The sequence below is a fragment of the Trichosurus vulpecula genome, chromosome 5 (genome assembly GCF_011100635.1).
Source record: "Trichosurus vulpecula isolate mTriVul1 chromosome 5, mTriVul1.pri, whole genome shotgun sequence".
NCBI classification, from domain to species: Eukaryota; Metazoa; Chordata; class Mammalia; order Diprotodontia; family Phalangeridae; genus Trichosurus; species Trichosurus vulpecula.
Window position 1 is genome coordinate 103,385,223 of NC_050577.1, and position 71,158 is coordinate 103,456,380.

At 44.0% G+C, this 71,158-nt stretch overlaps 4 protein-coding genes across 5 annotated transcripts in view; 1 reads left to right on the forward strand and 3 right to left on the reverse strand.

Moving 5' to 3' along the window:
* Positions 1-4,134: 4,134 nt before the first annotated feature.
* On the reverse strand, positions 4,135-5,076 carry TAS2R60 (taste 2 receptor member 60). The gene has a single exon (XM_036760589.1). The coding sequence runs from the start codon at positions 5,074-5,076 to the stop codon at positions 4,135-4,137; it is 942 nt and encodes a 313-aa protein (XP_036616484.1).
* Positions 5,077-15,138: 10,062 nt separating this feature from the next.
* On the forward strand, positions 15,139-21,880 carry FAM131B (family with sequence similarity 131 member B). The gene is made up of 6 exons (XM_036762119.1): positions 15,139-15,225; positions 15,638-15,673; positions 16,450-16,543; positions 16,864-17,061; positions 18,271-18,414; positions 18,658-21,880. Exons 1-6 carry the CDS (start codon positions 15,172-15,174, stop codon positions 19,122-19,124), a joined length of 993 nt encoding a protein of 330 aa, XP_036618014.1. The 5' UTR covers positions 15,139-15,171; the 3' UTR covers positions 19,125-21,880.
* Positions 21,881-23,864: 1,984 nt separating this feature from the next.
* Positions 23,865-57,343, reverse strand: CLCN1 (chloride voltage-gated channel 1). The gene is made up of 23 exons (XM_036760866.1): positions 57,164-57,343; positions 50,891-51,005; positions 50,244-50,375; positions 49,733-49,861; positions 49,316-49,449; positions 49,016-49,093; positions 47,741-47,819; positions 42,242-42,367; positions 41,838-41,922; positions 41,527-41,628; positions 41,011-41,095; positions 40,604-40,753; positions 39,666-39,735; positions 39,359-39,469; positions 37,928-38,141; positions 36,572-36,705; positions 35,171-35,418; positions 34,540-34,642; positions 34,182-34,261; positions 33,937-33,975; positions 25,219-25,323; positions 24,926-25,012; positions 23,865-24,261 (listed from the first exon to the last, which is right to left on the reverse strand). Exons 1-23 carry the CDS (start codon positions 57,341-57,343, stop codon positions 23,890-23,892), a joined length of 2,958 nt encoding a protein of 985 aa, XP_036616761.1. The 3' UTR covers positions 23,865-23,889.
* A 4,763-nt stretch (positions 57,344-62,106) lies between these two features.
* Positions 62,107-71,158, reverse strand: part of CASP2 (caspase 2) — an 18,729-nt gene continuing 9,677 nt past the window's right edge. For both annotated transcript variants that reach the window (XM_036761008.1, XM_036761009.1), the window contains 5 exons: positions 67,433-67,561; positions 67,186-67,276; positions 64,986-65,135; positions 64,524-64,633; positions 62,107-64,347 (listed from right to left, as the gene is read on the reverse strand). In XM_036761008.1, coding sequence (XP_036616903.1) covers positions 64,213-64,347; positions 64,524-64,633; positions 64,986-65,135; positions 67,186-67,276; positions 67,433-67,561 — 615 coding nt within the window. In that variant the 3' untranslated portion in view covers positions 62,107-64,212. The remainder of the gene's footprint in view (positions 64,348-64,523; positions 64,634-64,985; positions 65,136-67,185; positions 67,277-67,432; positions 67,562-71,158) is intronic.

Consider the following 71,158-nt stretch of genomic DNA (forward strand, 5'->3'; position numbering starts at 1 on the left):
GGATACATCCAAAGTTAGGGGATATACCTTTGAATGATCTTCAAGCAAAGAATGAAAAGATGCCATCTGACACATAGGAGAACCAAGAAAGAGCAGAGTTACGAAAGCCCAAAGAAGAGAGAATGGCCAGAAGCAGAGTGTGGCCAACAGTGCCAAACACTATAGAGAGACTGAGGGGAAGGAGGATTGAGTTAAAGCCTTTGGACCTGGCAGTTAAAAGATCACTGCTAACTTTGGAGAGGGGGTTTTAGCAGTGAGGTGAGGTTAGAAGCCGCATTACAGAGGTTTCAGAAGAGAGTTAGAGAAAAAATGGAGGCAGAGTGTAGACAGTTTTTTTTTTTTGACAAGATTGGTTGGAAAAGGAAGGAGAGACATAGGACAAAAGCTAGTAGGGATTGTAGGGTCTAGTGAGGATGGAAGAGATTTGGATGTATTTACAAACAACAGGTAAGAACTAATGGAAGATTAGAGAGGCAGGGAGGGAATGGTAGTGGATGGCACTCTGCGGGAGAAGATGGGAGGTTGTTCAATTAAAGGTACATTTGGAGGGATTGGTCTTAATGAGGAGGTCACCTATTCATCAGCGTCTGGTCTAAAGAACTAATACAAAACAAACCAGGTGGAAACAAGAGAACAATATTTACGATAGAAACAATAACATAGAGGAAAAGACATAAGAATTCAGTTATGTAATGACCAATCTTGATTCCAGAGGACTCTTCATGAAACTGCTTCTTTCCTCTTCTTGATAGAAATGGGGTGAACCATGGATACAGAATCCTGCATGAGCTGTCAGACATGGTTGATGTTTTTTTGTTAATAACCTATTTCTTTTTGTTACAAGAGAAAGTTCTATGGGGGGGGGAGTGGGGAGAGGGTCAGGGAGCTCAGTGATGTAAAAGAAAATTGATTGCAAAAAATAAAGTGCCCAGGTATAAAATTCATCTTGCCTGAAGACTGAGCTCAGAAATCTGGGCAAAATCTCTGGGTGTCAGATTCCAAAAGGCTAGTATCAGCTTCTAATTTATGAGTACAAGTACTCTAGACACACCAAAGAAAGCAAAAACATTGAACACTATCCTGCCATCAGTAACTTAAAGTAACCCAAGATCCAAACATACAACGAGTGTTTCCCATTACCACTTGAAATCCAGGAGTGAATGGTCTTCTCCTACCAGGGAAGCTTTCCTCAATACTTCAGTTCCCAATACCTTCTGCACCACTCCTCTGCAGGATCTTCCCTTAGACAGTGGCTTCTCTTGGCCACTCAGGGCACCCTTATGTTTGTTGCGGATAATAATCACTAATATTTATACAGCACTTATTATGTGCCTGGTATTGGGCTAAGCACTTTGCATTTATCCTCATGACAACCTTGGGAAAGCAGATGCTGTAATTATCCCCGTTTTACAGATAAGGAAACTGAGGCAAACAACGGTTAAGCGACTTGCCCAGAGTCACACAGCTAGGAAGTGTCTGAGGCCACATTTGAATTGAGGTCTTCCTGACTCCTTGCTCAACACTTTATGCACCATGCCACTTGGCTGCATAGATACGGTACCAGGAGAGTTTCTCTGACAGTCATAGAAATGACTACTGATCTTTCCCCCAGAAAGCAATGAGGATTTTTTTTTCCACATTAGGGCTCATCTTCTTTGCTTCCAATTACTTTTCAAACATACTCAGAGATGCAGTCAGGGTCTTTGTGTAAGCTTGGCATAGAGACATCTTCTCTTCTCTGGTGTTTACATTCCTCCAGAGCCTCACCCAGGAGTGGCATCTTTGTTGTTATTCAGTTGATTCAACAGTGTCTGACTCTTTATGAACCCATGGACCATACTTTCTATGGGGTTTTCTTGGTAAAGATGCTACCGTGGTTTGTTGTTTCCTTCTCCAGTGAATCAAGGTAAACAGAGCTTAAACGACTTGCCCAGGGTCACACAGCTAGTAAGTGTCTGAGGCCAGATTTGAACTCTGGTCTTCCTGACTCCACTTTTTCCACTGAGCCACCTAGCAGCTTCGACCTTTGTAATACTCCCACAGAAAAACACATCATCGTTCTTCGTAGCTTGCCTTCAATGACATTTATTTCTGCCATGCTATGGACAATGCGACTGTCATAGACTCTATCCTTTTAACTCAGAGCAATCTGTGTTTGAGCCCAACTCAGTTGTCTTTCCAAGCCTTCTAGGAAGGAAGTAATGTATCATTCCCAAAGAGCTACATCCTACCTTGCTGAACTACCTCAGTGTACTACAGATCAATCACAACATAAGAAGCAAAGAACCCTCAACCACCACCATGGATAACCTAAGAAATATGTTTGCACATGTTTCCAAAATCCCCTAGACCTAGTCTTTAAAAATCCAACAAACTTTGATTCTTTTCTGCTCTACATAGACTGCAGATATTTCGGATGCTGTTAGTCAAGTCCCAAGGGAGTAAGTGGCAAGGCTGAGATGATGGCTTACAAGTAGCAAAACTGGAAGGCAGGTTGAATCAATAACATAGAGGAGTCTGCTGGTTACATGACCACACAAAGAGTTCTTGGAAGTGACATGTACTAAGGCTGGAAGAGTCCAGAGGCTAGAACCTCCTGGTGCCTAGCAACCTTTCTCACACACGTACAAAAGGAATATAGTGCTGGACTTGGAGTCAGGAAGTCCCGAGTGTAAATCCTGATTCAGGTACTTACTAACAGTAAGTTACTTAACCTCTCTCAGCCTCAGTTTCCTTACCTGTAAAATGGGCAAGTAGGTGGCACAGTGGATAGCCTGCAGTTAGGAAGACTCAGCTTCCTGAGTTAGAAATCTGGCCCTAGATACTTACTGGCTGTGTGACCCTAGGCAAGTCAGTTAACCCCGTTTGCCTCAGTTTCCTCATCTGTAAAATGAGCTGGAGAAGGAAATGGCAAACCACTCCAGTATCTTTGCCAACAAAACCCCAAATGGGGTCATAAAGAGTCAAACATGCCTGGAAAACGACTGAAAAAATGGGGATAGTAACAGCATCTATCTCACAGGGTTGTTGTGAGGATCAAATGAACTAACATATAAAGTGCTTTGCAAACCTTAAAGCTCTATATAAATGTTACCCATTTATAATTATTAAAGGAATACCCCCTTCATTCACCTGCTTATTAATTATTGACTCATTAATTGTTAATTAAGTCATATTTCATACATGAACCAAACAGAGGAAGAAAGTTCGAATGCTAGAAATGGGTTTAGTGTTGAAAAGAGTGTAGGAAGAAGAAGGCAGTTAGCTAAAATGTAGAGGAGTGTGTTTAGGTTAGATAATCACACCCTCACATGTTTAAATAGGGGCTAGGTACAAGTTACAAGGACAATACAGATGCTGTTGCATCAGTATCCATTAGCCAATGAGAAACAGTGCTTTTTCTTATTGGCTTATAGGTTCAGAGTTGGAAGAACCTTAGAAATCATATAATCCAACCCCCTCATTTTCCAAATGAAGAAACTGAGGCTTAGAAAAGTTCCTTGACTTGCTCAAGGCCACATAGCTAATAAGTGGTAGTGCCAGGATTCAAAACCCAGGTCCCCAGCTCCACATTCTGCACCCTTTCCTTTTATACCTTATTGCTTCTGAGGAAGGCTTCCCAGAAGAACAAGCTACATGCTGCATTAACAGATAAGAGGCAGGGAAACGCTTCAATGTAGGAAGGAAAGCATATTCCCAATTCGAGGCTGACCTAGGGAAACTGGATGCCATTTCACTAAATGTCTTCTCCAGGCTGATTCAACAGATGAAATGAGTGGGTGGGTGAGCATCCACACGACCAGTTCCCAGAATGATGATTATTACTCAGAAAGACAGGGCAATGGGAAATGTAATTCAAAGATTCTTTGATTGGAAAAGTCAAGTATCACATAATAGATATTGCCAGAGCATAGCCACGTGGTCCCTTTTCCTTCTGTGTACATATCAATGGGGACTGTTCATCTCTTGGTACTCTGGGGACATCCTTATTCCCATCTTCTTTCCATCAGGATTAGAACGACGTCTCACTGGAACAATGGTAAAGTAAGGATTATTAGAGAAATGGTCAAGGGGAACTTGTCTTCTGTATCTGTAGGCCCAGGGATCTCCCTGTGGTCTTTTATCCAATGGGACTTAGAAAATCCCATCTCTCAAGCAGCTCTTTCTCTCCAGCACACCTCTTAGCCGGGGGTTATTCATGATCAGAATTGTGGAGTGGATTGCTGTGCACAGGTGAATCAAAACCTGCCACCCCCAGTACCATGACCTCAAAGAGGGCAAGACGTTTGAAGCATTGACCATTAATGCCAAAAAATAGGAGGTAAATAGGATGAAGAAGGAGATGAGTGTCTTGAGAGCCCTGGTGTGAGCCTGCGTCCTGGAGTCCCTGAGGCCAGAATCGCTATGTAGCATCCTCTTTCTGTGTCTTTCCAGGGAAGTGATAAGCAAAAACATACAGACGAAGAAGATGGTGGCTGGAATTGAATAAGCAACTATTTTCAGAGGGAAAAAGTAGTATCTTTCCATTTTTCTTCTAAAAATTCCCCTAGTACGATTCTCAGATACAATACTTCTCATTGAGTAGACATAATAGATATAATAGTTGCCTATGAAAAATAGGCAGGCAATAGCAAAGCTGATACCAAGGGAGCCAAGTAATAGCCAGGTCATGCACCTGGAGATCCTCCATTTCAGCCAGAGGAAGACAGGGTGCGTGAAGGTTGCAATTTTCACACAATAGAAGACACTGAGCAAAGCAGAGCACCATACACAAACAGAGTTAAAAAAATCCCACTGGAAGTAAATGCACTGATATATAGGGTTGTAATAGAAGGCCATTGGATAGAGCAAGATGTACAAGTTCTTTCCACATATCACCCACTGCAGGAAGAAGCGAGATGCACTTAAGAAGGCCAAGATCTTTTCACTTGGGGGAAGTGTCCCACACCGTGCCCATTCACTGGCCAGCACTACAAGGATATAGCCATTCTCCACAATCAGTATCAGACACAAGAAGTAAAGAAAGGCAATTATTCCAACCACATCCTTTTCAGGAATTGTGTCTCCTGGGAGCATTTCTATAGCTGACAACCTGGTTGCTTTAGAGCAGGAGGCAAGTCTTCAAGGTTTGTTCCTGTTGGGCTCTTCTGAAGAAACTCTTGATAATTTGTAATGTACGTTCAGCTATCTTTCTTCTCAAATGCTCAGGTTAGGCCAGAGAAGAGGATGCAGACAATTTGATGAGAGACAGGAAGAGGGCCCTTCACCTCAGAATGGATGCAAATCTCCCCAAGATTCAGTTACCAAAGTCCCCAGTAAATGAATGCCTATGATTTGCTTACCCTTCCTCTGTCATCCCAGTCAGTTAACATCATCAGAGATATGGCACAAGGCCACTGGGTGCAATGTACATTGGAAAACTATACTACTCCTTTATTATAACACTATTCCCATCTCCCATGGGCCTCATACCTGGCCAACTCCTATCAATATCTTCCAAGATCTTGCATTCATCTCCATCTCCTATAATTCCCCTACCTCTTTAACCTGTTTCCTTGGATTGCTCACATTCCTGGACCATAATGTCCCTACGTCCTCCTTCTAGCATAAGAAATAGGAAAGCCAAGGATGAACCAGAATCTAACTCTTTTTGATAGTCTAATGAGGAGGGAAGATAAAATTTTCTAGAAGCATAGCCTCTCATTATCTTCTCCCAGAAATGATCTCTGCATCGCTTTCCACTGGAAGGGCGCAAAGTAATTGAGCAAGGGATATTATTCATGATGCAATGCATTCTCTTCTTCAAAGTTCTCTTGGTGCCATCTGTAGAACTAATGGTAAAAAGTTCTGGAATGCTGTTGGTCTAAGACTAGTTGAGCTACCAGATCTGAACTCATCCACTCATTCAATCAACACATATTTAATATGTGTGAAGAACAGAAGGATGGCATGGAAAGTGGCAAGAGTATCTCTGGAACATTGTGGATTTTCCAGAAAGTATTCATTCTTTTGGAAATCCATTGAATCCAAAGATTTTGTATTTATAACACAAGGGATCTAAATGGAGATGGCCAGCTGTCATTTGAAAGTGGATGACCCAATTTAGGTAAAACTTCTACAATATTCCAGTATCTACTGGCAATTTGTAGCTTCATTCATGCCCTTATAGAACTTGTGAAATATTTGTGATGGGAAAACTCATATTTGTGCAGTTTTTGAAGCAGCAGGAGGTATTTGGAATTATGGAGAGCTTTTTCTATAGCAATTCTTCTCCAAAACGTGTTAGCCAGAGTTCCACTTTCTATCCCTAAAAGAAATTGCACTCAGTACAAGAGCTATGAGCAGATCCTCCAGACATCAAGATGTTGTAAAAAGCAAACAAACAGGCAGGAAGAGCATCACCATAGGAATTAAAGAGTGGGTTTCTAGGCCAGGGAAAGGAACAAAGAAAAGAGGATGTCATTGCTAAAATGAGATAAGAACTAAGAAAGGTAAGAGAAGCACTCTAATTCTGGTCCAGAGTAGGACCAGAAGTGAGACTCCCAATAGAGAGGACAGTGCCTGGATATCTCCAACACTTGGTTGGTAACTTTTCCACCACTTGACCATGGCTTTCAGCTTAATTGTTCACTTCATATAGTTAACTAAAATATTTTTCCATGAATTTTCCATGAATTTCCAAGAAATTTTCATGAATTTTTATAAACTAGAAGCAGAACCAAGAAAACAATATACACAATGACCACGACCATGTCTAATATGACTCTTCCCTTCTCCAGTAAGATGAGGAGCCTCTCAGCCCTGGACCCATACACAGTCAGACCGGGTTCAGTACTGCAGGAGTCTAGCATCTAATGAAAGGAGGACTAAACTCCCTTGCCTCACACCCTTTGGGTCCTAGAGACAATTTATTTAAAGGGTAAGTTTTCACTCAGGTCTAAGGACTCCTTTACTCATAAAAGGAGAGTAGAAAGGTAGTTAACATAAAATACAAATCAGGCATCGGACAGGTATTTTTTCCTGCACACAAAAGAAATGCTAAAACACAAAAGACTCAAAAGCACATGTTAACAGAATCACTTAAAATAGAATTCAGTAACTTTTGTTATGATCTCTCCAGGATGCTGATGATTAAGCCTCGTAAGAACACAAAGGAGTATTCGAGACTACTGAATAGACATAGCTACATTTCACCTCTGCTCTACTCGTTATCCAAATCACTCTCAGTAATTCTGCTGATGGTCTAATGAAGAAACACCTTCACATCAGTCAAGTAGAACTGAACAAACTTCTCTGGAACCCATAGCCCACCTTCCTATCCATCTCAAGGTTGATGCTCAGGCACCAATTAAAGAAAGGAAACACAAAGCATAAAAAGCAGCTTCAAGTTCCCCAAGTGGAGCCCCCCTCCGCTAGCTGACAAGTAAGGGCAGTTGCCTGGGAAAGGGCTAGCCTGTTCCTCATCCCTCACTAGAAGTCATGGAGTTACATTACAGAACCTGGAACACTGAAGGAAGAGAGAACCAGCCAGAAGTTCTATCTGCTTTTAAATGACACAGAATCCCACCTCCCAGCCACCATCAGGACTGGGAGAGGACAAAGGGGCTGCTGCAGATTTTCTTTTGTCCTTTCAGTACTGGGCTACCATATGGCCATAAGCAGTCCAGAAATGTCATCCCAAAAGGCTACAGAATTGAGTCACCACATCTTTGGAGTCCCTGGAAACTTCCAGGGGAATTCCAACTGCTACATGTTCCCTAGAATGGCCTTTATAGACCAATTCAACTTCCAATATAAATGCCATTGGAATGATTAAAAACAGCAACAACAACTAAACTCTATGCAATTATAATGGCCAAAAAGAGATGAGAAAAGTGCACCCCTCAATTTTCCTTGTGTAGGGCAATGAATGTGGAACTTCATATATGCTGTCAGATTCCACTGATGTTTTGGTTAGTTTTGCTGAACTGCTTTTCCCTCCCTTTTTTAAAAAAAAAATTCTTTGTTAACCAGGTATGGCTTAATGGGTAAGAGTGATAAAGGGACACACATATATATATATATATATATATATATATATATATATATATATATATATGTATATATATATGTATATGTATATATACATACATATATATCACTGATTTTTCAAAACAAAATACGTCAATAACATATTTTGGGGAAGCTAGGAGGCATAGTAGATAGTGTTGGGCCTGGAGTCAAGAAGACTTATCTTAACTGAGTTAAAATCCAGTCTTAGACACTTACTAGCTATGTGACCCTGGACAAGTCACTTGTAAAAGTTTCCGTTTCCTTTAGTTTCTTCATCTATAAAATGAGCTGGAGAAGGAAATGGCAAACCACTCCAGTATCTTCGCTAACAAAACCCCGAATAAGGTAAGGAAGATGCGACATGATTGAAAAATTACTGAACAAATGTCAATAAAAATTTTTTAACAAATTAAAAATAAAATAACCTCCTGCAGTCTCCAGGGAAAGTGACCGGTACATGTCTGTCCACTGCTAGTGTCGTGAATGAAAAAGTACAACAGCTGTTTCCCAGGACTTTTCCAAGATTCCATGGACCTCCCATCAGGTACATGAACTACATTGACACCATTATTCTGGTTGTCCTGGTATTAATAGTAATGGAGGGATAGTCTAGTGTTGGGTTAGGGAAGATGAAAGAAATAGCAGGTTTGGCTTGACTGTGGCAATATGGAAGTTCAGCTGAACACGTAGGTAGGTAGTAAATCTGTACAACACTATGGACCTCCTACCAGATGTCTGAATAAACATTTTCTAAGGTCACTAAGCTAAGACATGGATAGTGTCTTAAAGATGATCAAAGAAAAAGGAGTTCCCCAATGAGATACGCCAGAGCTTTCTTTTAAGAGAACTGCCACAGTGAGGCAGACATCTTCTAGGTAATTGTTAGGCAACCAGGTATGCCTATTTGCCCCACCTGGCACCATGGTGTCAGGAGTTGTAAAATATGAACTGATGAAATGCTATAGTTTCCATGGATGGAAATTCAGTTAAAATATAATGAAAGGGAAACATCTTAGACATCTTGTTCCTGTTTTAATGTAAGAGATACTGATGTTAAAGTTCATTGCCATCAAGTAGTAGTTGGTAGTATCCTTCATTTTACAACTGAGGAAGATTGGGTGAACAAAAGTCATGACCCTCAGAAAGAAAAAATTGGTGAGGTAGGAAAACCAGACGAAATCAGAAGATTTGAGACTACCCAGGAAGTGGTAAATATGCGGCAAGAGGAAAATTCAAGGAAAAGTTTTTCAAAATCATGAACAATAGGATCAGAGGCACACCAGCCATTCAGGACGATAAGAATAATTTTATCACGGAATCATAGAGTTGGAAGGGATCAGACAGATGTCGGTATCTAGACAGATAATCCAATCCAACTCTCTCCTTTTACATTAGGTTTACATGTAAGGCCACATCAGTGAAAGGACTTGCATAAATATAAATCAAGATCCCAGATTTGTGCTCAAACTTACTCCAAATTCAGTGTTCTTTCCACTACGCCATAACTACAAAATTGATCATGCCATTCCCCTGATCAAACCCTTTAGTGTTTCCAGATTTTCTAATATTCAAGACCCTTAGCTTGGCGTGCAGGTCTCCCTAAATCTGGTACAACCTGTCTCTCTGGCCTTATCAATCACTAATCTTCATCATATATCATGTTCTCCAGTCAAATTGGATTATTCTTCGGCCATAGAACACGCAAGCTCCTGCATCCTAAGTCCCTAAGTGTGAGATGCCCTGTCACCCTATCTCTTCCTGTTAAAATCCTAACCATTCGTCAAGACTGGGTAGCTCATGTTCACATGATGTTTTAATGTTTTGGAATTATTTTCCTCACATCAACACTGTGAGGCAAGTAGTTCAACCATCACTGTCGCTGTTCAGTTGTTTCAGTTGTGTCTGACTGTTTGTGACCCCATTTGGGGTTTTGTTGGCAAAGATATTGGAGTGGTTTGTCATTTCCGTTTCTGGTGCATTTTACAGATGAGGAAACTGAGGCAAACAGTGGTAAGTGACTTGCTCAGGGTCACACAACTAGTAGGTAAGTATCTGAGTTCTGATTTGAACTCAGATGAGTGTTCCTGACTCCAGGCTCATTGCTCTATCCACTGCACCACCCAGCTGCCCTTAACCATTATTATCCATATTTTATCGAGAAGGAAACTGAGGCAGAGAAAGATGATTGACTTGTCTGTGATCACACAGCTAGTAAGTCTAGATCTGAACAAGTTCTCCTGATTTCAAGTCCAGAGCTTTTTCCACTATAGCATGTGCATTTCCCATCCTTTATGAAGCTTCCCCAAATCTCCCTCTGCCAATCAAAAAGGATCTCTCCTTCAGAATGCTCATTGCACTTGTATACCTGTATGATCTTCCTTCCTATATTGTAAGCTCCTTGAGATCAGGGACCACGTCACATTTGCCATAAAATCTCTTAGCTCCTAGGCAAAAGTAAGATTTCCAAATGGTGTCACAGTTCTTCACATGTCCTTATTCACAAATGGCACAGTAGTAATGGCATTGAGCCTTGGAACACTACAAAGACTCCTGACTCAGTGAGATCCACTGAGGTTGGTCTAACCGTCTACAGTAGAAAAACATATTTTTATATTAATGTAGCCCAAGAATGAACTAGCTTTTTAAAAGACTGTTATATCACACTGTTGACTCATTGATCTTACAATCCACTAAACCCCCCAGGATCTTTTCCCACACCAACTACAGGCTAGCCACATTTTCCCCTTCCTGTACCCATGTGGCTGATTTTTTTTAAAACCCATATGCATGCCTTTACATTTATCTTTATTACATTTCATCTTATGAAATTCAGCCCACCATTCAAGCCTACCAAGACTCTGAGATCCCCTTTTGGTATATGCCCACAGTGAGTTAATACAAAGACAGAATGAAATTCCTCATGTGTATTCACCTAGCAGCACTCTTTGTGATAGTGAAAAACTGGAAACAAAGTGGGTGCCCATTGGTTGGGGAATGGCTCAAGAAATTGTGTTATATGAATGGAATATTATAGTGCTGGAAGAATTTATATGAGGAATTTGGAGAAATATGGGAAGACTTGCATGATTAGAGAGCAAAATAAGCAGAACCAGGAGAACAATATATATAATGACCAGAGAACAGGACTTGAAGACATATATATATATATATATATATAATGACCAGAGAACAGGACTTGAAGACATATATATGTGTGTATATATATATATATGTATATATATATATATAATGACTAGAGAATCTGGCTTCAAATCCCACCTGTGACAAATGCTAGCTATATAAGTTGCTTCTCTGAATCATAATTTCCCCATCTATAAAATAGGCATAGGCATAATAATTACAGCACCTACTTCACAAGGTTGTTGTGAGACTCAAGTGTAAACAGACATAGAGAATTCTGCAAACCTTAAAGCTCTCTATATCTATTTTTTTTTACTATATTGTTGTTACTATTACAACAATTATTATTGCAAATAAAATCAACATTAAAGGACAACAGAACTCTGACCAATCTCTGTCCTGGAGAACTACTGATGAAATGGGATAGGAGTATAATGTGGAAAGGGGGTAGGGATCTTGAATGCAATATTTACTCTGTCAGAAGATAAGAATATATGTTTTCATTTGTTACAAAAGTCGTTCAAAAAATTTCGAAAATACTTAACTTTCACTCCCCATCTGGTCCTGGGTTTGAATTCATTTTCCTGTACCGTAATACTTGGGTTTGAATCATTCCTTTCCCTCCCACGGTCCCATCCTCCCCCTCTCCCACACATACATAACCAACCCATCGTCCTGAAGTTGGATTATGTCCCTCTTCTAGCCCCTTCCCCTCGGACTTGGGGTTGGATTATGAGTCAATAAATACTTACCGAATGTCAAAAACCAAGCATAACACACTAGCCCTGCACTCGCGGAGCTAACAATCTCGTTAGGAAGACAAAGATTCACGTACGGAGCAATAGAGGAACAATACAAAGCAGCAGATCGTTACCCTGGTGTATGTGTCCCAGATGTGATCTTTGGAAGGAAAGCAAATGTATGGGAACCTAGGGGACAAGGCCCTTAATCGCGACTTCGACCCTGACCCCCGCCCCAATCTCTCCCTCCTCCAACAATGAATCAAACAATACTCAAATGTGTAGCCACCTGGGGCCCTAAGACCCAAACTGGGTATTAGCATCCCCATTCCACGTTTCCCTCGAGGTGATTTCCCACCCCCACACCCCGCCCCGCCCCAAGCTGGGGAGGGGGACTGCAGGAAGGATGGGCATCGCGACCGTGGGAAGCAAATGAAGGGGAATGGGAAAGGCAGAGACACAGTCATCCAAAGAGCCCATGGGCTAGATAAGAGGATGGAGCCCGAAGGGAAAGCAGGAGTGTGAATCTGGGTGCAGGTAGCGGACAAGGGGCAGAGGGCGGGGAGAACCCAGGAGCAGCCAATCCCCAGACCCACCCCCTCCCATCTCGGAGGGAGCTGAGTCGAGCTGGGCTGGGGCGGGGGGAGCGAAGCGGCGGCGGCGGCGGCGGCGGCAGCGGCAGCGGCGACGGAGGCTGCTGGAGGGAGGGATGGAGGAGAAGGGAGGGGGGAGCGGAGCCGGAGCCCAGAGAAGACGGCGGCGGCGCTGCAGAGCGGCTGGGGCGGCGGCACGGCCCCGGGTGCTCCCCCCAGCGCCCGCCCAGCGCCTGTGAGGGCCCCGGCCCCAGCCCTCCGGAGTCATGGGCTGCATCGGCTCCAGGACTGTGGGTGGGTACCGCGGCGGGGGAGTGGGCGGGGGCTGGGCTCAGCCTGATCCCTCAGCCCTCCCCCTCCCCCATCTCACCCCTCTTCAGCCCTCTTCATCCCTCTCTCCATCCTTCCTTCCCTCCGCCCCCTCAGTGCCTCCATTCCTCTCTCCATCACTCACCTCTCCCTCCTGTTTTCTATCCTTCTCTCACTTCATCTTTCTCCACCTCTGTTTCTCTTCTATTTCTATCTCTCCTTCCCTTTCTCATTCTATGCTCCCTCCCTCCATCTCCTCCCCACGCCTCTGTCCCTGTCCCCATCACTCTATCAACCTCCTCCCATTCCCTCCATCCCCCTCTTACAACCCCTATTTCCTCATCTCTCCATCACCTTAGCCACCCTCCCTCCCCCTGCCTCCTTCCAACTCTCCCCTCCTTTTCATTTGCAAAATAGTCTCCTCTCCCAGCTGCCGTCTCCCCTCAGCCTCCTGTCTCAGTTTCTCTGAGTCCCTTTTGGGTTCTCCCATACCCCCTTTTCATTTCCCCTCCCTTCCATCTGTCTCCTTGTGTTTTACCCCCTCCTTGTCTTTCACCCCCTCCTTGTCTTTCCCTCTCTTCTGCCTTTTCTTTTTTCCTCCCCCAGATTTGCTTTGTTCACGTGCATTTTCCTCTGGGGCGGGGGCGGGATCAACCCTAGGGATTCGGTTACGGAGGGAGGTGGGTGGGTTCCTTATCCTACGGGAATGGGGTTGGGAAGAAGTGTAGAGAAGGAAGAGTTTGACTGTGGGTTGGAGGTTGGAGGGGGCGAGGAGTGAGGAATCAAGGGGAAAACTAGAGAAAAGACAGTATTTGTGTTGGTGGGGGCAGGTTGGGTGGGACCCTGACTTTATTTACCTGGTTTACGGGGTGGGTGTTGAAGAGACAGGCTCCTCCTACTCTCCTTCCCCTTTGCTCCTGTCTGGTCAAAAGAGGTCTCAGGAAAACTGCCCCCATAGCCTTCACACTGCTTGGCAATTAAGTCTGACCCTCTTTCTCAATCTCTAAAATTGTTCTCACCCCAATTCCCAACTTCCCCTACTTACACCCCTCAGTAATCTCAGGCTGAGAGAATAATTCCCAATGTTACTCACGTTCTCACTGTCCAGAAGCCTGATTTCTTTGAAAACTTATTCATTTGCATGGACACCCCCTCCTCCTCTACTCTCACCTCTCCCTATCCCTCCCCTTCCTGCCCCCCACATCTCTGACTCAGCTCTCCCTATTGCTACAAATTCAGTGTCCCCTTCTCTTTCTCTCCCACTTTCCCCACCTCTAAGGTCCCTACTCTGATCAAGCATATTTCTAGGCCTCCAACCCACCCCAGATTCTCTCTTATTCTCTGAGGCTGCCCATTCTTTTCACCTGCCCTCTCTTACCAGCCTGGGACTTTGCCTTTTGAATCCACTAGCTTCCTCCAGCCCCCTCTCCCCCCTCCACACACACACTTCTAGCAGTGCTGGGGAGCTTTTCCATATATTAGGGACTCAGCTGTCTTTTTTTTTTTTAGCCTATAGTCCCATTCTATGCAAGTTATACCAACTACTATCTTAAACTGAATATTTTCTCTTCCCCTGAGACCTGTCCCCAACCAGGGGATCCTAGTGGTGATATCAGAGCTTCAGACAACTTCTTCACTAAGACTTGTTTCCAGCCATCCCACTGGTTTCACCTTTTCCCCAAGCTGGAAACCTCAGGAAGGAGGGACTTTGATTCTCCATACATAGTCTCCAAGTCCTCCCTTTCTTTCTCTAGCTTTCCTCTGACTCTGTCAGGGCCCAAAGCTTCCCTTCTCCCCCAACCCTTAATTTTCTTCCCATCATAAAGCCCATTCCTCATTAATAGCTTCATCCTGCCCTCCCTAAACCTAGGCTAAACTCCTCTATCCTATCCTTTGCACTGACCACCTCATTTCTGTGTTCACCTCACTAGTAACCCCCTACTGGGAAAAAAGTAGCCAATGGAAAGTTTTCTCTGCGATTTATAATAGTGTGCTCTGTTTAGCTCATCTGAAGCCAAAATTGGGCTTATTTTTATTACTATTATCACCATCAAATATTGGGAGGAATAAGGATAGTCACTGAATAATGAAATAGAGAGAAGGGACTGAAGGGCAGAGTTTTTCCAGCTGGGGTTGGGGCAGGGTGGAGCTTGTTGGAATGGGGACTCTGAACCTTTCTACAGAAGTGGGGCTGAACTGGTACCCAGATTAGATTCAGTGGTGGTGCCAGATGGAGTTTGGGGGGCTAGAGGCTGAGTTTTGGCCCCTGGCTGCCTCTAGGGAATGAGGTGATTGCAGTGGATTGGAAAGGTCTGAAGGATGTTGACCAAATCAACATGGACAGCACCAGCTCCCTGCATGGGAGTAGCATCCACCCGCCATCCACTGAGGTGAGGCCTTCACCCCACCCCATCCCCACCCCAAATGTTTCCTACCTACCATGAACTTCCTTTATATCTCCGGAACCCCCTGAGATCCATCCTTTGTACCTGTAGTATAGTCTCCTGCCCCTCTTAAACCTTCCTAGGTCCTGACCTAAGAATCTCCATTCCTTTCCCCAAGAATTCACCAGTTGTTACCCTACCACTCCTTTAGGTTGATACCTCTCCAGGAATGCTCCAGAATCTTTCCCCAGGGATCCCCAGACTCTCATCTTAGAATTAAGACTAGCCTCAGTCCCTTTTCACCATACATGGGTGGCCCTGCTATGTAGTGAAGAGGGAGCTCAATGGAAGAAATGATTCTACAGCCATCACTAGCAACTCTTCAAACAATGTACTCTCTTATTGTGTCTTCTCACAGCAAACTCGAACAGATTTCTCCTGGGATGGCATCAATGTGAGTACTTGTCCTGGAGTCTCCCTGGTCTAACCCTCTTCCCTCCTAAATTCCTTCTCATTTTCCTACCCCAATATGAAAACAATGTACCTCTTCCTCTCCCCTCCCCCTCCAATCATCCACAGCCCAAATAGAACCAGGATGCTCTTGAGTTTGTCTTACTGAGTTCCAACGAGGCACATGGGAACGTCGACATTTACTTTATCTCTCCATCTCATAACTATGATCCCTCTCTCCAGTCCTGTCATTCCAATAGTAAGGTTCGCTGCTCCCAGAATCCCCCTTCCTTTCACTACTTAGCTCCTCCCCTTTATGCATTCTCTACCTGGCTCAGTCTTTCACACCATCAGGAATAAATACCCTCATGGAATAAACACACAAACACACACATACTCTACGTTTAAGTTTAGAAGACCACGTCATTTAGATTCTTGGGAAAATATCTTCTCCCTCCCTCCTTTCACCTAAGCCTGTAAATCTCATCTTCCTTCCCCCGGACACCCTGAATTCTCCCCATGCATATAAGGAACCCGCACTCCCACACACAGACACCCTTTGTCAGGCACCAGTGCTTATTGATTATGTGACTTTGGGAATATCATTTAATTTCCTTGAATCTCAGTGTCTTCGCTTGTAGAATGTGGATAATAATATCTGTCCTGCCTACACCGCAGGATTTTAAAAGCACTGTGTAAACTTAACGCACTATATAAATGTGAGTTGTGCTTGTTGTTGTTGTCCTTGTCGTGTTGTCGTTTCTTTGCATCCTCCCCCAGCTTTCCATGGAGGATACAACCTCCATCCTTCCCAAGCTTAAGCGGAACTCCAATGCCTATGGTATTGGGGCCTTGGCCAAGTCGTCTTTCTCAGGTGAGACCCCAGTCCCGAGACTCATATAGCATCTTCATACACAAAGAATCCTCCTCCCAACAACCATATGTCTCCTTATCCTTGGCACCTATTGCTAACTCTGTCCATTTTCTCCCGATGCCATCCCTATCTTTACTTCTAGACTCTCCCTCTCCCTCCTATTGCCCTTTGAGAAACTGTCCCTCCTTGGTAGCACCCTGAGGTAGTCCTATATAACAAGACTCCATTGGTTGGGGGGTCATGGATTATGGGTGGTTTGGATGGTCTGTCTGGGGGCCCGGGTAATAGCCCAGAGGGAATGGGTACCTTTGGCTCCTTAGGGATCTCACGTAGTATGAAGGACCACGTTACAAAGCCTACAGCCATGGGGCAAGGTCGAGTGGCCCACATGATCGAATGGCAAGGCTGGGGGAAGGCTCCAGCTGCTCAGCCACAGCACAGTCATGAGTCTGTCCGAAGGGATACGGATGCCTACTCTGACCTCAGTGATGGCGAGAAGGAGGCTCGATTCCTTGCAGGTATCTTCATCCCCAGTCCTGGACATCCTCAACCAACATCCTGGCCCCAGGCATACATCACTCAAAAGTCTCCCTGGCCTTCTCACCCTGACCTCTCCAACTCAAGTCCTCCCATACTGGGGCTGATCCTATGCAGACACAGAATTATGTGAGATTTGAGTGCCTATTTGCCCTAGAATATTTCTCTTCCTGGTCTCGCATTCCCTCCATGTTACTCCCTTGATGCCTTATATCTGCAAACAAAGACAAAGGTTGTTCCCAGAAGGCCCCTATTCAAACACATTATCCAAGGAGACAGGAGGATGGTAGTGATCCTTCATCTATTAGTGCATTGTCACAAATTAGTTTATCAAATGAACTAGCTGTGACAAGTAATAGGAGTAGCATTGGGAGTAGAGTGCTAAGAGTATGAGATACAGGACAGGCAAGTTTTAGTTAGCAGTTGAATCAGGTTTGAATCACAGCTGTGTACCTTACTAGTTGTGTAATCTCCTTCAGAAAGTCACTTTACCTCTGCACCTCGGTTTCTTCATCTGTAAAACAGAGGTATTAGATGAAATTATTTCTAAAGTCCTTTCTAGTCTTACATTTCTGTGATCCCTGGGTGGGGAATATGGAGCACGTCAGGGCTCTGAGCCCTGGCTACAGGAGGAGCAGCCTTAGAGTGTTGGGTCAAGAAGACTATGGAGACCATGGGAATGATAATATAGGAGGGAAGTTGATTTAATGAGGAACTTGGACATAGCAAAATAAAGTTCCCCCTTTACAGTTTTCCTTAGACTGAGGACCCCTAAACTCACCTAATCTCGGGAAATTCTCTCATGTCTCCCTTCCACCATTAAGACCTTTCAAGGCCCCCCCACCCTGATTTACCCACAGAGTACCTCTTGAAGACCTTGAACTGTGATCTATTGGGAGCTTCTCACAGAAATTCCCTAATCCTTATTCCTAGAAACACTCAAACGTAAACACCTGATTATCTCTGGTCCTAATCTCTAGAGTACACTCCCTGGAAATTCCCCTTGGTTTTATCCCCAGGGACTCCTTACCAGGAACCCTACCCTTTTCACTTGGAATTTCTCAATTGCAACACCTAGGATTTTTTTCCTCATTTCTGTCCCAAATTTGAGAGCTGTATTGAGGTGACCCCGGTTCTCTGTCTATAGTTGGAAGTGTTTCCTGTGATAAATCATCTTCTTTCTTCCCCAGGGGTCATGGAACAGTTTGCTATCTCTGAGGCCACACTCATGGCTTGGTCTTCCATGGATGGTGAAGATATGAGTGTTAATTCCGCCCAGGAGCCATTGGGCTGCAACTACAGTGATAACTACCAGGAGCTGATGGAAAGTCAAGGTGAGAGATGGTTCCAGAACCATATTTCCTAAAGATCAGGAACTCTTCCTGACTTCTAAGACCTCCCAAACCTTGTCACTTCTGCCCAGACTACAATGGGCATTCAGGTTCTTTTAGTCCTGTCTACCACCTATTGCTCTGTGATTCCCCCACATGCCCTCTATACTCTCCATGGCCACCATATATCCTTATTACCTGCCTGTGATTTATGTGACTCCCCTTCTTATATCCTTCTCTTCACAGATGCCCTAGCCCAAGCCCCATTGGATGGATGGCCACATTCTTATGTATCTCAAGGCATGTACTGCTTGGGTTCTTCAGATGCCTGGGAGGCAAGTGATCAGTCTCTCATAGCCTCCCCAGCCACTGGTTCCTACCTTGGTCCAGCCTTTGATGACTCCCAGCCCAGTCTGCATGAAGTAGGGCCTTCCCAGCCTCCACCTGGGCACTCAGCCCAGGGGCCCCAACCCTTACTGGGAGGAGACCCTGACTGGGCTTCAGGAGTGGGTGGAATGGACCCAGCAAGGGATCAACCTGAGAAGAGGCAAATGCCTGCTGAGGAGGAGGAAGATGCAGGATGCCGGGATCTGGAATCTCTGTCCCCACGAGAAGAGCCTGAGGCATCTGCTGTCCTCAGTCGGAAAGTATCAGATGTTACATCCTCAGGGGTACAGTCTTTTGATGAAGAGGAGGGAGAGGCCAACAATTAGTTCCCTCCCATCCGTTTGCTCCTGCCCTCCCCCTCCCCAATTTTACCAGAGGGGCATGGCTGCATCAAACATCCTGAGGGCAAAGGGGAACAGCACAGCCAAGGCAGGGTCATAGGGCAGTGAGGGACCAAGGGGTTCCCAATGACCCCAACAATGAAGGGCATCAGGAAAGAAATTATCCCTGCTTAAGATCCAGAGACTATAGGGCTGATAATTGAGACAGAGACACAGCTGTGTGGATATGGAACCTTGAGCAGATAATGTCAAGGCTGTGACTGTGGTACATGGGGCCTGCAAATACTGATCCATACTGTAGATGAAGCCTGTGGCAATGAAGATGGAGACAGCGTCTGTGGATGTTAGAAACTGGATAAGGAATAGAGAGCCTGTGTATACAGATTGGACCTCAATTCTTCATTCCCTTTAATTTAGTCTTCCAGGCCTGGGCTCTTGGCAGCCTAGAGGCCTCCTTGCCACCCTCCCAGTATGGCTTATTCTTCAAACTGTTCATTGTGGCCATGATCCCAGCTTATTCCTACCCTAAGGAACAGATCACCTGGGCACTTGGCCATAGCTCTAGTGGATGCCACTTCAAGGGGCCCGTTTTTGAAGTGGGTGCAGAAGCTACCTAGAAAGAAGAGTCCCCATCTTGCTGGTGGTTGTGCAGCTCTATCCTTGGAAGAAACTTGCAATTCCAGGATAAAGAAGCTGTCTTCAGGCAGAGGTTGAGGATCAATAATGTGTTTGCCAGGACACTTGGACATGTCCAGTTTTGATTCATCCAGGTAAAAAGGACATCATTGTGGAGGTCAAGAACTTGTCCTGAGATAGCAGTATCACCTGCTGGATTGGGCTTGCCAGCCAGGATGTAGAACATGCTTTGGTCAGAGAGATGATTCTAAGGCTCTAAGGGCTGCCCTAACTTGGTTGGTGGCTGTGGCATTGATTGGCTTTTGGTGTCAGCCGTGTCTTCTTCCATCCCCATCCCCGCTCCCTCCCTGGCTTCTGCCTGGGGAGCCCACCCCTGGGCAGAGAAGTGGGACATGGCCTCAGTATATTGATTCAGGTGCCCTGGAAAGGGGGCTGAGCTTTGGGGCTGTGTCCCCCATCCATTCCCCTCTCTTTTCTGGAGCTGTTTACACTTTTCTCTTTGCCTTTTCTACATTTTTATATCTTCTTGGGGACTCAGGGATGAGTTAGATGGTGGGGTTTGGGGGGAACCTAGTGTCTAGACTGGAATGGGGGTCATTTGCTGGGGATGGAGGCAGTATAGTCACTTGGCCGTTCTGCCCCTTTATCTAGAACCCCACAGAGTGCTATTTATATGGTTCAACCCTTCCCACTCCAGACTGATAGGCAGTGATCAAATGTCTCCCATCATAGGCAGGGGTCTGATGGTGTGGCACACACTCCAGAAATCATCATTCTCTTACATCCCCAGAGTTGTTTAGGTTGCTCTGGGACCCCTTGGGTCTACTGGGGGAGCAGTCTAAGCTCTAGGACCCCAGGGCTTTGATAGGTAGTTCAGAGACCTAAATGGGAGGAGTGGAGAATGAGGCAGCTACCAAGGGACTGGACAGGTGATAAAACTGAACTCTGCCCTCCTATATCTCCCTTCTTCTGTACTGACATACCCCTCTGTACCTCCAGTGGGCCACTCATATAAATCCTTGACAAAAGGAGGTACACTGGAAAGAAGAAATTCTAAGGAGCCAATTAAGGTGCCATGTCTCTTCCATTCTCCCCTCTCCCCCTGCCCCCCAGGTACCAGCCCTTATGGCAGTCCTCCTGGGTGTGTTATGTGGCTTACTACTTTCTGGGAGATGCTCCTTCCAGTTGCCCTCATCTTGGTCTAGGGCAGAGGTGCCAATGAGATCCTGATTATCCTTTGGAATCAGGGGGCTTGGGATGGTTGTCTGCCTGTCCTGTGACCACCCCCTTCCACTAAGCACATGGCCGATCTGATCTAGCTGTATCTTCTGGGGGTTGAAAGACTTGGAGAAGAGACAGTTACTCCAATAACAAATCTTGGGGGGCACGTAGGAGTGGATTTAGCCATCAGACTTGCCTGAATGACAATTCCTGGAAAACCAAGAGGTATTGAGTGTGAGTGACCAGACTCGCTGAGGCATGAACAGGAAGAGTGCATTTCCAGGTGCTTCAGTAAATACCAGGCACCTCCTCTCACACCACAACCTCTCCTGCTCTTACTCTCCTAAAAACTAGTCTTCCATCCTTCCTCTCTAGCCAGGATTCAGGGTTTCTCCTTGCTCAGCCTATCATCAAGAAATATATCATTCCCTTTTTGTTCTGGACCAAGTCCACATCTCTGTCCCTAAGCCCATTATGGATATATGATCCTTTGGGTCCCCTAGGGAGGGAGAGGCCCACCCTATGTGAAGTCCATTTCCTGCAGTTCCTTTCTAGTAGAGACCATTGGGAAGGAAATCAAGAGGCTGAAGGCTCAAGCTTTCCTCCAGGCTAAACCATGCCAGGGAAGAAGTTCTGAATAAGGGCAAATAGGCAGGTTCATTTCTGGAAAAAGGATTACCTGCTCGGAGATGCTAGAAAGGGATCATTGCAGGCCAAAGGACAGGAAAGATACCTGCCATTCTGACAAGCACCCCCCCCCACACACACTGTAATAAAGGAGGAGATATAGGGAGGCAGACTGGGGGAGGATCTGCCCCTTGATTTTGCCCGGGGAGGGGGATGCATGAGGGGGTTAATTATAGATTTTTTGTAGGGGGGAGGGGCATGTGCAGAAGGGAGGATGTTTGGGGTGGGGTGCTGGGGTGCTTTTCTTTGGGGGACCAGATCTCGCAGCACGTTTTGCAGCAGCTGGGGGCTGTTCTTTTATATTGTGAATGAAATTGCTCTTGCTAATAATGGGGTGGGAGTGGGGCATTTTTAATCAATACTCACTTTATTCAACAAGGAAAAACCTACACCTTCATTCACCACTTCACCCCCTCTCCTCCTCCTCATCCTTCCATGAAGGAGGGAGTTTTCCTGGGCATGTTTGGGGTGGGGGGCAGGAAATGAGGACCTTACCCCATATACATACACATCCTACACTTTCTGTCTTCCAGCTCTGGGGAATACGCACTTTTGTGGCCAGTTTTTCTTTGCATGTTTTCTTAATGTGACCACCCCTCCATCCCCAAGAGAGAAACTATGACATATATCAAAGAGAGAATTATATATATATATATATGATATTATAGATTATATAAACTCAGACTTACTTCAGTATTGAAGTATATATGTATATGGGCATGGGGTAGGAGTGGATATCCTACCCTCTGTCTTCAGTATTCTTGCCTCAGCCCTTTCTCCCTTAGGGAGATGGGGTTGCGTTTTGCAGCCCCTTCTCTATACTAGGGAGTAATGTTGGGGACAGGTCAAGGGTCATGTTCACTGGCACTAAACAGGATGTGGTCTCATATTTTGACTCTGGCTGTGTCTTATTTGGCAAGGGTGGGGTGCGACTGGGAGAAGTCACCACAGCTGGGGAAGAGGAACAACTAGACAGTCAAACTGAGAAGGGGAGCTGAAAGCAAGGGTGTCTGGTGTGACTTCTGTAGAGATCCCAGGCATTAAGAAGGGCTGGGTGACTTTAGGCAAATCATCTAACCTCTTGAGCTTCCATTTTTTCATTTGAAAAAATGGGTTTGGTTGGGAGGGAGTTGCACTGGAAGGTCTTTGAATTCCCTTCTGGCTCTAACATTTAGTAACTCCACAGCTGGGCTGGGTGGCTTCCAGTATAAAGGAAAATGAATGGACAACCCTCTAGGATATCTTTGGGATGTGGCAAATTGAGGTGACTGTCCTGCTTTCTGCCCAAGGAAGATGTTAGGGGTGACTAGGCAGCTGATGCTGCAGAGAGGCTGGGTGGGGGGGGAAGAAAGTGGTGGCTGTACCAGCTGGTGCTTAAAAACAACAACAAAAACCATGAAGCTTGGGCACATGACTGGGGGGACTGGTGCTGGCTGCCTGGCAACAACAGCCTCCTCCCCCCTTCTACACACATCCCCCCTTGTATTGCATATAGCCCTTTTGTGGCATATCTTTCTTCTTGAAGGCTGTCCTTGACATTCATTTGAACCAAATTGCATCTGAATAAAAAGTGTTGGCACCCAGTGTGGTCTGCTCTGCACTCCTCTAGGGACAGTCTGGATTAGAGGGCCTCAGTAAATTTTTTAGTGTTATTTCTGCTTTCCCCTTACTCCTCTGAGAGCTAGTTAATTCCCTCCCACTCTGTACCCTCTGCCAAGATACATGCTCTTTCTCTGCCCAACCCGTCACATAAAATGCACCATCTACACCCCCATTCCTACTTGGATCCCTATGGGAAGCAGGTGGGATCAAGTGAAAAGGGAACGGGAAAGAAAAGTGGGTAGGAAGGCAGATGGAATTCTGCAGTTTGCAGGTTTATTGAGAGGATCCCAAAGGTAGCCCCTCTCCCTAATTCTTCAACAAGAAGCCTGAAAGAACTACCATTCCAGGCCCCCTCAGCCTGGCCTTAAGGAAACTGAAGCACAGATAGATGTGGGGAGGGGGAAAGATATGAAGATCTTGGGATCAAGACCACCTGGCTAGGACTCAGGTGGGGTGGATCAAGGCGACTGAGGCACTGATCATGGTTATTGCCTGACCAGGTTATGACTCCTCCTTTAAGACTATTAGACCTTCATTAGAGAACATAGGGCCTTTCCTTAGGGGTATCTCTCCATTACAAATGGGGAGGTAACTGGGGTAGGTATCAAAGGGTAAGTTCATCCTCATCCTCTTCATCAGTGGATCGAAGGCTGGGGCCTTGTAAAATGTCAGCCAGGTCCTCTTCCGGCCCAGAGGTTCCCCCTAGCTCCAGCTCCTCTAGCTCCCCCTCTGCAGGGGGTGGGGCCAGGGAAGCAGGGGGGATAGGGGAGGGTGACTCTGGAGTTTCAGGATAGGCTGGAACCATCATACCCTCTATCTCATCACCCCTAGTGCTGTCTTCTGGAAGGCTCCAACCATCAGAGGGTGGGAGCGGCCCCTCTGGGGTCTTTCGGGTAGTAGTAGTATTCCGGAAACTGGCAAGGGGGGGTCGAAGCTGGACTCCTGACTTGGTGTGCCCTTCAATGGCTTTCTGTAACTAGAGAGTGGTAGGATATGAGGGAGGGAAAAAGACATGGAAAAGCAGATGGATGGAAGAGCAGTGACAGGGAAAATGAAATGGGAAGAAAGACAAAGAAAGAAAGAAAGAAAGAAAGAAAGAAAGAAAGAAAGAAAGAAAGAGAAAGAAAAAGAAAGAAAGAAAAAGATAACAGAGTAAGAGAGACCAATAGAGCAGAAGTCAAGGGAGATAGCATTAAAAGACAAACATGGATGGATTGAGGAATGGAGCGCACCAACCAATACTCTGTACCTATCCTTTTACCCCTTCCCTAGTTAATATCACTCCTCATCATTCCTTCTCTCCCTTCCCCCTTGACTGAAGCTGGGACCTAAGTCATCTCCCCAACCACTGTTCTATGAATGTGTCAGAGCATCTCTAGAATGAGAAATTCTGCCCCCTTCAGGGCCATGGCCATAGAACAGAAACCAGAGACTATGAGGGCTCTGGATCTCAGTACTGGAAGTGGGGGAGGTTAGGCTTCCTGGGGAGGCATGGGAAGAAGAAAGGGGTTAATGTGCCCAAAGGAACTTGATAGAGCATTGGCACCTCACCTGTCCTCAGCACCCTGTTCTCTGTGTCCCCTGACCCAGACTCTGTGCTTCATCCCATTCAGAAGGAGATGGGACACATGTTACCTTACCTCTTCCAAAGCTAGTACACCCCGGAGTTTCCCCATGCTGGTCACATAGGCAAGATGGAGGCCAAGTAGTGAGAACAGCGTATGAGTCTGGGTGGAAGGATCAGAGAATTAGGGTCAAACCAATACCATGGCAGCCCTCCATGCCTCCCACCAAGACTCAAAAGCTATAACTGCTTTCCCAGTTTGCTTGTACCTCCCCCCTCCCCCACCAAATGAATGATTATGCCATTTTCATCCAGGGCTGAGAAGTCACATTGGGAACCAAGGAAAGAAGAGAGGTATTAGAGTTTAACTTTGTGCAGGGAGGTCCGCTCCACCAACTGGAAGGGAGAGGGGTCTATGCAGCAGTAATCAAAGCAGACAGGTTGGTTCAGCTGCTCCTGCTCCCAGGCCTCAATCTGTAGGGCCAGGAAGGAGAATAGGATGTCAGAGAGTCACCATAGCAGCCAACTGTATCCAATTCTGATTGCCACAAAGCTCCCTGATCTACCCCACAAAGAGCCTTCCTGGCCCAAGTATGCAGGTTCCTATCTCACACAACCATCATCATCAAATTTACTCTTATTTAAACTCTTTCAGCCCACGGAGACCCCTCCAAAAAAATATTACCTTCCTTTCTTGCTTAGAGGGAAGTAGGTGGCTCAGTGGATAGAACACTGGGCCCAGAGTCAGGGAGACTGGAGTTCAAATCCAGCTTCAGACACTTACTAGCTGTGTAACCCTGGTCATCTCACTTAACCTCCATTTGCCTCAGCTTCCTCAGCTGTAAAATGGGGATAACAGCACCTACCTCATAGGGTCGATGTATGGCTCAAATGAGATATTTATCTTTATATGTGCCCAGCACATAGCAGACGGTTAACAGAATGCTGATTCAATCTCCCCTGCCCCAACCCCATCCATCACTCAAGAACTACCACAGCTCCTCATACCTGGTTACCTCCTTTCTGCCTTCCAACCCCTAGAACCTGCCTTGTCATTGTGGGGCAGCAAAAAGAGTGATGGTCTTGGCATCGTAGGACCTGAGTTTGAGTTCTACCTCTGCCATTGACTAGCTGTGTGATCTTGGAAAAGTCACTTAACCTCTTTGGGTCTCAATTTCCTCATCTATAAAATGAGGTGCTTGGATGAGATGACTTCTAACATCCATCCCTTCTAACTCTAGACCTGTGATCTGAAAGAAAACAAATAAACAGGAGACTCTCATAGACTTCTCCCTGAAACCGAAGGACCAAGCCCTCTCCTGAAAAGCATAAGGACTGACACATTGGGGTACCCTTCCTTCTAGCCCTGTGTTCTTAGGTCTCTGACAGTAGCATATGTATGTGTATGTGGAACAGAGAGCTGTTGGATTGTGCGTCTGCCTTATGTTAGATAATTCATTATGGATCTGCCTATCAATTTCTTTGAAACACAGCAGTGTGAAGGAGTGGATAGTTCTGACTTTTGAGTCAGAATCACCAGGGCTTAAGACTCCAGATATATATTGGCTCTACAACCCAGGAAAAGTCACTAACTTCTCAGTGAAACTCTCTAAGTCTCTAAGACTAGATGTTATAGAGCAGATGCTGACCTACATTGGTAGAGGGAGTTTTCTAAAACAATGAAATTATAGGCTGGATATATGTGTGTGCTTGTATACACATATGTGCAGGAGAAAATGAGAATGTGTATATAACTATAGAATGGATGTATGTGACAATATGTACAAGAGAAATTAGAATGTATATATAGGAGTATATAGAATGTATATATGTATGTAAACACATGTATGAGAAAATTAGAAGGTATATAAATGAATATAAATATAGAATGTATATGTGTATGTATACACATATGTATAAGAGAAAGTCAGAACATGTATATATGAATATGAATATAAAACATGTATATATATGCATATACACACACACGTGTATATTATATGCATATACCATGCACACAGCCAGTATTATCTATTAGGGGTAAGAACCTCCTGAGGTTTGCTATCCACTGAGTGAAATCAGATGTCATATTGTTTGCCCTAAACAACCTCTTTCAAGCTTCTGGGGATACCCCCAATATCTAGTATATACAAGGATTTATTAAGCAAGGTCTTGTTCGCCCAAATCACAGAATTTGAGAGTTGGAAGGGATCTCAGTGGCAATCTATTCCAACTCATGTACTAAAGGAAATTCCCTACTAAAACATGCCCCAGTATAATGTCACCCTGTTTGCTTTATTATTTAACAAGATTCATACTGTATCACTCTCTAAATCTTTTTTTTTCCAATTGAAGAATTCTAGACTGGTAGTGGGTCCCCCTTGACAACCCCTGCCCCTTCTATCATGTCTGTTTTGCAGTGTGACAACCAAAAGTACACATGAAATTCCAGGCACTAATTCAGCATCCATCGAAGGGCTCACCAATCATTTATAACATGAATTCTATGGCAAGGCATTGTATCCTTAGGCACCAGGGGTATGAAGGTTGCAAATGACCCATTGCCTAGTGTCCTATGTTGTGCACCATGTGTTTTGCGTCACAGTGGGATCCCCCAAGGAAATATCCATGATTCCTTAAAAAGGTGCCCTAAGCAGCACCTTAAAAATGTAAGGACAACAAGGCAGCATAGGATAGTACAAAGAGCATGAGAATTTAAATCAGATGACTTGATGTTTAGTCACTGCTCTGCTATTAGGTAACTACGTGACTTTGGGAAGTTGTTCAGTCGTGTTCAATTCTTTGTTAATCCCATTTGGGGTTTTCTTGGCAAAGATACTAGAGGGGTTTGCCATTTCCTTCTCCAGCTCATTTTACAGATGAGGAAATTGAGGCAAATAGGGTTATGTGACTTGCCTAGGGTCACACAGCTAATAAGTTTTTGAGGCTGGATTTGAACTCAGGAAGATGATTCTTCCTGACTCCAGGCCTGCCACTTTAACCATTGTACCACCCAGCTGTCCAAGAAGATGGAACTAAATGATCTCAAAGATCCCTTCTGGGTTTAATTTGAATTTATAATTTTTTCTACTACTTTAAGAAGCTTAATGTCCTCTGTAGGTCAGTGGTTCGATGGATAAACCTCTAGAGGCAGGAAGACCTTCAAATCCTGCCTTAGACACTGCCTAGCCACTGCCTAGCTGTGTGACCTTGGACAAGTCACTTATATTCTGCCTGCCTCAGTTTCCTCAATTGTAAAATGGGATAACAATAGCACCTACCTCCCAGCATTGTTGTGGAGATAAAACGAGATAATATTTGTGAAGCAATTGTAAAACCTTAAAATGATATATAAATGCTAGCCATCTTTACCTACAGTCTTGGAGTTCTCTGAACACTTAGCTGTCCTGATCAATTATTGAAATGTGGGATAAGATTGGATACAGAACTGATCCCTGGTCACTAACGGTGGAGTCTTTCAAAATTCCAAAGTGGACATTACCCTTGGGGTCCCTGTGATTTACCTGTCTCTTTGCTTGCTAATTTTGTCAAGAATACTTTTTGCATTTACAGCTACTTGTGGCAGTCCCTTCGACTGGTCCCTTTCAAGAGCCACTTTGGGAATGGAATCTCCCTAACATTGCCTTGAGGAAAATTTACCTCTTAAGAATTGATACTCTATCTGCTATCTTCTGTCCTCTCTTGGTAAACCTTCTGCATTAGGATCACTGAGCCATTGTACTCCCTACTGGGATTCTTCCCTTTGGGGTATTCAAAGAAAGGGCAGTGGTAGGGGAAGCAAGCATTTATTAAGTAGCTCCTACATGCCAGGCACTTTGCTAGCACTTTTTAAACATTATCTCAAAGGGTTTGTTATTGGTTTTTTGAGTCATTTGAAAAGTGCTCCTCATTTATGTTTGGGCCTTCTGTTTTTCTAGTTTGGGCCTGATGATGGCTTCAGAGAGAGGTAATTCTAGAAACCACTTATATATTGGCATGCCACTCCATCCAAACAGGGAAATATTCTCCTCCCTTGAGTTTATTCTTTAGGGGAAAATGTCTTTTCCCGTATTAGTCATCCATGGTTCACCCCTCCTCCAAAATAAACCCTTGATACTTTGATCCTCAAAGCTATTTATTGTGGGCTTCCAAGAAACTGTTTTAAACAATAGAATCCATGCTTCCTGTAGGTTACCTTTTTAAACTCTTCCATCTTTCCCTATTGTCTGAATTTTGTCATAGTTCCTTTTTTTTTTCTAAAACTGAATAACCGAATGATAGATTTTTTTTTAATCATTCTGTCTCTCACCAGGATGCTGAATTCCATTGTGCTATTATCACTCACTCACAGTTACCTCCTGCCCCAGTTCTTGTTCACTATTCAGGACCAAGTCCAATACATAAGTGGATTCTAGGGCTACTTCTCCCTGTAAGCCATCATTTGTTCTGTCCAAAAGCCTCTGCTCACATGCCCTCCTGGCGCAGTGTTCCACCAGGCTGTTTGGGTAATTCAAGTCCCCCTTTATTATTACCTGGCCTGATTTTTCAGCTCCCCACAATCTTAACTCTTCTTGAACTAAATAAGACACAACAAAATAAAACAGTTTGATCTAACTGGAAAGACCCCTAGTCTTCAGTCATGACAAATTACTTGAGTCAGAGTTCCGACACTTGCCAGTATTAATCCAGGCAAGTCAACTTAACATCCCTGTGTCCTGGCCTTTCTCATCTCTAAGGTAGAGATGGAGGTAATATTATTTGCACCATCTATCTCAGTGTCCATAAAACACTTTGTAAACCTTCAAATGCTATAACAATCTGTGGCTTGCAGTCAGTCAAAAAGGCCTGAGGAAGATAGGACAAAGTAAGAAAAATTAATTTGGAAGACAAATGGGGACAGCTTTCTGACTGGGACTGAAAAATGGCCATTATAAAAAAAAAGCCTAGCAGCGAAAGTTTAGGATATAATAAATATTTTCCTGTCCTATTCTTTTTCAGTCAGTTCATGATGTCAGTTTACCTATTTTCAAAAAGGCCCGGGCGTCTAGTTGGTATTCTGTGCCATTCTTATGTTTTCAGCCACCTCAGGGCTAGGCAATTGTATAATCGTCGAGCTAAGTACCACACTACTAGACAAGATTACTAATATGTAGGCGGGGCACATGAGTTTTCTCTGGACTTGCAAAATTACTTTCCTGGAAGCTATTCCAGGCTATGCTCAAGCAAACTGGTGTTTGCTTTTGTTGCCTGGCATCAGCAACATGCACAGGGCCTGAAGTAGGGCCATGTGTAACAGCTGCCCTATTCCCACTAGAAGTAGTATCCCAAGTATTTCAAGAATGAATTGTGCTAAGTGACAAGAAAGAGCGGTGATGGTGGACAAGGTGAGATGGAGGAGCAGAAGGGAGCTGTGACCCTCCCAAGGGCATTGACCCCACCTGTCCATTCCTTAATCTAGCTACCCCAAAAATGATCTAATAGACTCCTAGAAATGGGTAGTGCTATAAATAGAATCTGAATTAAGTGAATTAGCTGTAAGTACAGGAAATGCTATACAAGAGGCTAGTCTTATGCAAAGTGTGTGATTCCCAAATAGAAGATCCCATTATATAGAATGTCTATAAGCAAAAGACTATTGTACTGGCTACTGTCTTTTATAACACCCTACAGTACCTCCTGGCTTAGAGTGAATGTCAATGGTAACTGTTTCTCTTTGGAACAGCAACCCTGAGGGTCTTCCCCTCCCAGCTTGATTTTTTTTTCCTTTTTTCTAATTAAAGGGGCCATCCTTAAGGAGCCCTATTCACTGAATAGGCATTACCTCTAAGTGAGTACATGAAAAGGCCTTAGCCTAAAAGGGCCAGGGTTTTCCATTGCCTCCTGGGTCATCTCCAGTCATCCTGATGAATATCTGGTCACTGGACCCAGATAGCTCTAGAGGAGAAAGTGAGGCTGGTGACCTTGCACAGCCCTCCCTCACTCGAATCAAAGTCAACTGCCAGTCATGTCATCATTTCCCTGATGTCATGGTCCTCTTCAAAAACAGAAAAACACAACAACTAGTGCTTTCATTTTAGGGTCTTCGCCTAAGAGACAAAGCAACATCAAGTCTGAGAGCTAAGTGACCTGCTTTGGTCTATGTTCAAATTACCCAAACTTTTCACATACTAGAAAAAGACTGGACCTGGAGTCAGAAGGCCACTTACTAGCTGTGTGGTCTTGGGAAAATCATAACTCTCTAGGCCTAGTTTTCTTCATCTGTAAAATAAGGGAGGATTATTGTGAAGTAAAAGGACCTATGGAAAGTACTTTGCAAACCTTAATGTGCTGTATAAATGCTAGGCATTATTCCCCTGTGATTCTGTGGTTATTTCGTGTCATGTCTCAATTGTCCAGCTCATTGGTTGGCTGTTATGGTAGGTCATTTGCCCATCTCAGTTTCTGCTCTTCTGCACTCATTAATACTTCATTAAAAGAGGATGAGTGTTAACGGCTGTCAAAGTCATGGTCCCACTGTATTCTGCCCTAATCAGGGTGCACCTACAGTGTTGTGTTCAGTTTGGTCACCCCATTTTAGGAAGCTAATGCTGCTAATGATAACAGCTCCCATTTACATAGCATTTTAGCTTACAAAGCTCTTTACATCAGTTAACTCATCTGATCCTCACAACAATCTAGGGAGGTGGGTGCTATTATCATGCCCACTTTGCAGATGAAGAAACTAAGTCTAAGAGTGGTAAAATGACTTACCCAGGGTCACGTAGCTAGTAGATGTCCGAGGCAGGCTTTTGAACCCAGGTCTTCCTAACTCATGGGTCCAACTTTCTTACCCACTGTAATTAATTGCCCCAAGATTAATAATAACTAACATTGATATAACTCTTTAAGGTTTGCAAAGTACTTTGCAAGCATTAGTTATGTTACTTGAAGGATACTAATAAGCTAGTGACCATCTAGAGGAAGGTGACCAGGAGTTTGTGCTATATGAGTGTTGGTTGAAAGAACTGGGTATTTTTAGCCTAAAGAAGAGAAACTTAGGGAGAACGTGGTAGCTGTCTTTTAGTTTTTTAATGGATTTCACCTGTAAGAGAGACTAGGCCTGTTTTGCTTAGACCCTCAGGACAAGAAGGGCCCATAGAAAAATGGGTGGAAACTGTAGAGAGTCAAATTGAGACTAAAGGAATGGGCTGCCAAAGAGGTCTTAAAGACTGGATGACAAATTATATTGTAGAAGAGATTTTTGTTGAAGGTTTGAACTTGACAGCTTTTATGGACCCTTCTAAAGCTGATATTTTGTCATTTACATTCTCCTTCCCACCTCCAACAAATTTGAGTTTAAACACTGCTCTTTTTGTGTGTAAGTTATTAGCATCTACCATCTGGTACCATCCGGGTCTAGATCAGGTCTATATTGGTTAAAACTCTATGGGATTTTGTCTATTTTATGTAGGTAGGGTTCTACCTGCCCACCCCCAAAAGACCCTGAGTGATGAACAAAACTCTACTCCTTCTTCCAATTTCACAGTTTCTTTTATCTATTAAGACTGAGACTGCCTTTCCCTAGGTTCCTATACAGGTAGAACTGATGGTACTTTTAGATAATGGTGATCTTTAGACTGTAGACTCTTATATAACTGACTATATGTAGCCTCTATACCTTCCCTGCTACAATCCCAACATCACCTCATGGACAGAGAAGCATGGCGCCCTTGGAGAGGACTTAGAGTAAGAAAGACTTGGGTTTGAATCCTGCCTCAAATACCTCTTAGCTGTATGGTCCTGAGTAAGTCACTTGACCTCTTTAGGCCTCAGTTTCCTCATTTGTAAAATGAATTGACCCATAAGGGCTGCTTAAAGGAAGGGTTTCTTTGTTCAGGGCTCCATGTCTCCAGAATAGAAAAGAAGCCAGTACAAGGGAGTCCTCTTTACATTTCACAAGCTTTCCCTGTAGCACAGAGAGTACTTATCCAGGTGTCCCCCAGACCAGTCCCCTCCCCTTCATAGGCATCCCATCTGGAAATGATGGAGCAGCCCCTTTCCTCCCATCTGGCCAGAATGAGTTCCTCACTGCCGTGGGAAGGGTTGGGGGAAGAAAGAGAAAGTTGTATGTTAATTTAATCATGGGAATGGGGCATATACGGACACTTTCATACAATTTGTGAGGAAAAGCATTAGGTCATGCTTGGAGTCCCAATTCTAATTCCCTCAGCAATAAAAGAGCTATTTGCTTATCCAAAAAGAAAGGATAAGGGGGTTGGACTTAATGATTTCTAAGGCCTAAATCTATGATCCAGTGACGTGTGCTGTGGGAGTCCTGCCTTTATAAACAATGTGTCTATCCATCTTTATCCCTCATCTTCCCTTCGGACAGCTCCCCAGTCCTATGCCAAAGGAATCTTGCCTCCCTCCACTGCTTTCCTATTCCCCCACCCCCATCCCGCATAGAATTTTAAATTTTCAAAGAAAGACCTTTCACATCTATTATCACCTTTGAGCCAAACAATAGACCCTGAGAAATGCAAGAGGAGGACCGTCATGGAATTTGGGTGAAGAATAGCATACTTTCATTACTCTGTGTGTGTGTGTGTGTGTGTGTGTGTGTGTGTGTGTATCCATGTGTAAAGTGGTTTTTTTTTTTCTTTTCTAAAACTGTAGTGATAGCATTCCTGAAAATCACTCCCCAAGGACTACCTGAGGGATGAGTCACCAGAGAGAGCTTGGGTGGCAGTGGACCATGGCAGTCAGCCAACCAAGCCTTGGGGCTCTCGAAAGGGAACAAAGTAGGAAATTCACCCTGGACCTGAGAGGTCTCTCTGGGCATTTAATATCATCAGAAGGACATCCTATGGCTCCATAGCAAGTAAGGCAGATGTTATTACCTTTGTTTTAAACAAGAGAAAATCAAGTCACAGGGAGGTTAAATGGCTAATGTCACTCAGTGATAAAAGAACCCAAAATTCAAATCTCCTGATTCCCAGACTTACCCTAACCTTAATCATGATGGTTCCTCCCTTACTCCTTATCCCTCACAAACTATTACTCCCTACATCCCTCCTCATTCAACTGATACACACATCCCACACTTACCTCCTCAGGTGGCATGTTGTCCACTAAATTGATGGTTTCCTGGAAGAGTCAAATTTGGGGTCACTGTCACCTCTAGCCCCAGAGTGCCACCTAGCCAAGATAAGTGTCACCTGTCCCCACCTCAAGGTCACAGTACCCTTCTTCCCGAGGAACAATACACTCCCCTCAAGTGTACCCTCCCTTCTACGGAGCTATCCTTATCCCTGAGATCCTCTCCCACAAAGTCCCTCAGAGGTTTCCCTTACCTGTGGCGTCCTCTTCTTGGTGTGGAAGCCATTTCCCAGTATGCAGCGAAGCAGAGACCGTAGGAAGGGAAACCTTCGGCCTTAATAGAAGGAGTCATGTGGGCCAGAGGAGGAGGGAATGACTGATACCTTTCCTGAGGCTTCCCCCCAGGAGTAGTTAGGGTCCTTCCAGACAATGCTTGCAGATAGCCTTCTCTTAAAATTACTCCCTCCATTTTCTCACCTGAGAAATCCCTTCCCTGTTCCCTGAGGACCTCCCTGAAAGCCACACACAGGAATACTCCATTCCCACTGGGGCAGGTGGAAGAGGTTGGAGGTAGCCACAGGAAAGTAGAGTTAGGAGATAGCTGTTTCTTACCCGCAGTATCCTGTGCTTCTGGTTGAAGCTTATGGTGGGGCAAAGGCCCATTGGGTTCCTCAGAGGGCAAAGGAGCAGTTAAAGTGTGAGGAGAAGGAGGAAGCTGTAAGATACAGCAGAGTCAGTTCCAGCAAGGAGGCATGCACACCAACATGCCCCTCCACCCTTCCCCCCACACACACACACACACGCATACCCTGCATGCACACACACACACATCCTAAATGGATCCTAACCAGTCTATCAAAACCTAGGCCCCACATATTTCCTCTATCTTTCTCGTATCCCTCTGCACTCATATCTCTTGCCACCACCTACGACCTAATCTTCTGATGAATGACTCAGAAATACCTGTGTTCCAGGCCCTAGTTCTAGAGAACCCTTAAGAGTTTCAAGACCCTAATCTCTTAGGGTATTGCTAAGGCAATTCTCTCTCTCCCTCCCTCCCCTCTTCCCTCCTTCTCTCCTTCTCCCCTCCGCTCTCCAATCACCCTTTCTCTGGTTGCCATGTCCCCTCATCCCCAGAACAGAAAGGGGAAAAAACAATCCTATTTCTTTGGCCCTGCAGATTGATTTTACATTGTCATCCTCACCTCCCCCCTCTTCCCCCATGTCTCTCCAGTTATGTCACCTCTGTCCTTCCGCTGATGTCCTCCTCCTCCTCCTCATCCACAAAGGCGAAGGACTGTGGCCGGCCCTGTGCTGAAGAGTTCCTGGGGAATTCCTGACCCGCCTGCTTCACCTGCCCAGTGAAGGGCAGTTCTGCCAACTTTCTTGCCATCTCTTGGGCTTCCCGCAATCTCCGCTCAGGGCTCAAGTGACGCTGAAGTAGGGACTGCAGCTCTGATCGCTCCACTGAGCCCAGCAAGATCATCGAGTCTAGGGGAGAGCCAGGATCACCAGCAGGCTCTCCGTAAGTTCAACAATGTTAAGTTAAAAGCAAAGGAGGCCCATCAGCTGCTTTTTTGAAGGAAAAAAAATAGCTCCAATAATTTTCCTGATTGATCCCATCCAACTCCAGTGCATACCCTAGTGGAAAATGCACCTGATTTGGATAGACTAGAAGGTCTTAGAATCATGCCTCTGCCACTTGAGCACCTTTCTGGGCCTCAATTTTCATTTCACCTTCATTTCAGTTGGTATAAAATGTACATACACTTTGAAAGCTGGTGTCCAAGGTCTACAAACAATCTATACAATGACTACAACAATGTTAATAGGAAGAAGAATCATAAAACAATCCTAAGTGAATGTTGTAAAATCATACAGAACGAGTGTAGCCCCAAAGAACAGAAATGAGAAGATGCTCTCCATTCCTTTGCAGAGGAGGGAAGTCCAAAGGTGTGGCACATGGAATATATTTTTAGACTTTTTGATGTATTGATTGAGTGTGCTGATTTTCTAAATTAAAAAAATACTTCTGTCATATAGATGTCTCTCTGGGAAGAAGGAAAGAGATGCTGGGACAAATTCTAGTGATATAAAGAACAAAATATATTGCTAAAGTTTATTTTTTTAAAAAATAATAAAGTTGGGTCTATCAGCAAGACAAATGTGAAGTCATCAAACAACGAAACCCATTAGAAGATACTTGCGATGAATGCAGACCTTGGGAAAACAGCAGAACTATGCTAACATATATCTTAGAATTATAGAATAATGGCTTTAGAGCTGGAAGAGACTTCAGAGGTGATCATTTTATAAATAAGGAACTTAGTCCCAAAGATCTTAAACATCTTGCCCAATATCATACAGGTAGCCAATGGCAGAGCTGGGATTTGCATGAATTCACCTCTGAGGTGAAATCCAGTAAACTTTCCTGTTCCTGTTTACACTGCCTGTCTTGGTATTGTCTTCTTGTGTGACATCTCAGCTTTAGACTTTTCTCCCTAAATTTGGGGAGTTCTCATCAATTGAGGATGTCCATAAAGAGAAAAGGCCATGTCTCTTCCATTATAACAAGTGTTCTCTGAGTGCATCCTCCCAGCCCACTTCTTCCTTTAGGAATATGTGTCTTTCCTTTTCCACTGACCTGTGGAGTCTACTAAGGGTAAGGTCTTGACAGTAGTGGCCTGAAGCAGGGCTTGCAAGTCCCGGTAAGTGCAGGAGGCTGAAATGAACTTCACTTCACGTACCATAATATCCTCAACAAAGATTGTGTATTTGCTGCTGAAGAAGAAAGCATAATGAGTGAGCCCATCTGTCAAGTTCCCACGTCCAGTCTACCAGATACCTTTCCTAAAGTTATCTCTCCCCCTTTTCCAAAGGGCTTTACCATAATATGAGTGCAAAACCTGGGCATCCTGGGGCAGCTAGGTGGCGCAGTGAATAGAGCACTGGCCCTGGAGTCAGGAGGACCTGAGTTTAAATCCGGCCTCAGACACTTGACACATTTACTAGCTGTGTGACCTTGGGCAAGTCACTTAACTCCAATTGCCCTGCCTTCCCCCCTCCAAAAAAGAAAAAGAAAAAAAAACCTGGGCACCCTTCTCTTGAGTGAGAAAACCGGGAATCAGCTCAGCAAGTATAGAAAAATAGCACTAGGGTATATCTGACCACAGCTCTCACCAACATTTACTTCACTAAGTCTGGTACATGGGTATGTGGGCTCTGGAGCAACAAGAACCAAAGCCCAAGAATAATTGATAAACACTGGGGGTAGCTAGGTGGCACAGTAGGCCTGGAGTCAGGAAGACCTGAGTTCAAATCTGACCTCAGACACTAGCTGTGGACAATTCTTGTCAATCCTGACAGTCCCTGGACAAGTCACTTAACCCTGTTTGCCTCAGTTTCCTCATCTATAAAATGAGCTGGAGAAGGAAATGGTAAACCACTCTAGTATCTTTGCCAAGAAAACCCCAAATGGGGTCATGGAAAATCAGATGCGGATGAAATGACTGAACAGCAACCAACAGAAGCTGAGCTAGCTTCCCTATACATCACAATGACAACACCAGGGAAGAAAGACTTTGGGCCAAATGTCAGGTCCCCATAGTCACTCTATACTTTCAAGCATCAACTAGTTTCTCCCCCAGACTCCCTCCACAGACTAAGGCTATGCATTTTTCCACCACCATATACAGACCTACCTCCTTCATAAAATGGTGAAGCTGCCACTCTTCCTAGCTATTCATGGCAACCCTAACGTCCTGATGAAGCCACTCTTGGGAATCTCCTGTGCAGAGTACCAGGACTGCCTATATTCTCTTCTGCCTCTGAATCCCACAGTGTTCCACTTTTCCCAATGATAATGAAATCACTTTCTCTGTATCAGACACAATCTAATTCTGGATTGACTGGACAGGAAGGATTCTTCAACTACCCTCTGTTTCCCGCTCTCCCGACACCAGCACCACCCCCTGCACCCCACTTGATTATTCTTCCTGACCTGAGCTGGCTCCAGCCCAAGTCAGGCAAATATGGAAGCTTCTTGACCTGGATGATGCTGTCATAAAGTGAGGGCTGTAGGCTTTGGGCTACCATGTTGGCAAGGATCACAGCCACCATCATGGGCAAGATGTGGGCAATCTGGCCAGTCAGCTCAAAGCAGATTACTGCTGTAGAAACCGTGTGAGACACTGCACCAGTGAGTGCTGCCGCCCCTGGATTAGCAACATAGAGTGGTAACATGTTGGTCAATGCTGCTCAACGCTAGGAAGAACATGGCATTAATCCTCCCTTCTGCCCCTTCCCCTCAGTAGGGGAAGATATAAAATAGGTCACCTGGAGAATATAAGGAGTATACTGCCAGTGTAGGACACTAAAGATGTGGAAGTGAACATCAGTGGGAGGGACATAGAAAAATGGAAAATTCTGAGAGAATGATACAGGCAAAGGAGGAAGACATGTGAAGAGTCATTATGGCAGACAAGGCAGGGGCTTATGAAGGATTAGCTAGTCACCAGGGAAGGTCATAAGAAGGAGCAAAACAGGAGGCAACATGGTTACTGTGAAGGCCACATTGGCTAGTATTTATGCACCTGAAGGAGACCTGACTGTAGGCATTTTGGAAGTTGGGCATTATAGCTCTGCATGGCCTTGATGAAATAGAGAATTTTTAGCAAATGGGGATTTTCATAGTATAACAGACTATGAAAACTGGTGATTACTTAGTCTATTCTACTTCTCCTCCTCCTCCCCTCCATTTTACATGGAAACTGAAGCCCAGCAAACTTAATTGATTGTAGCATGGGATAGTGAAAAGAGCACTTAATTGACAGTCAGAAGACCAAGATTCAAATCGCAGCTCAGCTTTTTCCTGCCTTTGTGAGTCACTTAACCTCTTTTGGCTTTGGGTGACTCATGTGCAAAAATGAAAGGCTTGGACTGGATGACCCCTAAGGTCCTTTCCAGCCTTAAATCTATGACTGGTATGATCACAGTGAGTAAATAGCAGAGCTGAGACTGAATTTTGGTCTCCTGACTCTAGGGGTCTAGGTTGAAATGGGAGGGAAGAGGGAAGAGGAGAAGAAGAAGGGGAACCACTGATCAAAATGTGTCCTCCTGGCTTAGAGGATAGAGTTATTTGGGAAAACCTCACCAAAGATGGTATAGAGGGACTTTAGAACAATTCTCACCAATGATAGTGAAGTCACTGGGTTAGAGGAACAAAGGAGACATGTGGAGAATGTCTCCCTTATTAGGACACAATCCCCAAGTATGAGGAGCTGGAGAATTATTGTTCAATAATAGTTCTTAGATGAGGAGAGTGGAGGCGTCTTATTGCTAATGACACAGCCCTTGGGTTTAGAGTATTTGATTGTGTGTGGAGGTGGAGGTAGGGAAAGCAGGGTAGGAAAGAGAGAGTGAATAATCTTACCAATTACTGCATAGCCCCCAGGAAGAATCTTATAGATGATCCCATCGAATAGGATCCCATCTGGGAAGAGCATGGCCATGATTTCTCCAACCAGTCGCCCAAATGCTGCCCCTGTGTGAGGGATGGAGAGGGTAATTGAGGGGCAGAGCATTAGAGTCCTTCTAGGAGCCCCAAAGCCCCTCCCCCCCAGATTCCCAGAATCAAGCCAACCCCTCCTCAGAGCCCAAAAGCTCTCCCAGAACCCCCAAACCAAATTTTCCATCACTCTCCCAGAACCCCAGACTCCTGCAACCCTTTAAGGACTCACCCAGCACAAACACAGGCATGAAGCCCCCACAGGGGATGGGCATAGTAGTGGCCACAATGGACATCCAGAACTGGGTCAGACAGAGATATCAGAGCAGGGAGAAGGTGGCTCCCTCTCCCAGGGCTCAATCCAGCTTGGCAGTTTCCCCCTTTCCCTCCCCTAGACATGTGCCCATTCTTAGTAGTCACAATTACTGTCTAAATTCTCAGGAAATTAATATGTTCATATTCCTACCTCCAATCCATAAGGTTAGGTGATTAGGGAGGGGAAAGCAGAGAAAAAGAGTTATAGATTTAGGGACTCCTCAAGTGTCTGCTCCCTCATTCTGCACTTTCTTCCATTCCTTGGCCTCCCTTTCCTGACCCATCTTGCTCATCAGGAAGTTATTCCCAATATCTAACCATACTTCTCAGTTAAAGTGACTATAGTTCTCACAGTCAATCAGGAACGAGACAGGGAGAAAGCATAAGAGGACCAGAGATCCTTTCCCTTCCCTGTAACCCCAAGAATAACCACAGTCCTGAAGTGTCCCTTGAACCCAGAATGTTCGTTACAGAAAAGCTGCTTGAAGCCTTTGGGTCTACCTTTGTCCAGACCTGTTCTACACTTCATGAAACAAGCTCTAAGGTATGAACAATCTGAATGACTTTGTGAATGATCATATAACCAACTTAGATTTGATATGGTCATTTGCTAAGCAGCAGACTGTACTTTACAATGTGCCCCCTTGTCATACATTTCCCTTGACAATGGTTTACTCCTTAGAGGTCAGCAAAAGCCCTTACTCTTGCGACACACTGTCTTTTCAGGAAGGTGGGAGAATCAGATTGAACTACCATCCTTCATCCTGCCCCTACCCCCATATCTCTGGGGTTCCAGACCGGGTATGATTAGAGGGTTGGGTGATCAGGAGGGTTAGAAGAGCAAAAGAACAATACCTTCATGATAAAGAAGAAGAAGATGACTATGATGACGCTGACCTGGGGGTGGATCCAAACAGCTGAGCGGCCCAGGCTCTGGGGGTCACCTGCATGTTTCACCCATGTGTAATTGTCAAACAAAGAACTGATGGCTTCTCGGGGCATAAGCTATTGATGAAGGGGGAAAGTTACTTGGGGGAGGGGTCTCCAAAAACTTAGCCCCTTTCTCTGGAAAGCCACCACCTCCTTCCAGGGAGCTAACCCACTCCTGCTCAGGATCAAGGCAAGACTCTTCCTTTGGGCAGTGACTGGAATGAGTGTCCCGGAACCCCCTGGGAAAAGGAATAGCTATAGCCTGAGCCCCTAATCCTGATCATATGCTTGGCTGGCTTTAAAGGCTCTTCCCCAGTTTCCCCATTGCTGACCTCTCCAGCCATGAACTGGCCCATTCCCGGGGGGAAGGTAAATGAGGCAATGATGAAAGTGACAATCCCTGGGTACAGTAGGCGGCTGCAAGGGAAACAGAACTGGCACTTGCCCCCAACCCAGCCCCCTTCCAAGAACCCATTCCTCCACCTCACCCCAAATCATAGAATTCGAGTTGGGAGGGTCTGGGTTACAAATGGAAATGGCCTGCAGTCACAATTCCCTGACCAAAAAGTTTTTGTCCTCCCCCAAATGACTGCCTTCAAAAGGGACAGAGGTTATACAGGAACTGGGCTGGGAAGAGAGAAATGTCTCTTAGTTCTACTGCTCCTCCCTCCTCCCTCCCTCCCTCAACCCTGAAATATCAAGTTCCTTCCTGGATAGAAATCCAAGACCTGCTGTGGAGGTGTATAATGCCCTCCAGAGACACTGAAGGAGTGGCTTTTAGAGGGGGGTAAAAGGTGGCAGAAAATGAGCATGGTTAGAAGGTGGGCCTTGAGAGAGCAGTGACTCACTGCTTAGCAAGGAACTGGCTGAGAGCCTTATGCCTTCGGACTCCCAGCATAACCTGTCGATGCAGATAGACAAACACAGCACCCAAGAACCCACAGCAGATCCTGGGAGGAGACATGAAATTAGGTAGATGAAACCCAACTAAAAAGATCAAAGGATTATAATACTGCCCCAGCCTCCAAAGGGAAGAGGCATCAGAATTCCCTCTCAAGGCCATCCCGCCAGGGCCCTCCTCCTGTGCTGACCCGCCTCCTTCTCAAATTATGCCCTCATCATCTCCCTCCTTGCTCCCTCCCCCAATTACCGCACTGACCCAATGATGGCAAAAGCAGGAAGCTCTTGTAGGTCAAAGGGAAAATCCATTCGGAAGTTGGTTCTGAACAGGGCTGTGATGGTAACTGTAGGGGAACGGGGAGAGGGAGAGGTGATACAAAAACTGAAGAGACAGGAAGATGGTCAGTGTCAGTATAAGGTGCTCCCTAATTCCTTTATGCCTCCTTCAGAATCTACAGACCCTCATTTCCCCTTCTCATCACCTTTCTCTATGCCCTTATCTCCCAAATGTATGAGTTCTTTGCTCTTTCCCCCATCATTACCAACATATCGGTCCCACATATATGCCTCACAGGACTCCCCTGACCATCCCCTGCCACTGTTAGCAACCATGTTCTATACACTACCCCCACAGACCTGTCACCCTCCCCTCAGCCCTATTACCAGCATCTTTGTTCCACACTGCCAGGACACGGAAGACAAAGGCACTGAATGTAGCGGCAAAGAATCCTCGCCAGTAATTCCGAACAGCAAAATAGGTGGAAGTAACTTCAATGCTAAACAGCACTCCTATGGAGTCATGGGGTCTGGTGTCAGCCCAGGAAAAAATGATTTGACAACCTCGACCCAGAGCCCGAAGGATTTTCTGCTGTAAATGTAGATATTGAGGAGGGAGGAGGGAGCAGCAGCCTCTCTCAACCCTGGGGTTCCTAGCTCTATGCCAAGCCATGCTGAAATTCTACAAATCACAGCCATGGTACTACCCAAAATGGAGGACTGGTGTGAAAGGAATATGGGGGTAACAGCATCCTTCAACATGCAGGAAAGATGGAAATCACATATACAGTGTGGCCAAGACCACACTCAGGTACTGGGGGGCACTCCCTCATTTAGAGGCACCCAACACTTTCTCCTCAATTCTGCTACATTTTCCATACTATTTCTCACAAAAATGTCCTACTTATGCTCCTGAATGCAGTGGGGGTGGTGAGGAAGGAAGAAATAGTGCTTGTGAGGGAATGAGAATTTTCTCAACCAATCCCCTCCCTTCCCCCAACCTTGGGGCTTCCATGTTGGTCTGAGAGAAACAGCTAGGTAAATTCTCCAGTGAAGTGGTAAGGTTCTTTGAGATACACACATATCCTGAACAGAATTAAAAAGCCAGAGTATCAGAGTTATGGGGATTCTCCTAAAAGAAGCCACTAGGTGCAAGACTCAAAGTACCAGGGGGGCAGCTGTGTAGGGCAGAAGTTTCATGAAATGATTAGGAAGATCCTTCTTTTTTATATAAACATGAAGGTGGTTTTATTTAAGATGACAAGATAATGAAATCTCCATATTCTGAATAAAGGAGATGAGAGGAATGAAAAGGAGAATAGGCAAGGGAAGAAAGGAAAGGAGGTGAGAGAGAAAAGGAGGGAAGAGAAAGGGAGAGGAAGAGCGGGGTAGAGAGGGGAGAAGAGGGATAGAGAGGGAAGAAGACGGGAGAAAAAGAAAAAACAATTCCAGAATTAACTGAAACAGTTCTTTGGCAGGGAAGTCCAGGGTCAAAGGAGTATGGGAGAGGTGAATACCACAGACAAGCCCATGCCTGTGCCAAAGAAAGGTGGGGCTCACAGGACAGAAGTTTGTTATCTAATCTCAGGTTAGGAATACTAGCAAGAGTGGAAACAGGAAGAAAAAACAAACAAAACACAAGGGTTGGTAGGGAAAACGTAAGAGAAGTTGATGATGCTGGCATAAGATGCAATTTATAGAAGCTACGACAGGATTTTTTTTAATCTATAAACAGCAAAGATGAAAGAAGATGCTGGCCTTTGATGAGATGAATTGAGAGTAAACTCATAACGGAGACACCAAAGAGGCCTTTTTAGTGTTTGTTTTGCTTTTTAACTTCATCTTTATCAAAACTGTGAACTGAGACTCTAGACAAACAGGGTGGGTGGGAAACTTGGCTAGATCTAGAAAAAAAAAAACTTGTGATTCTGAAAGAGAAAGACAATATAGTGGGCTTGGTAAACACTAAAGCACTTCAGAAATGGGAACTACCAAACATCCTGCTTTTCACCCTCATACTGGTAACCAGTATCCAGGAAGCAACTCCCCAAGGCCCCTACCTGGCCTAGTTCCTTCAAGCAGCACCAGTTACTTTTTAACTGCTCATTCCTCTTTCTTCCCCCTGCCCACCTGCTCCCATCTCATCAAGTTTTCCTCAGTCTACCTGGCTTTGATGGGTGACAGCTAGCTAATAATAATTTTGTGAAGAGGACAGTCTTCAAGTATTACACTTTCTCAAGTAACAAAATAGGATTTTAACAAAGTAATCTGGTATAACAGAAGGAGCATTGGAATTTGAGTCATTGGAATGTGACCCAAGATCAAATCCTGGCTCTGCTGTTTACTTATCTCTGTGATTGTGGGCAAATTACTCCTTGCTCAAGTTTCCCTCTCTAGGCCTCCATTTCCTCATCCGCAAGAGCAGAGGGTTACCTCTGTAAAGTCTGTTCCAGCCTTAAAAATCTATTGAATCTAAGGGCAAAAATAGTTTCCAGGCAGGTCAGTGGTCTGCTATGGTATAGAGGGCAATTTGCATGGCATAGTAGATGGAGTAGTCAGGAAGAGCTGATCTGAAATCCGGCCTCTGCTACTTGGAAATTCTGTGTTCATGGGTAAGTCTCTTAGCCTCCCTGGGCCTTGTTTCCTTTTCTGTAAAATGAGAGGGTTTGACTAGATGATCCCAGAGATCCCTTCCAGGTCAAAATTTCTTATGATCCTAAGACATTCAGCCCAGTGCATCTAGACATAGAACAGTGCTCTTGAGAAATCAGGTGAAGTAAGTTCCTGTTCTGTCCTTTGTTGGCAACAAAGGATAGCCCACTTGTTGACGGTCCAACTGTAAATTGACTGATTCCTTGGTCATGTCTGGCCAACAAGCCACCCTGGATGACATCCTTTTTCTCAGCTCACTTCCCGGACACTTCCCCTGCTCTCAGTCAGTGTGTTCATTCAGGACATGAAAACTAAGTTTAATATTAGCCTAAGCTGATTATAATTAGAAATGAGCTCCCAAAGCATAACAAACAGGAAATGATTTGGGAATCACTCACCATTTGGGATTATCTGGCCACTTTTATCTAAGAACTCAAGAGATGACATTATCATGTCTCTGTGTGTGTGTGTGTGTGTGTGTGTTTGTGTGTGTGTATTCTAAGTCTGATTTTTTTCTCCTTAGAGCATTAGTGATGTCATCTGTCTCTGTGTTCATTCTAGGGCCATGAGGCACCTTAGCATGCTTCTCAAAGTTGACAGTTGGATGCCTCCAATATCCTAGGCTAGGAATAGCTTGCTGCAGTCTGTGTCTCCCCTATGGGCTGGGTCTTTGCCATGTACCAATCTACAGGAAGGAAAAGAGCATTCTTTGCTATTCCAGTGGGGGAGGAGAAAGAGAGAGGGAGGGAACCTTATGCTGAAATTAAGAGTAGTTAAAAAGGCAAATCTCTTTGTTTCATAAGAATTCAGCTGATTTAACAGTTAAAAGAAAACCACTACAATAAACTAACAAACTCCATTCCAAAAATATTCTTTAGGCCCAGTAGACAGCGAAAAAAAAAACGAATAAAGGCTCCTATGGGGAAAATTGGAGTGCTGGATTCTAAGGGACTTATGGAAATTGAGATTCACTGATAGACACTAATGATTACAATGACTGAGGCTGACAACAGAAAAGCAAATAGAACCTTAATTAATGAATTTGTCCCCTCTGGACATTAAAAAGCCCCTTTTAAGTTCAGAATTTTGTTTTTAGTATAACAAATCTGACTCAATAATCATTTATTAATGCCCTACCATGTACAAAGCACTGTGAGAGGAAACATGATACATATATATATATATATATGTATATATATATATATATATATTTAGTGGACAGAGACAAAGAAGGTCTGGGTTCACCTGGGACACACACTGGCTGTGGGACCCTGGGCTAGTCATCTACGATCTCTGGGTCTCCCAGACAATTCTCTAGGACCATAAATTGCAGAAAAGTCCCAGATCTGCATCGCTAGAGAGATTTTCCTTGAAGGACGTTCCCTACACTGATAAAATCATAAACCTGAATCAGAAAAAAACATGTACAAAAGATTCTGCTGGCCCTGGGAGGAGCACCCAGACACATGACACGTATCTTTGTACTTGCCTGGTGTTTCATATCCTATTATTCCCACATGAGCCTTTATTCGTTCTTTAACACTGTATCCAGTGGGCCTAGAGAATATTTTTGAATTAGAATTGTCACAGAATAATTATATTATCTACAGACATATGTACACACACACAAACACAGACATATTTGTCAGTCTCTTGCAGCTTTTGTCTTAGCATTCCTCTCCTGATCCAGGTCACCTTAGCCATCTTAACCTTGGGAATACTGGCTCCTTGACTGAAAGTACTGATTTCATTTGCATAATGGAAAAGATGCCTCATACTCCTGACATTTTAGACGTACAATGTGAGAGCTGGAAGGGACCTTAGAGATTCACTTAGTCCAATGCCTCATCCTCGGGGAATAGGTATCTTTTTTTTTCTCCACTGTTTTGTTCCTCCAACTAGTATTGTTTTATCACTGTCTCGCAGCCCTGTCCTCTCTTCTCTGGAATCACAAGTGAAAATCTTACTGGAAAGAATAATTTTCCAAAGAAATGTTCAGTCTAATAAAGTCTATTTCCCCTTGTCCAACGAGATGGCTTTGGTTCTGATTACTACTAAGTGTATATACTGGGCAAACTTGGACAAGTACGTTTATTTCTTTTTCTAGGCTTCATTGATTAATCTGTTACTCATTACAAAGAAAATGTGAATAAGTATTGCTTGCCTAATAGGTGGGGAGAGAGCTAACCTCAGTTCTGGAACTCCCAGTTACCTTTCACTCTTCATCTTAGATGATGCAATCATTTAAGCAAAGATTACCTAAATTCTTAAATACTGAAAAGAAAATGCAAAGCAATTTGGGAACTTCCAGAAAAGGGGGTTAGTTACTTGGCCAGTCCTGGCACCCCAACACTAACTCCTTGCTGCACAGGAAGCCAGAGCAGAATTCTGGGCAGGGACATAGAACATCAGTCTGGGCTGCTCCCCTTCTTGCCCATCAGTCTAAAGAATATTTGTCCAAAAGTAGGGTAGGAAAACCCATCTTCGTTCCTGAGTGTTATTGATGAAAACTTTCAGAGTATAAAAAGAAATATCTAGACAAGGACCAAAGAAACCAGTGTCTCTTATTTGAAAATAAGGAAGGATGATGACTCTGGGTACCTGAGAAGAACCTAATGGAACACTGCATTTCTGGCTTTGTGTGTTTAAAATGTTGATAGAGAGGCTGATGACCAGCTGCTTTTCCCTGGCTACTGATGACAAAACAGGATTTATATTGCAGCAAAGAGGAATTGAGGTTAGGTAGAAAGAGGAACTTCTGTTAGCAAGAGGGTGTGAGTCATTAAAAAGCTGGCAAAGTTCCCTTGAGGATAAGTAATATAATAGCAGTTCTAAGAATAATTATTATGGCTAGAAGCAGGGGCATGGAATTGTTGACTTTTAAAGTGTAGCACGGGGCAGGAGATTAGGGGGAAACCTGGTCAGGGGACCCTGCAGGAAGGATGTGTATGGAGTCTTTGGTCTTGCTAACATCTCGTGTGTACAGACACTATATAGCTTTAGGTATGTACACAGACACACACACACACACACACACACTATATGTCAGATATAGTGTGAATACACACACTTACATCCCTCCCCCATCCCCAACACACACACACACACACCCATACCCACACCCATGGAGACATATAATTTCCTAACACTGGTGGTGATAGAAGATGGGAAAGGAAGTTGGAAACTCAGGTTAGAGAGGGAATGGGAGAATTGGTCAGTATGTCAGCAACTTGCCTCCAAGTGGTGTCCCAAAGCAACAGCCAACTCCCACGGCACAGCCCACCGTCAGGATATCAGCGTAATAGTATGGCTGCTACTGGGGAAGAGATAGGTGAAGGGACAGATAGGAGAGATGAGAGAGAGACGGATAGACAGAGACAAAGAAAACATCATTTGGTGAGGAACAGGACAGAGTGAGAGGCCTGAGTCATGGGGCTGAGGTTGGTTATAGTGACCCCATCAGTCTCCGTGATCCCTGAAACCTTACTGCCCCAGAAGGGAAAAAAATCAGCAGATTTGACAAACAGGAAGTGACCTCTCGCAGCATTCCTCCAGAAATAGGAAAAGATGTAAAAGTTCAAAAAGCCTAGACAGACAAGGTAGTTAATCTGTGATAACCAGCGGCTCCCACTAGCTTCACCCCTAGAAACCAGGTCCAGCCACAACAGGAATTAACATTAGAGAGAGACATGGAGTGACTTCAGGTAGAGCCAGCACCCTTGGGGTTATGAGAAGTAGGAAGCGACTTCACAATGCTCCTTAGGAAACACTCTCCTTGGCTGGAAATGCTGATGCCTGGCCCAAGGTCCATGTTTACTCTCTAAATGGCTAACCCCTGTTCTTACGCCATCCCTGCCATCCCCGGCTATGGAAATCAAGGCCTTCAGAATATCATCCTCTGTGCCTTGCCTAAAGCCACACCCCTTCCACCACCCCCAAATCTTGCTCAAGCAATGCAATCAGGGGAAGGGAGGAAGTAAAACTTGCCTCCAATGGGGGCCGCAAAGCAGCATCCCACGCCCACTGCACAGGCTGACACCAGGAGATCAAGCTGCTCAGGCGAGGCCTGCAACAGAGAAGCAGGCAGGACAGGGCAGGAGAGAAGTGAGGGACCAACATGGGGGAGGGTCAGCACAGGAGGGAAGCAGGGTGGGGCTGTGAAGGGGCAGCACAGAGGGCCAATAGAGGGAAGAAAAAGAGATTGTTGGGGAGTGAAAATGCAAGGGGTCACAAGAAAAGAGAGAACAGGTATGGGGACAGGCACAGGCTAGGGCAGAGGGAGGAGACGGTGGCTCGAAGGGCCATGGATTTTGAGGGTTAAGGCCTGGGTTAGTGCATTGCCCCTCCCTCCCTCCCCCCAATCCCTCACCCAGCATCATGGCCAGCCCAGAGCAAAGGCGATGCTTCCCTCCCCCTCTCCCCCAATATTAATCTGGCTCCATTATAGCATCTAGCCCAACTCCCCTTTCCCAAGCTGGTCTCTTCCTCATCTTGCCTCCCAGTCCTTACCTCATACACGCCACAGAACATAGACATGAACTTGCTTAGAACAGCAGCACAGATGCTGGCAATGTGCACAAATGGGCCCTAGGGGAAAATCATGAAGAAGAGGGAGGGAGAAAGAGGTTCAGAGGTTAATGTTGGACAGCTATCCAGTGCCCATGAATTCCGATCTCAGCTTGTTCCCCATGCTTCTCATTTTACCTCGTGTCCTCATGATACCACTCCAGTTAGGTCCTTTTTGCCTGTCTGCCACCCCCTCACAGCTCTCCCGTAGGTATTTCTTACCCTATTACCACTTGTGCCTACCTCTTTGCCCACGGGGATGCCGCTTCCTAGACCAGCAGTCAGTGCAATGACTTTGGCCACAAAGGCCTTGAGAGTGAGATATTCCTTTAGAACTACCCCACGAAGAATGGTCTTCATCTCAGGGATCCCAGAGCCTGTACACGGAGAGCAACAAGACTGACAAGTTCAAGGCTAACCCTGAGATCCGAAGGTGGTGTGCTAGCCAGAAGAAAGGAGTAAGGGTAAGGGAGTCTGGTCATGAGGGACCAGTGGAGGTTAGTAGGAAATGGGAGGGAAAGAATCAATAATAGATTCATGGAGCCTGGGGAATGAGCTTTCAGGAATGGGGAGAAGGAAGAGTTCTTATTAATGGCCTACAGATCAATGGGGTGGATATTCTGGGAAAGCTGAAATAAAAGTCTGGTGTGAAGATCTCACCAACAGCCTGTGGGGCAATGAGGTGGCAAAAGAGGGCACTGAAGAGGATGAGGGTGAGTGGGAACGTGACCCAGGCCAGGAACTGAAGGGCAAGGTTGGGCTTCATCTGGTAGTATGTCCACTTGTAGGCTGCGGAGGTGTGGGCAGACGATCAGATATGGAGAACAGACAAAATAAGCACAGATTGTTAGACAAAAAGGTAATCACAGTTTGAGAGATATTGATGAGGATGGGATCTCAGGGACTTAAAGGGACAAGAGAGGGCAGGCCTATACCCTCATCTTGTGGTATTATTTCCGTCATCCATGATATAAGCCCATCTTGGATCAGAGACCAAGAAACACATGAAGAATCACAGAAAATTAGACCTGGAAGTAATCTTGGAATCATTGCGTCCCCTTGAAGAAGGGGACTGGAGGAACAAAAAGAGATTTAGGATCTACTAGGGACTGGGAGCAGAGAGAATTGTGGGTCAAGGCCTAGAATGTTGTGGTCAAGAAGTCAGACATACCCTGCAGACTCTTGGCACTGACATAGTCCATACTCCAGCTAACCAGCGCCATAACCAATCCCAGCAATACCAGGAAGATCCAGTCCTCTCCCAATTTCCTTCGCACAATTTGTCCCATTCGATGGGCACAGTCTGAGGGAGAGGAAGATCAAGGTAGGCCGGCTTCAAATAAAGAACTGGAAGAGTCCCAAAGTCCCTCCTATGATTTGCCTTCAGTGTGATTCTCTCTCTTTGACGCTATCTTATAACTGGGCCTGGAGTCAGAAAGACCTGAGTTCAATTCTACCTTCTGACACTTACTAGCTATGAGACTTTAATCAAGTTGCTTAACTTCTATTTGCCTCAGTTTCCACAACTAGAAAATGAATATAATAATAGCACTAACTTCCCAGAGTTGTTGTAAGGATCAAACAATGATCATAAAACTATAAAGAGATAATGGTTATAAAGTACTTACCACAGTGTCTGGCACACAGCAGGCGCTATATAAATGCTAGCTATTATTATGCAGCGGTGGGAAAAGCTCTGAATTTTCTATCAAGAAGCCTAGATTCTAATCCTGGTTATGACAAGGTGAATGACTAACTTGCCCTTGATTTCTGTACCTCCATTGCTCCCAGAATTCCTTCTGCCTCAGTCTCTACTACCTTGGCATTTGGAATGGTGATCTTCCTCACTGCTGTCCATGGCAGAGCTGGGGGCCTTCTGCCTGGGACCTGCCATGTTCTTTTCCAAGGGTTGTTCCGGGTGGTGGCCATAGAGCTAGGTAGGAGAGGAAAGAAGCAAATTAGTTTTTGCTCTTCACCCAAGAAAAAGGAAAGTGAGTATATGTGTTCCTAGAGCAATGGTCTCTAAAGCATCCCCTAGAGTACTCAAGATAATCCATTTGGTCCTCAGGCAGTCAGGAAGGCGAGCCGGGTCTGGGCTTGACTCACACCTTTACAGTTGCGCTAGCAGCAGCTGCACAAATGCCTGATCTCCTCTGAAGTGGGGCTTACCTGCTCAAGTTCTCCTTTCCCCTTCACATCCCATCCTCAGGAGGGGTGGGGAAAGGAGGCCTATAACAGACCAGAAGAATGCAGCAAGGACAATCTGAGAGGAGCTGGTACAATAAGCAAGAGGCGAGGCAACGTTTCAGGGGCTACCTGTGGGCTTGGTGCTCAAGTAGCCGTACACAGAACTCTTTTGGCCCTACAACCTGCTCCTAAGACCCTGACCCCCCAAACGAAACAAAACACCTCAGTGGACACTTTGAAAGCGAGTAAGAAGCCACTCACCACTAGGAAATCAGAACTACCTGGGCATCATCAGCTCTCTTCTCCCCACCTGGTACAGTCACCCTTTGGGCCTGACACCTGTCCTTCAGACACCACAGACCACTGCCTTAATGATGGAAATTAAACCTTAGCATAATTACTGGATGGGACTGAAAATCAGTATTTTGATTTAGTTAAGTACAAGCAACAGTTTCTTTCATTTGGACCTACATATATACATACATACATACATATATACATATATATATATATTGATTTTTAACTTTTATTTATTTTACTTAAGACTGGGTCTCTCTATTTCACCCAGGCTGGAAATATAGCAGCCACTCATAGGCCTGATCCCACTACTGATGGGCCAGGGGGATTTGACTTGCTTCACTTCCAAGAAGGGGTACTTCATTTTCCCTTGGGTTAGGTAGAGGAGGTTGGGGGTTGGAGAAGGAAAGAGAATAAACATTTATACAGTGCCTACTATGTGCCAGGCAACTGTGCTAAGTGTTTTTAAAATATTATTTTGATCCTGACAACTCTTCCAGGTAGGTATGATTATGCCCATTTTACAGTTGAGGAAACTGAGGCAGACAGAAATTAAGTGACTTGCCCATGGTCATGCAGCTAGTGTCTGAAGACAGATTTGAATTCAGGGCTTCCTGATTCCAGGTCCAGCACCCCAGGCACTGCACCACCTGCCTGCCTCAAAGGGCAGCCTGACAGCCCTCCAATCTTGAGTGTTACCATTGTAACACTGAACTTAGGGTGGATCCCAGTTGGTTTAGTCCTCTCCAGCTCAGAAGTCCGGAGCTCAACATATCCACCAACCTCAGCTTCAACTGGGATTACAGGCATGTACCACTGTGCCTGGCTCTATATATCATTGGGAGGTAACTTCTGCCAGCTATGACATTTATTAAAAATCAATAAAGTAAATGTAGAACCAGACCTTTGAAATGCTGTATCACAAACTGTTAAACCAAAAGGTCTTCTAAAGTAATGATGTATATTCAATCAACAATATTTTCAGTGAGAGCAAAATGTTTTAGTATGTTGGAGAAATCAAATGAAAATTATTTAAAATATTATTTATTTATCTTATCCCATTTCTACACTTTACGTACATTTTATGTCAATATATTGGAATAGTAGCTAAAGCATATAATCTATAAATAAATATGCGTATATTATAGATGAGTCATCATTTCTTTTTTTTTTAATTCCTGATAGAGTACGCAACCAAAAAAGATTGCCATTGTCTTAGAGAGCAAAGACTGAATTGTTTTTGTCTTTGGATCTGTATCACCTAGGATGGTGCCTCGTACATGGTAGGTACTTAATGTTTGTTGAATTGAGGCAGATGGAGAGAAAAAGATAGAGCCACTCACAGAAATAGAAGAGGTTGGAAGTATAGGCTTCTTCAATCCCCCAAAAGCAGGCATCAGTAGTTGGAGCTCCCATTCATCCATCTATCCATCTTTCATTCTCTACTTCTAACTCTTCCTCCGTCTTTAACTGTCCACTCTTACCCTTGGCTCATTCATTCCTAATTTCTTCTTCTCCACTTATTCCATGTCTTCAGGCCTCTGTCTTTCCTACCCCTGCCTTTGTCCCTCTATCACCATCTTTGACTATCCACTCTTCTTCTTTTGTCATCCTTCTCCCAATTTCTTTTTGTTTTGGCATAAGGCAGGGATAGAGTTCTGGTCCTGGAATCAGGAAGATTCATCTCTCTGAGTTCAAATCTGGCCTTAGACACTTACTAGCTGTGTGACCCTTGTCAAGACACTTAACTCTGTTTGCCTCCATTTCCTCATCTATAAAATGAGCTAAAGAAGGAAATGGTAAACCACTCCAGTATCTTTGCCAAGGAAACCCCAAATGGGGTCACTGAGAGTCAGACATGACTGAAACTACTGGACAGCAAGAAGGCAGGAAGCACCGAGTGTTGGAGTCAGGTCTTTTTTTTCTGGCCCAAAATACACAAAACTACGGGCTCTAATCAAGCCATGTCAATTAGACACTTTTACGTGAAATTTATTCATAATATTAAAACATAGACCATCTCCCCAGCTTCTTTCCCTATAGAATCCTTCAAGACCCTTCCCATCTCACCATCCTATCTTGCCAGACCATCCTGACCTATAAAATTATACTATCTTTCTCTTGGTGTGTACAGTAGCCTCAGTGGTCCTATCAAGGCAGAGAGAGATAGTAAGTACGGGTGCTTCTCTACCTCACACTCCCCCTTTCACTTCCCTGTTTCCACTTAATCTTTCCTATCCCTTTCTCTCTGTCTATAGATCCTGGTGAATCAATAACTCAAAATGGGAACAAATCCCACAGCTGTCAATCCACTTTTCCCCAGAGTAAGATGACCAGAGATAGACTGATGTGTGGGGGCTGAGAGTAAGCCTCTCCATAGCCTAGGAACCCTATACCCCAAAGGTAGATGGTAGGCCATCTAGCAGATATGATGAGGTTTCAGAGAAGGACCAAGAGGATTTGTTCAGCAAACAACTACCAACCACCCCAGCGTCAAGCATGTGTATGATGGCAAGGGGGCATAGGTCCTATGACATTCCTTCTGCAACCACTTATCCTCTGGGCCAGGGTCAGTTCAGGCCATAGGGCTGGTTCTGAGAGCCTGGGGTAGGAGAGATCAGGTTTCACAATAAAAGGCACTGAGTTTGGAAACTTAAGCTCGTAGCCCTGGACAGAGACACAGACCTTCCTAGGAGCATCCTATTCTCTGCATTGAGTTAATTACTGGGGCAGCGCCTGCTTCTACTCATTCCACCTGGGACTCCAACAGCAAAGCCAAGGCTGGTAAAACGGAATCCGCTTCCCAAAGCTAGCTGCTTAACTTTCTTTGGCCCTGATGCTTGATTTCTCCTGGGTCCCAGGCTGAGGGGGAAGTAGGTGTGTACAGCAGGGAGGGAGGGTTGACATCAGACCCTGGGTGGGAGGAGATTAAAAGAGCTAAATATGTACCCTTTGGCTCAGCACTAACCGGTTACACCAAGGAAGAGGAGAAGAGAGAAGAGGACAGGGAAAGGGAGAAACAAAAACTCCAGTCTGATTTTCAAGGCCTTTCAGAATCTTATACCACCCTATCTATTTTTCTGGCATGCTTTACTACTTAGCAGCTTATACTCTCATTCCTGGACAGGCCGGTCTCTTCTCTTTTTCCTGAAATGTCATGATTCCCACCCAGAAGTCTTTCTTTGGGCTGTTCCCCTTGCTGAAATGCTACATCTTTCAGAGCCCCAGCTTAAGTGAAACTATCTTCTCTGACCATTTCAACCCACAGTATCACAGAATTTCAAAGTCAAAAGGAACCTCAGGGGCCACCTCAACCACACTGTTGGTAATGGCTGACAATTAGTGTTTCACTTTGTTTACAAAGCACTTCGCTATACATGACCTCATTTGATACAACTGTGTAGGTAAGTAGGGGCAGGTGTTTCTCTGTATTACAAACCAGGAAACTGAGGCTCACAGAAGATAAGGTTGTACAGCTAGTAACTAGGTGGAACCCTGCAGCCTCTGCCAGCTCAAAAACACCATTACACTTTTAGTTGGTATCACACTTTATCACTTAATTTTATACAGTCTTGTGCTGTTCTCTAATATTTAAAACAGGCTTTTCTTATCTTTCCCACTGAATTGTATTCTCTTGTTGGACACAAAGTGGGTATTCAAACATTTTTAAATTTAAAAGTAGAACAGTAGAACCCATGCCCTTTTGACTATAGCTCTGAGCCCTTTGCCTGACATTAAGGCAACTCCCACACTGGTCTTCCTAACCAATGACTTCGTTTCTTTCCTCTCTCCTGAACGCCAGTGACTTCACCACATCAGTGATTTTTATGCAGGTGCCCTCCCTGCCTCCTCCCCCCCCCCCCGCCCCCCACCATCCCAGAGTTTATAGTCCTGGCCTCAGGAAGCCCTGAGAAATTTCCAGAATCAGTGACTCTGTGGGAGTCTATAATTCCCATGCCACTTAGACAGTCCATCCTCTTTTGTTCCCGATCCTTCTTAGGTTCCCTTCAGCCCAAGACAACAAAATGCCCCATGAAACAAAGTACTTTTCACTGTTGGCTTCCTCTTTTTTTCTGACACGTTCCCCAAATATGTATATTTTTTCCTCATTGAACCCCACTTTCATTTTTCTTTTCTACTATCTCCTCTCTTTCTTCCACATTTTCTGCCGTTTTCCACCTTCCTTATTCAGTCATATTTACTTGTCACACCATAATTCCTTCTCCCAGCCGAGTTGGTTCCATCCACCTCTCCTGATTTCTTCTTCCCTCTGGCTATGTCTGTCTTTGCTCCAACTGTCTTTCCTAGGCTTTCTCCTCACTCCTCTACCTCCAACTTGCGTCCTAGCATAGCTTCAGAATTATCGGTCTCCAGTGATGGCTCCGTCTTCTAAATCCCTACGACACTATATTATTTACTTCACTTTTCATTACTGTCTATTCTCTTTTCATTCATATATATCCAGTTTCTTTTAATTAGACTGTAAACTCCTCGTGGGTAAGGGCCACATCTTTCACGGTGCCAGGTGTATTGCCATAGATTTTGTTTAGTCCTTTCAGTCGCGTCCAGCCCTTTGTGACCTCATTTGGGGCTTTCTCGGCAAAGGTATTGGCATGGTTTGCCATTTCCTTCTCCAGCTCATTTATAGATGAGGAACTGAAGCAGGCAGAGGTTAAATGACTTGCCCAGGGTCACACAGCTAGTAAGTCTCTGAGACAACATTTGAACTCAGGAAGATGAGTCTTCTTGACCTCAGGCCTAGCACTGTATCCACTGTACCACCTAGCTGCCCTAATGCCAGGGAAAGAGGCATTCAACTGACATCCCTCTTTAAATGAGGCAACAGTTTGCTGCATCATCCTACATTAATGTATCTGAAATATGGCCATTTAATCAATTTCTCAACCTTCTCCACTCTTGTGTTTTATTTCTGGAGGTGGGGTGTGGGATGTCCATAGGAAGAACAGTAGTTTCTATAGCTTGTTTATACATGTGTTTGCATGTTTGTATATAAATGTAAAGGAGTGAGCATGCCTGCACACGGGTAGGTGTAACCACAGCAGTATGGATAATTCTATACAATTCAGAAAGTATATTGTGGGCATGTGTGTATGCATGCCTCTATGCAATTCAAAATGTGTACATGCATAATAGTGAGAACAGATTGGAAAACGAACACTAATGTGTACATGGTGGTATAGGGGGATGGGGAGAGTAGGAGAACATATAGTCATGAGTGTACAGGTAAAGGTTACTTATAACATGCCTATTTCTGCAATGTGCTAGGTAATTCATATGTGAACATGTGTGCATAATTATAGATATATGTTTCTCTTGGCCTCAGTATATCCATCTCTTCTTCTGTGAGACAGGGAACAAGACAGCATTTTTAAAACGAGTTCTCCAGTTTTAAGATATTAATATCTTTCCACCTTCTGCTATTTCCTTTCCTATCTCCTAGTTCCCTTAATCTGTGCCCAGTCTCCTTCCCCCATGTCCCAAATCCATTCAACCCTCCTCTTTTACCTAGCACCTTTTCTCTTTGTTTTCTTGTCTCCTTCACCCCCCTTCCCACAAGCTTCCTCTCCCTCCAACCCATCCTCATACCTGTGTAGGATGAATGTTAGGCCGGGGGCCTGTATTCCCCTGAGGTCTGTGCTCATGGATCCCGTTCTCAGAGGGCAGGCCATAACTAGTGCAGTGCTCAAAGGAGACATACTGGTACTGGGGGGCACTACCCCACCAGCTTGATTCTCCTCCTGGTCTCAGTGACCCAGCACGGTCCATGATCCCAGCCTTGGGCTGGGCCCCAGCCTGACTGGCCCCCTATTCCCCAACAGTTCCTTGAACCTCACCTCCTACTTGGCCCCAAGGAGTCTAGGGCAGCATGCCCACCCTCCTACTATTTATAGCCACCCCCTGTCACATGACCCCCCTACTGCCACATTTGATCTGCTTGGGGTCAAAACAGGTGTGAGGAGGGGGGAAGGGAAGGGCCCACAGGGGACTCCCCGAGAAGAGTACCCTTCCTCATCCCACTGCCAAGTGCCTCCTCCAGCTTAACACTAATGAGGGCATAGATGTTCCTTTTTTCAACTCTCCCTGCCAAACATACCCGTCATAGACTCACAGCCTCATCACTGGAAGGTTACTCAGTCTGCCTTCCTACCTGAACAGGAATCTCTTTTACAACATCCCTGACAAGTGATCATCCAGCCTCTGTGTGAATGCTTCCAGAAATGAGGCACTACCCACACAAAGACAGTCCTTTCCATATGGGAACAGATCTTATTGTTAGAAAGTTTTTCTTTCTATCAAGCAAAAATCTGTCCCTCTGATTTGGAAGCCAGGATGAAGTCTCGCTCAGGACTTTCCTCTCTCTAATCTACTCTATATCCTTCCCTCAGAGTGGGGGAGGTAAAGATGAGTGGCCTAGAAGGGTCTGAGGTTCAGTGGATGGATGACGTCCAGTCACTCACCTTGGAAAGGAGCTGGTGCCGCTCTGCCATCTCTACTTGCTGCCCCTTCCCTAGCCCTCCAACCTTCAAAGGGCTGGTGCCCTTTTGCAACATCTTCCATCTGTCCACCCTTGCCTGTAGGTTAGAGTTGTTTTGTTCCTCCATCTTTCTACAGCTTCCCTGTGTTCAGTAAAAGCTATTACCACTCTGATGCCATTCCCTTGTCCCTGCCTTTATCTCCCCTGAGGTGTGTAGTGCCTGTGGGAAACAGAGGGATAATGACCTTGGACTCTAATCTCTCCCACATCCCAGGCTGATTTATGAACGTCACCTTCTCTACAGTATTAACCAGAAGGGCTGTGTTCTCAGAAAGCTTGTGGAATGTCTATTAGTTATACAACGAATAGGATATTCAGAGGAATAGGACTGAATTTGGGATCTGAAAAATAGAGATGTAGAGCAGAAAAGGCTCTCAATCTGGGGTACGTATACCCTCACAGGGAACGGTAGGCTATAAAAGGGACAATTTATGAAAAGTTAATCTTTATTTCTCGGGTGCATATGCACTGTAAGATCTAAAAGTTTTAATATTTCATGTTGAATAAGGGATACAGGAAGGTTCACTAAAATCCTGGAGGACAGGAACTGAAAAAAGTTGGGAACCTGTAATAAAAGGTGTGCTGTGAGAGCTCTGGGGCTGATGTTTTAGTAGGGCACGTGCATGTAGGCCTACTCATGATGAGCCTGACAGAAACATAAGAGATGATGAAGAAGCAAACTACGCCATGCCTACCACAGGTCGGTACACGTGTCAGGATGAAGGCCAAACCTAACAAGCCTGATGTTCCCTCCACCTCCACCTCCGAGACATTTTCTCTTCTGTTTCAAATGTCAACCCTCCCACCATACCCCCATACCGCTCCCCCTCCACACCCTGCTTCTCAATGACAAGTTATAAATGAACAGGTAGCTCAAACCTCAAAATGATGGGAGGGCAAGGTGTGGCATTAGCATGAACACGGGAAATGATGTGTTACAAAAGTAATACAGGGTTCTGGGGATGTATGAGTTTGTCCCAAAGTTCTGGGATGGCATGAAGGAGAAACCCAAGGGTCTAGCTTTCAATTTAATTCTGGCCAAGGCCCAGTGAAACTATACAGGGCTGGGGAGGGAGAAGAAAGGAATGGGTCACTAAACATGTATCAGTTTCAGAAACATCATATAGCAACCCAGTCTCCTCTGCAGCAGGAATATATGTGAAGAAAGGGGGAGAAGTAGGCAGGGACAGGATGGTGAATTAAGGAAGGGTTAAACCGTCACTCAAAGATTCTCATCTTAAGGAAAATTAGTTTTGTCTCTGTGTGTGTGTATGTGTGTGTGTGTATACATACATTAATGAATGTTCATATACATCTTTTTTACATATGTATGTACATACATACACACTAACATGTACGTACACACTCTTACTTTACACATCTATGTCCCTTGACAGTAAAGAATTACTTTTGAGGAGCCTGACAGCCTCGAAGACAATGGCCTATGATTAACGCTACTTTTCTACATTTGAGTTGGAGTCAATAGGTGGGAGGAAGGAGTCAAGTACTCGGTTTGTTCATACAATTGCTAACCCAGCACTGGCTTCTCAAACTGGAGGGTAGAGGCCATGAGAGAAAACAGTTTCTGGGAAGTGAAGCAACTTCCTGAATTTCCAAGTCAGTGATGAACAAAGAGCCACAAGCTCTACATGGGCTTGGCCAAGGTCTGGAAAGACAGGAAGTGGGTTAGGAATTTGACATTAAGGGGCTTGTATCAATGCTGCAGGGATGCTTTGGAAAGTTGAACTATCTATTAGGATATTTCTCATAACCAAAAGAAGTCTAGAGCAAGGGATAAAATAAGAAATGTGAAAAGGAAACCAAGAAACAGATTGTGTGTTTTTGTGTTGAAGGCTGGAAGAAAGCCTGAGGCTCATAAGTATGGAGGTATGGGATTTTCTGAGCCAGAGTCCGGATATCAGGGGATAGAGAAAAGGAGCTCATCTGGGAACTTGCTCTGTGAGGCAAAGGATTTAGGGACATCTTTCTTATCAATGGTACCTCCTCACTCTGATATCCTAAGATTAGTTCTGTGGGTTGGGGGGGATAAAGCAAGTACCTCCCTCTATTCTTGTATGGCATGCTCTCCCTCTTTTTACTTTTGCCACTGCCTCTCCTACTTCTTACCCACTAAGCTCTAAAGAAGTGAGTAGAGAGAAGGATAGCCCCCAGTTTAGAAAGAGCTAATTTTAGAAGAGAATCCTTTTAGATGAAGGTGAAGAGAGAGAGAGGGGAACAGAGTTGTGCAATCCAACCCCTAACACCCTTGTTGAAGGTGGTGGAAGACAAAGAATCCTCAGTTCAGAGACAGTATTTACTCCATCTCTCAAGTGTCACACTACTGAAAAACAGCCTCACTCTGGAAATCCCTTTCCCCACTTTAGTCTCATTGGACAACCTTGTTTCGTCTGTCCTACTTCCCCCCGACCTGCTGATGCCTCAAATTATCTTGGAGTTTTTTCAATCCCACACCCTCAAATCCTTATATCCCCTTTAGGGCCTTCCTCTTATCCACACCTACCCTCACCATGTGGAATTTCTTTCCACAACGTTGCCAACAAGTAGCCATCTAGCTTTTGCCGAAGCAGCTCCAGTGAAGCAAATCCCACTGCCTCCCCAGGCAAGTTACTCTACTTTTAAACAGCTTTAATTGTTAGGAAGTTTGTCCTGACTCAAACTGAAATCTTCACGTCCCCCTCTGCCCAGTCTACTTTTCTCTAGGTTATCCCAAGCTCCTTCTACCTATGCTCATGATGTGAACTTGAGGCTACTCACAAGCGTTAGGACTCTCCAGGTTGTCAATGACCATCACCTTCTTAATCCAGCACATCATGTTTCTCTGAATGCAAGCTAAGATGCTTTAGCTTTGGAGGCTTTCATTACACATATATTAAATGCATTAACATCCTCCACTCGGATCTGATGAGCTACAATCTAGTCAAGACTTCCCCACCTTGTACTTCAGGAGGATGACTTTTTGAATCCAAATATAAGACTTTCCATTATCCATATTAAATGTCACGGTATCAGATCTCGCCCAGCTTTTGGCTTGTTGGGATCTTTTTAGATGCTGACTTTGTATTTCAATGCTTATCTGTCCTTTGTCACCTGCAAATGTGGTGAACATAAATATGCTATCTATGCCTACATCCAAGTCACTGATAAATATATTAAATAGTACAAGCATAAATCTCTGGAGCATTCCACTAGTGATTTCCTTCCAAGCTCACACTAAATCATTAACAACTACCCTTTAAGTCAATCTCCTTCAGTCTATTTTTCCTATTAGTGATTCCACTGGGTCACTGACAACTTCTTTTTTGGGAGGGGAGGGTAAGAGGAAGGGCTCTTTAACACAGGCACCCTAACTCCTTATCTTTATATATTTTTTCCCATCATTGTTCCACAAATTCTCCATAATCCATCACCAACTTAACAACCAATTTATCATTCCTATCATTCCACTCCACCCTTTATTTTACCAAGGTCGCCAAAGCTCATTCCCTTTAACCCACTCCAACCTTGGCTCTCTGATCCCCAAATCTGTCCTACTTCTATACAGTTCAATCACTACTTCCTGCCACTACAGTTATTCCTTTAAGTATATATCAAGACCCTGTAAGCTGCTTCAAGACTAGAGCCCAATTCAGATAGAGAAATGGAATCCTGCTGTAGACCATGAATTTACTCTATACTCTTGACAGACTTATTAAACCCACCTGACCCACTTATTAAACCCATCTGCCAAATTTCCTAGGATTTAATTCAGACAGGATTCTGAATGCTTGATATAGCTGTCCATAGGTCAGAGTGGCTATTTAGAGGTGAAGTATAGTTGGTTTGCTATCATAAGAGTAGGCTGGGGTTTGGTCTTTCTGGGGTTTTTGGAGGCAACATGTGAAGAAATTAGCAGGTGGTGAGGTAGGTTTGCAAGGTAAATGAAAAGATTTGACATCTGGTTAGCCAAAGGGATAGAGGTGTTGGGGACACTTGGTAACAAACATGAGTATTTATTTGGCACCTGAAAGCAATACAAAACCCTGGCAGTGGGAAGTGGGGTGAGACTCATTTCCAGAAGTTTTCATATCATACTAACCCCTAGGCAGGGATTAAGCAGACAGGTTGGGAAAACAAATACCTTCCCTGGAGGGCCTCCACCCCAACTCCAATCAATAAGTATTTATTGAGCACCTTTAGGCCTAGCATAGTGCAGGGCACTGTGGGAGATAAAAGTATAATACGATCTTTGTATTTACTATGTACCCACACTATGGGGGCTACATAAGTATGACACATGGTCATTGCCCTCAAGAAGCTTATAGTTTCTTTGGGCAGCTGTAGCTAACATACATCAAAAAATCAGAACACAGTCAAGTACTAAACTGTGGTACTATTAAGTGCAAAGGGAATTGAAAAAAGGCTTTACTGAGGTGGGAACTGAGCTGAGCCAAAGGATAGGTAAGGCTTTGTAAAAGTACAGGGAAGGAGGGAGGGCATTAAAGATGGGAAGATAATATGAACAAAGGCACCGAAGAAGAAATGAACATTATGGAAAGTGAGTGAGAATACTAGCATGAGAGGTATAGGGGGTGCCTATTGGGGAATATATAGGAAGGAAAGGTGGAATATATCTAGTGAGGTTAGATAGTAAGAGGATATTTAAAAACTAGTCAGGTTTTGGGAGTCTAGTTTGTTTAGCAGGAGAATAATTTAGAAAATTTAACTGATAGTAGCATATGGAATAGATGGAGGGTGAAAGACAGGAAGTAGGGATACTAGCCAGGACGTTCTTATAGCAATCCTGGCAGAAAACTTGGAAAACCTAGACTGGATGGGAAATGGGAATAGTGAGGAAGGCAGGAAGGCAGAGCATCTGAAAAGAAGAAAATGGGACTTGGAAACAACTCAGGATAAGAGATGAAGGAAAAAAGGAATTAGATTATTCTGAGGTATCATTCCCATCCATTCTCCAGTCTTTCTCTGTATTACCCATTTCAAAGGGAAAACACAAGAGAAAGTAACTATATATGAAACTTGGAAAACTCCCTGGGGAAGGAATAGGAAAGAGTCACCTTAATCACTTAGATAAAGGTAGTTTTCACCCTTCTCCAGCACTGGGCTGGAGTGAATTCTGAGTAGGTGAACAGGGGAAGACAGTCCCCTCCTAACAGGGAGGCCTTACAGTACTAAAAAGGAGAATGCATAGGTCATTACTGTAGGTACAGCGGCTTGAGTTATGCTTGGCCCTCTAAGACCAAATACCCCCTTACAAATGATATCTATTGGGTTCTCAAAGACTAAGCTAGTGACATATAAATTCTAGTGGACACATCCTACACTAAGCTGGAAAGGCTTTGAGAATAGACATAGTGATGGTTCCCATGTCTATTATCCAAAGAGGAATCTAGTTAAGTTTCAAAAGAAACATGACCAAATTGAATGGAGGCAATTATTTTTTGACCATGGTAATTCTGGACTACCACTTACTATATCATGGAGGTGCTTCATTATGTAACAGTGGAAAGAGTAAATACTCATAATGAAGAAATCAGAGATTTTTAAAGTACTGAATTAAGTAGTAATGGACATCACCCAAAATATCCCTGAATGGCAAGGAAAGTAGTGTTTGAAAACAGAAAGGATAATAAGTGGAGATCATTAAAATGGCTTAAGTCACATAACAAAACAATGATCAAAGTGCTATTCACAATAACCCTGGGGAGCAAACTCAATAGCCACAAGAGGCTAGGGCTGGGGCTTGGTTGAGTATTCAACACTAGTACTTAGGACTGAAGCTCACTTACCCCATAAAAGCATTGTGTTCTAAAACTACTTGCCAGACTCCCTTACTGTATACCCTAGCACTCTTCCCGGCAGTGACTCTGACCAGGGATTGCCAAGAAATAGCTCTAGAGTTTCACACAAAAGAGGAGCTGGCCTGCAGGCCCCATCTTCAAAGTGGAAAATAAAAGGTATATAAAACAAGCCTGGAAAAGTCCCATTATCCCTGAGGGGGAGGAATAAATGGTCCATTTTGAAGAGGGACAGTTCAGTCATGCTTCCTGTAGTCTCACTCTGGGTTAGTCAAGAAGATGGGTGCTCATCGTGTAGGCGGATGTCCTGGAAATAAGTAGAGGTGGTGGCAGAGGGTGCTGGAGTACTCAGACATCTCCTTACATCGATGAAACTCTGTACCAGGGGCATAGCCTTCTCGATCTTTGATAAGTGCATTAACCTGGAGAAGAAGAAATTTGCTAAGTTTCAAGCCAAAGACTTCAGGCTTCTTATGACATCACTAAAAAAGCAAGGCAAGCTATAACAGGGAAGGAAGACCATGGAGGCAGGACAGAAGGCAAAATGAAGGCAGGGCAAACTGTGAAGACATGCAGAGTCAACCATATGGACACTCACCTTAACCAACATGTCTGCGACATGCATATCTCGAGCCCTTTCAGAGAACACTTGTGTCAGGGCCTCAATGTACCAGGATCCCCGCTTGGTGTTCCGCATGGCAGCAGTGCCTACAATCAGACCAGCACTATGTTAGAATGAAAGACACCCCCCCAACCCCCACCTTCTGGCTCATTCTCCATTCCATAGCCCATCCTAAAATAGGACCAAACTGAGTAGGGGACCTGAAGATGCCTTCATCACTTCCCTCTCCCTCTGCTGCAGCAGTGTCAAAAGCACTTAGCCCAGTGCCTAGCACATAGCAGCTGCTATATAAATGCCTATTCCCTTCCTTCCCTTCCCTTTTGCTCTAGAACAATGCTTCTTAAACTGACCCATATGGGGTCACGGCCCAGTTTAAGAAGCACTAAAGGAGTCATGAGTGGAAGAAGTTTAAGGGCCCTATCCTAGGACCCCAAGTACCTTTGAGGCATGCATAGCCACAGATCATGTCAGAGCGTGTGGGTAGTCGCATTTTCAGTATTTTTTCTTTGCCAGCATCACTTTCCTCACACCCCGGAGAGGCCACATGCTCTTTCCCATCTCGAAGGTCTACCCCTCGGTCTGTCTCATCTGCAGGGAGAATGGACAAAAACAGCATTTCCCCCCAGGCCTGACAATGGGAAACCAAAATTCCCTCCCTTCCCAAGGGGGACAGCCAACTCTGGCTGCTGCCTCAGCCAACTTGTGTCTCTCTCTCCTCTGACATAACACTACTGTAACCGTCCTGAGCTCCTTCCAGTTCTGTTAGAATAAAAGGGATGGTTGGAAGCATTGATCAAGATTCCATACAGTGGAAGGGACCTTTGAAGTCACGCGACTCATCACCTGCCTTTGGACAGAAAGAAAAAGCAAATGCTTTTACCACAGGCTGCCTCCCAGCTTGCTCTAGCAGAAAGAGAGTTCCCGAGTTCCCTCTTCCTAAGACCCACAGAGGAGTCGGGGAATGAAGTAAACAGAATTGGGGAGAGGAGTTCAGGTGAAAGCCAATACACACAGTCTTTCCTCAACAGAAAATGGCAAGTAGGTAAGGTTCCAATTACCATAGATACTTGGTTACTCCTTAGAGGTTTTGTGGCAAAGTTGGGAAGGTGGATTGAGAATGGGCACATGAATGTATTGGAAAGAAAATCTTCCCAAATCCCAGAAAGTTCATCCCATATATCCAATTATTTGCCAAATCTTGTTTCTATCTCCACATCTGCCCCGCTGCCTCTACCCACCTAGTCACCTCCCTAAACTACAGCTCTCTTTCCCTCTTGCCTAGACTACTTAACAGCCAAGAACTGGCATCCCTGCTCCGATCCAGTCTCCACACAGATGCCGAAGTGTGTTTCTTAAAATGCAGATCAAGCTATAGTTGTTCCCTATTACCTCTGGGATCAAACAGAAATACCTGTGTTCAGCACTCAAGGCTCTCCACAAGCTAACTTGATGCTTATCTTCTCAGCCTAATTTACATGACTACACATCACACACTCTACAGCCCAGCCAATGAACCTTCTTACAGCTTCACATACAGTTCTCCACCTTCCACCTCTTTGCCTTTGGCCTGGCTGTCCTCCATGTTTGGAATGTTCTCCACTTTTCACCTTCACCTCTTAGAAGCCCTAGTTTTGTTCAAGGCTCAGCTCAAGTGCCACCTTCTGCATGAAGCCTTTCCTGATTCCCTCAGCTGCTTCTAACTCCCTGCACAATGATTTTTTCCTCTGACTTCAGTGCTTATGTTTGCAGTTTACCACACCACTGCATATTTGCTTATATGCTGCTTTAGAACTGTCTTTCTTTATTTTATAGATATGTATCTTGTCTCACAAACTATATTATAAACACCTTGAAGACAGAGATCCTATCTTCTTTTCTATCCTTAACAGTACTTAGCATAACATGGCTTCAAAATAGGTGATTGCATTGGTTGGAAGCTATATAAGACTAGACTGCTCAAGGTCCTGCATGGCTCCAAGGGAGCTGGAAAAACCTCATGCAGGGGAAGAAAAAGGTTAGAATGCATTGAAATTAGAGAAAGAGAAGCACTTCAGGCAACAGTCTGATCCAAAAGCTGGAGAGCACAAAAGTTAGTAACTTTGGGGTCCCCTGCAGAATGCATAGGTAGTCAAGAAAAGGGCAGGGAGTTTAAGAAAGACAAGAAAGAGGCAGACAGGAAGGGAAAGACAGATACAGATGAATGGGGTTTAAAGGAGAAGACAGAAGGAAGTAGGGAAGAAACAAAAAGTAAGAAAGGCAGAAATGAGATATAGAGAACTTTGATTGTTATTCATTACTCTCACTCAGAGAGAGAATATCTCAAGAGTTAAGAATTGGAGAGACAGAGAGGTCCAATAGGAAACTGAGGATGCTGATAAGAGTGCTCTGATGAGAAGAGGACATAAAGATGCAGGATAAAGAGCTGACCAACTTGAGAGTCATGGGCTGCCCAAGTCCTAGCACAGCTCATGCAGAGGGAGAGACACTTACAGAGTGAGAAAGGCGGTGGCAGCAGTGAACAGAAGGAGGTGCCCATGGGATCCAATAGCACCTGAGAGGAGCAAACAGGAAAGTGAGAGCCAGTAAGGGGGCTGCCCAGGAACCACTACCCAGGCACTGGGCTGGCTGCAGCACTCACCTCCACGACAGGCCTGGATGAAAAACATCTTGGGCTTGTTCTGCAGGTTTGGGCAGTTGGCATTGTCAAAGAGCTGAAAAACCTCTTGGAGCTGTAGTAGAAAGAGTGGATGAAACGAGTAGGTTAAGCAATTCTCAATACTATACTTTTGGAGTTTTACAATACTTAGAACAGCTGTTACATGTAAGAAGGCGAGAGAAGCGAGAAACCCTAGTTTCATTGGTCTGTGTCTAGAAAGCCCAAGTACCTGGAGTAGCTTGCCATCTACACCATAGATGCCACCTTCTACACCATGAGAAAGGAGTGCAACCATGCAGGAATCTGTGCTCTGGTGAGCTGACAGTTGTGCAAACCTCTGGAGCTTCTCATGCATCTCCTGAAAGATAAGATTCCCACATGACTTACCAATTAGGCAAGATCTCCAATTTTAAGTTTTTCTTATACAGAGATAACTCAATATATCCTACTATCAATTGGAAAGAGAATGGTATCACTAAGGCCAGTTTTAGGTCACATTTTAAGGTCTACTTTCTTCTCAACTTACCAAGTAAAAGCATGAATGGAACACAAATCTATATCAACTATAAGAAAAGCATGATGAATATGTGAACAGTAAAATTTTCTCTAATTAGGTACGATAAATTATTTTTATGTTGTCCTTTGAGTCAGTAAGATTTCAAAAGGCAGGGATGATGTTTTTGTGATTTTCTGATGTCCAACAAACACAAATCTTATAGTAAGAATTCAGACTGATATGTTAGTAGTACCATTCAAAAGAATATTTGCTCACCCATAATTTACATATTTTCTTACCTACAAGACAGACAGATACCTTTACCACAATAAACTAGTTAGTACCTAGACCTAGGGTGCTCATTCATTTTCTCCCTAACAAGTAGACACAGAACTACAATCTCTCTCCTTTGGTCAATATTACTTGACATAAAAAATTTTGACAACCTCCTCAAAAAAACTTAGTATACATAAGAGATTGTGGGAAAGAATTAAATATTTGAACAAAAGATACAAGGCTGTCTTTTCTGAGGGCTACCTCTTCCTATGTTAATCTCCCTCCAAATTTGTTTTTTCTACTTTTTACCTATTTTCCATACTGTGTTAACGCTAAATATGCTAAATGGTAATTCAAGGAAGTTAATGATTTGATATTAGGCATAATTTAAATATAGTGAAAATATCAAGTTAAATTCAAGTTGACTTTGTGGAAAATATATTTGTAGCTTAAAAAGAGTTATCTAAAGCTGCAGCTAAAAAAATCTATGCCACATAAATAAATAATTAATTAATGTTAATAGTTATGGCAGCATCTGAAAAACAGAAAAAAATGGTTGAAAATGTGATACCGGAATATATCTTACAAACTACACTATAAAAATGATTGAACTTCCTTAACACAGAAATTGGCTATTCCTGTATACTAATAAATATTATAAAGAAAAAGCTGCTAGTCATAAGGCATTTGTTTGGAGAATTAAATGGAAATTTATTCAAGAAAATAATCTGTTCAGTTTAAGGACAATCCACTGTTCTCTTGCCCTCTAGTGGAAGGTGAGTGTAGTAATTAATACAGCCTAACCTGTGGGCTCAAAGTAACTCTAAATGCACCCTACCTCCTGAATGGATCAATTGTTTACCTGTGAAGTATCCACCAGGACCTAGGGTCTTCAGCCCAAATCATGATCTCCAATGTTTGACTACCTTTGATTTTCCCATGTTGCATTTCTTTTATTACCAATCTGGATTCTTGCATATTACTTGCTCTGACCTAGCTCTCCTAACAGCAGTATTTTTACACATAAGCCTCTTCTCTCTACTGTCACCAGTGAGTTAGATACAACATCAAGCCTAACTCAATACATTACATAAAATTCAGACTGGTAGTTTAGCTTAAAATGTCAGATTCAAAAGGTACTAAACCTACCAGAAAGCAGGTATGTTTAATTTGATCACTTGACTTTCAAACAAGAAAAATTTAGAGGAAAAAAATTTACCAAAGTATGTGTTTTTAAATCCAGATAAAAGGGTACAAGAGTTCTTGAAAGAAAATGAAGAACAGTTTTGAAAGTAAAAAGCTAGATTCATGAATTGGTGGATTAAATACCTACACAACAGAAATTCTTAATAAACACCCCCTGATTTATGAAAATTTTACAAACATATCATGGAGGTAAGCTTCCTTGAGTGACAAGTGACCCCAGAGTGATTGTTTTCTTATTAGGCACCACTGCATTTTGAAGACTCTTCTTATGCTGCTTATTCTGCTACTTGATTTCATTCTTGCTGCAAAAGCATTTTCTCACAGAAACAATGTTATACATGGTGGTTAGATTCCCAGAAAAGACCACAAAAGCTTGTCTGACTGAAAATACGGGTGAAACAATGGAAGAAACAAAAAAATAAAGACAACAGGTCTATGTCAACTCAAAGGTAAAGTATAAATTCATCTAAATTTCAGCCACATTATGGTTTAAACAGACTTCTATGTAAGTTGTAAGCACCATTTTAAACATTGTTCCTACAGGAAAATGTGTTCCAAATTCCAAACACGTGTTGAATAAATGAATGAATGTTGAATAAATTCTGGAACATAACTTATCTATCAAGAGGGAGATACTTGTATTTGCTGAATTTAGAAACATCCGTATATTGGAAAAAATGGAGCCAGCAAAGCGATTCTAATTTTGATGTGTGAATGTCTTTCTGGCTTTGTTTTAAAAATGAAATTCCTTAAATTTTAAGTGAAAAAATGCATTTGAAGATTTTCTTTTCAGAATTTTACCTAATAAACTCCTTGAAGATAAAATGTTTTCCTTTTTTGCCTTTGTAGCCTTAGGCTTTTAGATGTAGCTGGGTATAATAGAGATGTTAGCTTCAGAGCTAGGAAAACACGGCTTTGAATACTTCCTCTGAACATGTATCGACAGAGACACCACCACAGGTAAATCACTTAAGTTCTCAGAGACCCAAGGAGCTTTCTGGGGCTATAACTTAGAAACCAACTGCCTATCTGCACTATTAGAGGGAGCTTCTACTCAGCCCTGCCTGACCCCCAAAGCAAATAACTAAATAAATCCTATATCCTAGTGCCTATAACAGAGCAGGCACTTAATGAATGCTGAAGAATGAAAATAATTTAACAGAAGCTTAAAATGAATATATACATCTGTGGTATTTATGATACATTGTTCTTATTAAGAACGAGGATAACTAAAGTGGAATTTACTGTACTTACTACTTAGAAATTTATTTTTCTTTTTCAAAGGACTTAGTTCTGAAAATTGCATCTTTCTTACTCTCTCCTGAAAAGACAACAGGAAGCACTTTACAAAACTTAAGGTGCTACATTAAAAGTAAATTATAATTAGTATTCCATTAACATATTTGGAATACTATATGTTAATAATATAATTAACATTCTATTAATATATTAATAACACACACATATACACATATAGCTCTTATTAAATGCATGGTATGTTTAAGGAATTACCAATTTATAAAAAGTTTGAGTATTTTTGTAACTTCTCATTAACTTTATGGTGAATAAATTATAAGTGAATAAATGCATTTGAAGCTTTTCTTTTTTCAAGAATTTTACTCAGAAAACTCTTACTTTATGGTAAGAATGAAAGAAGAATCTATTACACTTATTTCTATGTGAAAATGGTCACACCTAGGGAGTCACTTACAAAGAGAAATTCTATTTCCATACGGGCATTATCTTAGAAAAGGATGTTCAAATTCTGACTTATGGTTCAATATAGTTCCAACAAAGGATCCAAAAATTTGATCCCTATATCTTAAATTGAGTAATGAAAGAGAATATGAATAACAAAAGAGGAAAACTTACTGCTCTGAAACCCAAGTTAAGCTGATCTATGCAATTTACTGTCCATGGAGTAAATTTTCGCTGCTTTTTTTTAATACAAATTTTGTCAACACAACTGGATTACAA

What these genes read in the sequence shown, in the direction of transcription:
- TAS2R60 (XM_036760589.1), bottom strand. Translation starts at nt 5,076, where the DNA reads ATGCTCCCAGGAGACACAATTCCTGAAAAGGATGTGGTTGGAATAATT.
- CLCN1 (XM_036760866.1), bottom strand. Translation starts at nt 57,343, where the DNA reads ATGGACCGTGCTGGGTCACTGAGACCAGGAGGAGAATCAAGCTGGTGG. An exon ending in CCTGCTTTTGCCATCATTGG is followed by an intron (nt 41,629 to 41,837) that starts GTCAGTGCGGTA and finishes GTCTCCTCCCAG; the next exon opens with GATCTGCTGTGGGTTCTTGG. An exon ending in CCAAGAAGAGGACGCCACAG is followed by an intron (nt 33,976 to 34,181) that starts GTAAGGGAAACC and finishes TGACTCTTCCAG; the next exon opens with GAAACCATCAATTTAGTGGA.
- FAM131B (XM_036762119.1), top strand. Translation starts at nt 15,172, where the DNA reads ATGGACAGCACCAGCTCCCTGCATGGGAGTAGCATCCACCCGCCATCC. An exon ending in TCTCCTGGGATGGCATCAAT is followed by an intron (nt 15,674 to 16,449) that starts GTGAGTACTTGT and finishes ATCCTCCCCCAG; the next exon opens with CTTTCCATGGAGGATACAAC. An exon ending in GGCCAAGTCGTCTTTCTCAG is followed by an intron (nt 16,544 to 16,863) that starts GTGAGACCCCAG and finishes TTGGCTCCTTAG; the next exon opens with GGATCTCACGTAGTATGAAG.